Here is a 72,089-nt window from a genome sequence, read left to right as displayed (position 1 = left end):
ATAGGACGTTTGAGATTGCCCAAGCGAGGCAGAGATTCTGATTGTGTTTTATTACGTCTGCTGCTGAACGCTTCGTGGCGGGAATAACCTGTGGGTCACGTGAACAACGCTGGCATCCCATCACTACCGGAAGTAAACATTTTGAATGGACCGGATGTTGTTGGGGTGGAGAGAATGTGTTCATTGTGGTTAATGCGCAAGTTATGGCTGCTAATTTGTGTTCTGTAGTTTATGAGGGATGGTTGGTGGATTGATAAATGGAATGACATATTGAATGACTTACTGAATTACTGACACAAATATGTCAGGATGGTTGGTGGGATGGTTGGTGGTATGGATAGCTGGTTGGATAGCTTGTTGGATGGCTGGTGGGATGGATGGTGGGATGGCTGGTGGGATGGCTGGTGGGATGGCTGGTGGGATGGCTGGTGGGATGGCTGGTGGGATGGCTGGTGGGATGACTGGTGGGATGGCTGGTGGGATGGCTGGTGGGATGGCTGGTGGGATGGTTGGTGGGATGGTTGGTTGGATGGTTGGTTGAATGGCTGGTGGGATGGCTGGTGGGATGGCTGGTGGGATGGCTGGTGGGATGGCTTGTGGGATGGATGGTGGGATGGCTGGTGGGATGGGTGGTTGGATGGATGGTGGGATGGATGGTTGGTGGGATGGCTGGTGGGATGGCTGGTTGAAAGGATGGCTGTTTGGATGACTGGTTGGATTGCTGTTGGGATGGTTGGTTGGTGGGATGGCTGGTGGGATGGCTGGTGGGATGGCTGGTGGGATGGTTAGTGGGATGGTTGGTGGAAAGGTTGGCTGGTGGGATGATTGGTGAAAAGGATGGCTAGTTGGATGGCTGGTTGGATATCTGGTGGGATGGCTGGTGGGATGGTTGGTGGGATGGTTGGTTGGATGGTTGGTTGAATGGCTGGTGGGATGGTTGGTGGGATGGATGGCTGGTTGGATGGCTGGTTGGATGGTTAGTGGGATGGTTGGTGGGATGGATGGCTGGTTGGATGGCTGGTTGGATGGTTGGTGGGATGGTTGGTGGGATGGCTGGTGGGATGGCTGGTTGGATGGCTGGTGGGATAGTCGGTAGGATGGTTGGTGGGTTGGATGGCTGGTGGGATGGATGGCCATAACAATGATGGAGTCGTACTTTTAGCTGTAGCCGGAAGTCTTCAAGCCAACGCCCCCGCCCAGTTAAGAAATCTTGTAATTCATGACATGACTAGAAATTGAGAGAATGACGTTTTGCTCATTGACAAGGCCGACCCAGCAGGCAGAACTTAATCTGTGGGGAGGGGGGGGGTGTGGGGAGCGTTGGGGATTTGGTGAAATAGTGGCATACTAAGCAATTATTGGTGATACGGCATTAGTAGTGGTGACACGGACAAGTGGTGACACGAATAGATACACGTGACTTGTGTTGACACATGACTAGTTGTGACACATGACTACTGGTGACATATGACTAGTGGTGAGACATGAGGAGCGGACACACGTGATTAATAGAGATACAGCTTCATGTAGAAGAAATTAGAAGTGGAAAAAAAACGAACTAATGAATTAACACCCCTAAACAGTCAATAAATCTATTCTATGAAACCGTGACTAATAAGCCATGTCTAATTAGAATCATGACTAATTAGAGACTTGTAAAAAACATCGATAAAAATGTAATGATCTTTTCAACCCGCACACACCGGTATGCAAATTAGAAGCCAATCGATGTTGTAACCGGTCAGAGACTGAAAGTTCCGGCAGTGACAAAAAAATCTGGGCGGTAGATCACCAAGATGGAGGACGTGTGGGCGGTACGGCTAATCCCCGGGAGAAATTTTCACCTTGTAATTAGAAGCTCGTGCGTTATGCAATGCAGCAGCCACGCCTTTAATGAGGTGTTGCTGTAGCTGATTGGTTAGACTGTAAAAAAATGTTTTCGTGTTTCCAGACGGTACCAAATATGATTTGTGGGGGAGTTTTAGTCATTTCTCATCCACAGGCGTAGCGAGGGGGGGGGACATATGTCCCCGGGCGCCGACCTTAGGGGGCGTTAAAATGGGTTGGAAAAATAAATTGAAAGCTTGAGGGGGGTGCAAATCGAAAATTTGAGAGTGGGGGTGCAAATCGAAAGTTTGTCCCCGGGCGCCGGTGCTACGCCTCTGATCTCATCGCTCGTCCAATTGGCAAGTGACTTGTTGTCGTTGATTTTATTCCAAAGTTTGAAAGTTTTGAAGACACTCTGAGAAAAGATATTAAGTTGACCCCACCAGTCTAGATAAAAAAAAACAAATAAGTTGCTGACCCCCCCCCCCCCCCCCCCCCCACTCACCGACAAGACGACCACCAGAACAACGAAAAATTTGCTGACCACACAAACACTGACCCCAGATCGCTTAACAAATTGCTGACCTCCCCCACTCCCCCCCCCCCTTCCACAAGCCTTGACCTCAGAATCATTAATAAGCGGCCGACCATCTCCCTCGAAGATCCTTGCTGTTTTTTCGCTGGGAAGGGAAGGGGGGGGGGGGGGGGGGGGGACACTTGAAATTTCCGAAGGGAGGGCGGCGGACACTGTTCAAGGTATATATTTTCTTTTAAATTCTATTTCGTTCGTGGGGGGGGGGGGGTCTTTTGGCCTAGGGAAATATATGCCATTGTAAAAGGGCTCAGGACATAGTGGCTTCCAACAAAAAAACCTAATATCCCTGGTGCTAATAACCCTAGAATTAATATATTGATGCTGGTATCCAAGGTGCTAATAGCTCTGGTGCTTATATCTTCAGTGCTAATATTCTTGGAGCTCATATTTCTGGTGCTATGTTATTAAGATAATGAAGGTGCTAATACTATTTGAAGGATTATAGCTCTAAAATTGCTAGCGACCTACTGATGAATCGATATTTATCGGTAAAAATTCCAGGCTGAAACAATTACGGAATTAAAAGCTAAATTGAAATTCGATTTCCGACTAGATCGATAGGTGTCAATCAGCTGATACGGTCGAAGGAGATCAGCAAAGTGATTGGTGACCTTTTAGGGGATAGGGCACAACGGCTACAAGTCTTAGCCTGTCTGAGGTCTTAGACTTTAACATGTCTTAACATGTCTTTAAGGTCTTTGTTTGGTGTCTTAGACTCCTAAATGTCTTAGCCTGCATGATGTCTTAAACTTTTCCGTGTCTTAGCCTGTCTGGTGCCTTAGAATATTGCTCAAACAGTAGCTACACTGCAACGATCTGTCTGCTTCGCTAACTTACGCCCTTGATGTGTATCATAGAGTTACTACAAGTCTTTTTCTACATTAGGCACTAGAACTCTAGAACTCTACATGCCGTAAACTTTCACAATCTCCAACATGAATTGGACTGCTACATTAAAAACATGTCTAAAAGAGATCGTAACGTGTCCAATGATCTGTTATAGTTTCATAAACTTGCCATAAACTGCAGCTACAAATTAGACCTTGGGTTACGACCCTTTAGTGTCTATCAGCACGGCCACGACATCATCAACACACCGAAATAGAAATTGAAATTTGAAAGCCCTACAGAGCTTAAAGTACTGCATAATTTCTCCGTATTTAGCTTAGTGCACACACTCAAGGGGTTTCGACCGTAGGCTTTCAAGCGGTTCATTCTATCTATTTTTGGAAACTGTTTAAGAAAATAGATGATTTTAAAATTGCATTTAAATTGTAAAACAACTGAAACAATATAACCTATTTTTATAAATATATTATTCACATCATGTGTTAGCTAACGTAAGTATTTTAAAACGAAATATTAATTTTATTTTTAAATGTAAAATATTGATAAAATTATATTTAAAAAATGTTTTCTCTTTCCAAATAAACCAAATGAAAGCTAATTTTTACGGGAAAAATAAGTTTAGGATTAACCAAGGTGGTCGGCGTGGTCGGGTCGGTTAAGCTCATGGATGCCGAACCGTAAAGTCCCGAGTTCGAACCCCTGGCAGATAAGGTTCGATAGCTGGGAACAGCCACCTATCAAGTGAGAGAACTCCAAAAATAAAACAACTGTTACCTTGGTTTATCCAAAGGCTATGGAAACAAACCCAAAAAGAAAAGCAGACTGAAATTTTAGTCAAAACCAGTTGACACATCATACTTAATTGTGTTGCAAGTCCAAGGGTGGCGGTTTTGTTCGGACAAATGACGAGACAAAAATTCTTTGATAAAATTTAATTAGCTAATTAACAATTGCACATTTGTCTGCTGCTAAAATAACGACAAATTGAGGCCACAGGATGATTAAAAAATGTATGAACTACTACAAATATATCGTCGGGCAATGTGACAGGTTGTGTTTAAGGCCAAGGTGAAGGTCAAATAAAAGTTTATTGTTGGTATTAATGCTATGTTTTTAAGCATAGCCCACGGAGACAACGTTGCCTCGTTTTTACAAGCTTTTATTTAGTTCGCAACGTCTTGTTTGTTTATTTATTTGTGGGTTTGTGGCAAATCTTGTAACTTAATTACACAATACATGATACAACTATACCACCACCACCACCACCACCACCCCACACACACACCACACCTTAAAGTCGTTAACTGGTGACCAATGAGAACATCTCGTTTTTTTTCAATGTGAGATTTGCTAGATAAGCGCGATGTTCTCATTTGGTTTGCCATAAAAGCACACTTTCAGACCAAGCAGAGTTTTTTTTTAAATTTTGGCAAATGCAGGGATATTTTTCGGCACTTCGCCGGGAAGGCAATGTTCCCAACTCAAGACAGGTACCCATCAAAGCTGAGTGGACTCAACTACGTCCCACGACCAAGACACCAGGGACCGAACTCCAGACTTCTAGCTCAACCATCGCCTGCCGGTGTCGCAGTTGTTATTTCCTTGACAAACGTACCTACGCAAAATAGCTTCAGAATCGATCTACGTGTGTCGCCCCCCACCCCCCACCGACTTTCCACCAACTACCCCAGACCCATCCCACCCCAACAAAGTAGCTAATTGGCTTAAGTTTAACAATGAGAAAAACTAGCAAACCAAACCGTCTGTGGTCGGGACTGGCTTAGCCAGCAAACAAAGATACGATAACGAAGTAACCAGATTACAGAGGTTTACTTTGTCTGCTTCTTGGGCTGTATAGACACTTCCTGGTAGGTTTATGGACAACCCAGATAGGTTTATAGACATTTCCTGATAGGTTTATAGACAATCCAGATAGGTTTTTAGACACTTCCAGATAGGTTTATAGACAATTCCAGATAGGTTTATAGACACTTCCAGATAGGTTTATAGACAATCCAGATAGGTTTATAGACACTTCCAGATAGGTTTATAGACCATCTAGATAGGTTTATAGACACACTTCCTGATAGGTTTATAGACACTTCCAGATAGGTTTATAGACCATCCAGATAGGTTTATAGACACACTTCCTGATAGGTTTATAGACACACTTCCACAAAGGTTTATAGACACGCTTCCTGATAGGTTTATAGACACAATTTCTGATAGGTTTATAGACTATTCCAGATTTGTTTATGGATAAATCTTAATATAGGTTTATATACAAATCTTAAGATATGTTTATATACTCCACCCCTGCACAGACACACTTACTTTATTCTCTCTCTCACTGCACGCACGCACGCACGCACGCACGCACGCACGCACGCACGCACGCACGCACGCACGCACGCACGCACGCACGCACGCACGCACGCACGCACGCACGCACGCACGCACGCACGCACGCACGCACGCACATATATTTTATGAATGTACCTCACCCCCACCTCCCCATACTAGTAAGCATAGAGCCGGCGTATGGGGAGCTTTAGCTTGCTCTAATGAACAATCATTTTCAAAAAACAATCATTGCCAAACTATTTGACGGCTGTTCGGGCGTATGACTGCTAGCCCGAAAGTCTCGAGATCGAACCCGGGCTAGAGTTCGTAGATCGTCCCTGAGTCCACCCAGCTCTCCTGGGTACCTGCCTCACGTGAGGTAAAGTTAAGGTGGCTGGGTATAGTGCTGACCACAGTATCACATCATATCAGAGGCGTAGCGAAGGGGGGGGGGGGCGGGGGGTGCGGACCGCACCGGGTGACACCATTTTGGGGGGTGACACCAAGGCAAAAAATAGCAAAATATATAGAGAAAAATTTGACGGGGGGGGGGGGGGTGCAAATCGAAAATTTGAAAGTTTGTCCCCGGGAAGGGTCGCTACGCCTCTGGGGGAGGGGGGGGGGGGGTGACGGGTGACACCATTAGGTACCGCACCGGATGAAACCCGACCTCGCTACACCACTGCATCATATGCTGAGATCACTGAAACAGATGAAATCTACTTCACCTGACACATGAGGGTACTTTGCTTTATTGCCAAACAAGTGTATTAATACACTTGACTTCTATAACAGCCATGTTTAAAAAAAAACCTCAGCCTCCCCCCTCCCCTTGTATAAACAAACACAACGTGAGACCCGCTGTGACGCATTCCCCGGCAGGGGCGAGTAATCTCAGCTCTTTGTTTTTTACTTTGTTTCAGTCCTAAGCAAACCAGATCACGTCGCTTCAATAAAGATATTGTCTTTTCATTACTTCCCTTTTGCGTTTTCCCCCAGATTTTTCTACCGGAGTAAGCCGAAGGAGATTAGCCAGATATGGCAACAATTTAAGTCGGCCACTTAAGGCAAGTCTAATAGTGAGGTGAGAATTAAGAAGGAATTTTGTGGGCCAAATTAGGGTTTGATGTGAAACAGTATTGAGAAGTAATGTGAACCTTTGTAGGCCGAATTTCGGTTGTATGTGAAACTGGAAGGCAAACTTTGGTTAAATGGGAAACAGAACTGAGAAATAATGTGAAATGTCTGTAAGCTAAATTTTGGTTGTGTATGTAACGGAAGTGTTATAAATAGTTTTTAAAAATTGAATTCTAAATTCTACATTGTTAGTTTAACACGGAGGCGAGTTAGTAAAATCCTGCAAGAAAGTTTTCATGTGTCTTGTAGTTGGTAAATGGCATACAGGCATATGGCATAAGGACAGTGGGCATAAGGGCATAAAGTCAGATGACATAAGTACAGATGACATAAGGCAGAGGGCATAATGTCAAATGACATCAGGACAGATGACATAAGGCGGAGGGCATAATGTCAGATGGCATAAGGGCAGATGACATAAGGGCAGAGGGCATACCGTTTGGTTTTTAATGTCAGGGCTCAACACAGGATGATCTCAACAAGATTGAAACCATTTTTGACACACTTTGTAAGAAACTTGACAGATGACAAAATAATTACCCGCAACACTTGATTAAAAAATTAATTAAAGCTGAAAAAATCCTTCGCACAAATCATCAATAATGCTCAAAAGTGAAGATTCATAGTGAGGTTTCAAGGCTATTCACACTTGATGATGTTTGAAGCAGTTTGTTTACATTTCGTGATGTTTGAAGCAGTTCGTTTACATTTGGTGATGTTTGAAGCTGTTTACATTTGGTGATGTTTGAAGCAGTTTCTTTACACTTGGTGATGTTTGAAGCAGTTTGTTTACACTTGTAAGCGCGCATGTCACTTAAGACTAACATTTCACTTAATTAATGACGCTCATTTTACTTATTAGCTTTATTTGACTTCTTCGTGTTATATATATATATATATATATATATATATATATATATATATATATATATATATATATATATGTATATATATATATATATATATATATATATATATATATATATATATATATATACGTTTCGTCCTTAAAAATATAAATCTTGTGTTTAGCAAAATATTGAATACCAAAAGCAATGCAAACATTTGTTTTTCTAATAAAAAACCAATTATAGCAAAAATGATGCTTCGTTGTCGAATAGGAAAAAATACGAGACGAAACAAAACAACAAAATACACAGGGGACTACAGAAATAGAGAACCCGTTGGAAAATAAATTGAAATGACATTTCTTTAATAGACAAAAATTAATTATCTGTACCTCATGACTACACTAAGCACCAACCCCCACCCCGACCACCATCCCCATACCACACCCACACCACCCCCAACCCAAAACGAAAAAAAAAAAAAACTTTTTCTCCTATATTTTCTTTCCACCTACACGAAACTCAAAACGGAGCCGACCGACAGGGGAGGTAATGTAATTCCTCAGCAGTTGTTATTTCCCTTTGTTGTTAACCGTATCCAAAATTAGGGCCCTGATGAAATCGATGAGTTGATCTTATAAACGCATTGTCTCCCCTTCTGCTTTCCCCTTGGATACCTCTGTCACTGATAGTGTATCTGATTAGGTGGCTTGGATACAAACACATACTACAAACATCACACATACAGTCACACACCACATACACAGTCACAAAACACATACAACATCGCATACAGCTACATACCAAATACACAGTGACACAAACATACACCATCACACACACATACACACACACGCTAAGTATACAAGACACAGAGCCACATACAGCATCACACACACACACACTACATATACAAGCATAGAACCACATACACCATCGCATACACCTACATACAAAATAAACAGTGACACAAACATACACCATCACACACACACACACTACATATACAAGACACAGAACACACACACCATCACACACACTACATGTACAAAACACACAGCCACACACAACATCGCATACAGCTACATACCAAAGACAGTCGCACACCACATACAGAGTAACACATACAGCCACCACATACATAAGACACAGGCATATTAATAACACATACATCCACATACAAAGTCACAAAACACATACACACATACACCATCACATACACAGCCACATACTACAGCCAACACATTGAAAAGACACATCCGTATATACACGACACACACACACATAATAAGAAAGCCATATACAAAAACACACAACCACATACATTATATGCAGACAGATAAATATAAAAAGTTGAAAACTTTTAAAAAATCAATTCAATCTCATGTAATTAAACTTAATGCAGATAGCATTGGGCAGTATGATAAATTATCCATTTTGTTATCCCAATCAAACAATAAATTATACTACTTTGATCACTACGACAGAAGTCGGCTCACTACAGATGCTCAAACAATCTGAGCGGGTCGTCATCAATAAATAATTAAAATCCCTTGTAAAACAATCATTTGGGGGTCAACGATCGGCTGATAAACAGTTCTGTCCAATACATCGATGTTGAGTGTGATGAGTTCATTGGAGCTTATTGTATAAAATAGTTTGTCAAGATTAGGTTAGAGTATACAAACCTAGAAAAGATATATGGATATATTTCAAAAAATGTAAGTTAATATATATATATATATATATATATATATATATATATATATATATATATATATATTCATATCATTTGTCCATGGTATATTATTTGTCCATGGTATCATTTGTCTTGATATATTTTGTCCTGGTATCTTTGTCCGTGAGATCATTTTTCCTTGAGATAATTTGTCCTGAGATCATTTGTCCTGAGATCATTTGTCCTGAGATCATTTGTCCTGAGATAATTTGTCATGGAAACAAATATATATATATATATATATATATATATATATATATATATATATATATATATATATAAGCTATATATAGACTATAATACATATAAATATATATATAGCCTATATAAATATATGCGTGTGTTTGTATCCGTGTGTATACGTGTGTGTGTGTGTGTGTGTGTGTGTGTGTGTGTGTGTGTGTGTGTAAAAATCAGCAGAAGACAAGTCTTGAAGATTCCAGAGATGACCTTTCTGGTAGTGAAGGTGGAAGAAAAAGACATCGAGACATATTTTTTTCCTTTCCGTCTAGTCGCCCCGGATACCGTTACCGCACGTCTTTCATCTAACAATTTATTCCTTGATTACATAATCGATGACAGAACCGTCTGCTGGGGGGAGGGGGGGGGGAACAGAGCCCTCGCAGGATCCTTGGACCAATTTTCTGGAACTGTTTTAATTAGAACAATGTAACAAAGATCTCTTGTTACACTTGCTGACGGGAATCACGTGGTTTATCTGGTCTAGACTGGTAGTTATGTAGCCGTAGATCCCTGTCTAGCTAATATCTATTTGTCGTGTGTGAAAAGCGTTGTTAGAATGGAAGGGGTGGGGCTGGGGGGGGGGGGGGACCACAACTGTTAAGAATGCATGGTTTAAACGCGATTTTGATGACCACGTGCTTTCAATGTGTAATCAATTAATCAATATAAATACTCTTCAAAAAGGATTATGGACAATATACAGATTCTCAGATTCTCCAGCCCCCCCCCCCCCCCTCCTCCAGGAAGAGCGACAGTACATGTTAATGTTTAATGTACGTTGCTGAAAGGTGTGCTTCTAAGTGCCACTGTACACGTAACAATACACCAATACCACAACACAAATTCCATCACAACAAGGCTACCAACAAACCACCAGCAAAAAAAAAGTACTACCACAAAAGCTACTATCACGAAAATCACTTACACAAAAATAAATAAGATTTCATAGTGTAGACAACATACAAAAAATCCCACCATCATAAAGCCTACTACAATCGATTCAGCCACAGGAGACAACACATTGTAGAAAACAATAAAAAAAACAATTACAAAAGTTTTAAATTATTCATAATCTTCCTGTTTCTTTGTCTACATCTAGATTTTAAGTATCAAGTAATTTTATTGTTAGAATTGTGATGGAAGCTAATGTTACAAACATCAACTTTGTCTACATCTAGATTTTAAGTATCAAGTAATTTTATTGTTAGAATTGTGATGGAAGCTAATGTTACAAACAACAGATTGACATTACCGATCAAGCTAACTTTTAACAGGCCAGGCTGTCTGTCTACAGGTAGTGCTACCTGCCTGCAGGTAGTACTACCTGACTGCACGTTGTGCTACCTGCCTACAGGTAATGCTACCTTCCTACAGGTAGTGCTACCTGCCGACACGTCATCATTTCAGCTTACAGGTACTGCTACCTGTCTTCAGAAAGTGCTACCTTCCTACAGGCAGTGCTACCTGCCTATAGGCAGTGCTACCTGCCTACAGGCAGTGCTACCTGCCTACAGGTTGTGCTTACCTTTCCTCTTGTCCTGTTTGTCTAGACAGCTGTAAAAATGTTCTTAAAACACTGTTGGTTTTAATTAGAAAACTAATAATTAGTTCCTTAATTACTGTCCAGATTATTGTTTTTCTTGTCATCATTAGCGTCAGTAAGAAAATCAGATGAGACAAGCTTTTTAAACAGCAGACGACAAAGTATTGTTTGTTGCAGATTTAGCAGACGACAAAGTATCACATTTGTTGCAGAATTAGCATCAAATGTCATGTGATCTGTTGTTTAATGTCAAGTTGTCGAGACAAACACTTGATTTATGACAAAAACTTGGACACGATTAAAACTAGTTTACGATAAAACCTTGGTCAAGATTAAAACCATTTTAGGACAATAACATGGTCAGGATTAAAACCACTTTATTACCAAAAAACTTGTAGGTTTAAAACTAGTTAAAGACAAAATCTTGGACAAAAACTTGGTCAAGATTAAAAATATTTTATGACTAAAAAAATTTCAAGATCAAAAGAAGTGTATAAAACAAAACTTAACAAAAGCATGACTTTAGATTAACATAGAGCTTAGGACTTGTCCAACAAATACCGACGTGGAGTCGTCAGGGTGATCAACTATAAACATGGTGTAACGAACTTGCGATATTCACGTGCAAATCTCGCGAGTGTCTGGTGGTGCTAGTCATCACTGTCTTATGATGGTGCTGTAGAAATTGTGGTGATACCATTCGACCAGTTAATACACGTATCATTCAGACAACCAGGTGATACTGTAATCCCAGCCTCGTTGCTAACACTAACCATAATCCTAACCATGAGCCGATCTCTAGCTTTGATGTTAATCTTAATCCTGATCTTGTCCCTGATCCTAATCATGACCCCGGTACAAAAACACCACCAAAAATGCCGTAATATGATATTGTATTGTATTATCTTACCGTCGTTTTTACAATAACACAGAGCTCATAACTCAAGCCGAAAGCAAATCCCAGTTTAAAAAGATGGGAGAGCGTGGGCAAGTCGTCTGTGTGATTTACGACACACCGCTGTCTCTGTGACCAGCGGTCAAGGATAGCAGTAAATATTGGTTCCGGTAAACAAATAAATAATTCATGAACCTGGCTAATGGTATACATCGTGATTTAGTCGGTGATGTTGTATGTGTTTTATGTGTGTGGGTAACGACTAAAGCTAATGGTATACACCGTGATTTAGTCGGTGATGTTGTATGTGTGTTAGGTTCGTGTGTAATGACTTAAGCTAATGGTATACATCGTGATTTGATGTGTGCAAGTGTATGTGTGTTTTGTTGTTATGCAGTGGTAGTATACACCATAATTTTGTATGTGATGTTGTATGTGTGTTATGTTTGTGGGTAATGACTAAAGCTAAAGGTATACACCGTGGTTTAGTCTGTGATGTTGTATGTGTGTTATGTTTGTGGGTAATGACTTAAGCTAATGGTATACATCGTGATTTGATGTGTGTAAGTGTATGTGTGTTTTGTTGTTATGCAGTGGTAGTATACACCATAATTTTGTAGGTGATGTTGTATGTGTGTTACGGCTTGTAAAAAATGACCGAAGTTCGTGATACACAGTATGATTTGGTGTGCCAAGATGTATGTGTGTTGTTTGCTGAGTGTCCCGTAAAGATCACACAGTGTAGTAGGGTCGGGGGAGGGGTGTGGGAAGGGCTATGAATTTGGTCACAGTTTTCTACCTGATGGAAAGTTTGAAAATAAGGCTCGAAAAACATTAGATCATTAGACGTTTGTAAAAATTTTGAAAAAAAAAATGTTGATTTTCTTTGTCATATGTGTTTACTTTACTGAGTGATGTTTCCTGACATCCATTTAGAGGGTTTTATTGTGACAGTATGTGGCGGTAGGTTGGACATACAATTACGTCACGACCCTTAACACAAGCACATGTTCTTTAGTTCTTATCAACTTAAACCTATTCCTTTTTCTTTGCCAGATCTTCAAGATCTTCAAGATGTCTTCTCCAGACTATGATTCCATCAGTGAAAACAACGCACCCATTTAGAGATTTGGGTAGTTTTAAGTAATCACAAATACACATTCATGAAAAAGTTTTTTGAAATATTTATTACTTCAAGAATACTGGATTTACTTCAGAATTTTTTTGCGTGTGGATAGTACAAGAATTGTAAAACGAACTGATTTTTTCTACAACTGACGCGTCAAACGAAACAAAGAACGATGATACGACATACCTGGAATGTATTCAGCGCGATACCCTGATGGAGATTGATCGGCCCTAGACCCAAGACACGCCCTAAAGATGTTCGTGAGGAAGGGCACGACCTTGAGGAAAAAGCACCAGTCGATCAGACGACCGAGGCGGCCATCTTTGCAGCATGACCCGGAAGTGGGGGAGACGTCACCGGTCAACGTGCCGACCCAGCCCCCGGCTCCGTCCAATGCGTCCAGCGCGTCCTCGACCTTGGTGAGTACATGTGCACGTGCGTGACGTAGAGGTCACGTTTTTCTAGACTTGACGTTGGTCATGTTTTACTTGTAGGTGCTCATCGTAACCAGTGTTTCTTCCAGACTTTTTTCTCCGGGGGGGGGGGGGGGGAAGGGGGCACTTGATATTTTTTTGAGGGGGGACGGTCTACATTTTCTGGGCGGGGGGGGGGGGTCTGCGGGTGGGGGGTCGGACACTAGTAAAAGTATATGTTTACTATATAAATTCCATCTCGTCCGGGGGAGGGGGGGCGGTAGACTTTCTTTGGGGGAGGGGGGAGGCGGAGATGCCTGGAAGAAACTCTGATCGTAACCAATGTCTTGACTTGCTATTTGAATAGTTTCTTGTTGTTTTTAAGCTTCTGGTTAACTTGACGTTTCCTAGAAGTGTTCACCGTATCTGATTACAATATTGAAATAACATTTTCAACCACAACCACAAATGGCAATAACATTTTAGAGCATTACTACTAAACATATATGTTTCAAAAAGTTACATCTGGTTGTAGTGTAAATCGTTTGATAAAAAACAACAACACTGTAATAGTTCGATGCTGATTCATATTTGATTAGAATAAAGAGCCCTAGAAGCACTTACATACACATACACGTACGATTTAGTGGCGTGGCTGTTATGGAGACTGAGCTTTAGTATACATTTAAAACATAGTGAGGGCTATGTTTAAAGTTAAGGGTTACAAGCATTGGTCGTGTTTTGGCTTAGATCTTGAGTTTAGGGTTATGTTCGAGATAGATCTTTGCAGTCGATACCAGGTTTACTAATGTAGCTATCAGGTATCGTTGTATTCGATACTATCTTACAAACACGAAGCTTTGATGTATTGTTGTAATCGATACCTGCTTTAGTAATATGTAGCTACGAGGTATTGTTACAGTTGATACCAGCTTATCTGCGGCTAATCAACGATTACAAAATCTCATCTGGTAGAATCAAGCGATGCCTACACCCACCCATAACCACCCACACCCACCCACCACAACCGTAACTGGTCAACCTTTAATCACTTAGCGCTTTAATCTACCTGAAACGTCCACAGGATTATCCCCACGTGGGTGTTAATCCCCATACTAACACGGAATTGCGCCCAGGACTCTTAAATCTCAGCGTTATTTTCAGCGTTTTTAATTTCCTTTCAAGGAACAAAAATAGCCAAAACATTTTCCCGGAGTCGACAAAAATAGAAACCTAGCGAAAAGACAACCTTAAGACATTCACAAAACCATGTCGTAATTTATAGAAGTTTTTTGGCAAAATGAAATTTTCTAATTGTCGTAATTGTGATGGAGGCGTGGGTGGGGTGGGTTGGGGGGGGGTGTCTAAATTTGTCTGGTTCCTGGTTACCTTTGTCTAGACTCTAGACCGTGAGCGGACAGGAAACGGACAAATCTTTAGACCGGAAGTTGTCACAGTGGTCCAGCTGAACATGGACGCCCGTCTTGGTCGAATGGAAGAAGTTTCCCGCGTGAATCGCTCATTAGCATGAACATCACGCTCGAGAGTTGAACTCACAACGAGGCTGGCGACAGGACGACATAGAGTTGAACTCATACCGAGGCTGGCGACAGGACGACACGAAAACACTAAACGTTCCGTCCTTCATCAGACGACAAGAGCACTCGGAAATAATTCAAAGATTTGGAGAGCAACTACAGCCACGGCTAGATTAAGTCCCCTGCATCTTTACTTATGGCCCCGCTTGTTTTCGGATAATTCGATAAAAAATAAAACACTTCAGCGATCTTTCAACAATACATACCTAACATAAATAACCCAATTCTATAGACAGATTTTAAATGTGAAGGTGGAACCGACAAAACTTAAACATGTTTTTATTTTAGTTTGAATGACCCACTATGTCACTGAAACAGGTGAACTCTACTTCACTTGCCCCATGGACCGTCAGGTTCGAAAAATACTTTTCTTACTTTTATGCTGCGTTTTAACATTTCAATTTATATATATATATATATATATATATATATATATATATATATATATATATAGATGTATACATATATATATATATATATATATATATACATCTATATATATATATATATATATATATATATATATATATATATATATATATATATATATATATATATATATATATATATATATATGTATGTAATTTAAATTGAAAACGTTTTATTTTTTCTTTGTATGAACAAGCCCAGAGGTTCCCAATTATCTTGCAACAAAATAATTAGAATGCATTTATTAACACCTGCGGCTAAAACCTGGTTAAGTTAGCCGAATTTACAACCGCCTTGTGCAGTTGTCTGAAATTTTACGGCCAGTCAATCTTCATCAGGGCGGTTCCTATATGAGCTAAATTACATTTCTTCTCCATTTGTCGGATTTGTTTCTTCATCTTAACTCCTGTCCCATCTTTTAACCCTCCCATCTTTGTGTTTCGCAATTTAACTCTTTACCCTGTCCCATCTTTTAGCTCCCCCCCCCCTTGTTTCACCATCTTAACTCTACCCTGTCCCATCTTTTAGCCCTCCCATCCTTGTGTTTGTGCCTCCCCCACCCCCACCGTTTCCTCATCTCTTTTCTAAAAGCTATCGTCTGTTCTAGCCTTGTCACATCTGGGTGCCCCCCCCCCCCCTCCCCATGTAGTCACTGTTGTTTCCTGGATTTCGATGCACTGTTTCTGTTTTCCCACAACCTTTCTTACATTCCTCTATTTCTTTCTTTCCCCATCTCGTATACACGCGCTGTGTCGTCAGTCGGGTCACAACTGATCGAGACTTTATTTCTGCTATCCTGCTGCTCCCCCCTGGGTCTACTCACCACACGCACACACACACACGCACACACACACATACACACACATATACACACGCACACACGTACACATTCACACAAGCACGCACACACACACGCATACACGCACGTACACACAGACACGCGCACACACACACACTTTCATCCATATTTCGTTTTTTTTATCTCACACAGGTTGCTAAACCTCAATTTGTTAAAATCCCAACCCACACCCATTCCTCTACCCGCCCCTGGTTCGTTATCCTGTTATCCTCTATCCTATTATCCGCTCCATTATTATCTCTTTCTCGTTCTCTATTTATCCCCTCCCCATGCCTCTTTACCATTATCCCAAAACATCACAGCTACGCCCCCCCCCCCCACCTTTCACCCCACCCCCACCCCACCTTTCACCCCACCCCCACCCCACCTTTCACCCCACCCCCACCCCATCCATTTCGTTTTACAGCCGTCCATCAACAAAGCTACAGCTCGGAAAATGTCGTTGACGACAATTCGGGGTGCGACATTTTTACCACTCCATCTCCCCTGCCCTGCTAATAGACCGCCACTCATCATTTCCAGCATCGTTCCAGAACATTGATGCTAGGTTAAGAACATTGATGCTAGGTTAAGAACATTGATGCTAGGTTAAGAACATTGATGCTAGGTTAAGAACATTGATGCTAGGTTAAGAACATTGATGCTACGTTAAGAACATGGACACTAAGTTAAGAACATGGACACTAGGTTAAGAACATGGGCACTAAGTCAAGAACATGGACACTAAGTCAAGAACATGGACACTAAGTCAAGAACATGGACATTAGATTAAGATCATGGATATTAGATTAAGATCATGGACACTAGGTAAAGAACATGGACTCTTTTAAGAACATATACGTTAAGTTAAGAACATGGACCCTGTTAAGAACATGGACGCTAAGAAAGAAAGAAACAACAAAAAGTAGTCAACACATCATAACCTTCACAAAGATAACAAAGATAAAATTTCAGACGCTTACACACACAACAGACCGTGAAAACATCAAAGCAAACAATGAGCCGAATTACCGCCTGCTGTATATATTTTCTTTATTCATGCAGCAATTGCATATAAGTAGGTTTATGCAGCGTAAGAATATGGATGTAGTTTTGCATGAACGGTTTGCATTGAATTGTTATTGATATTAGTTCACGGAAAACCAAGGAGTAGCCAAAACACATCCTTCCACACATACACACCACTTCCTTCCACACACATACACAACATCCTCCCACCCATACACAACACACCCTTCCACCCACACACACACACCAAATCATCCCCCACACACAAACCAAATCACCCCACCCACACACCACATCACCCCACCCACACACCACATCCTCTCACCCATCACACACAACTCACCAGAACCAACCATCTCCACTCAGTTATTAGAGACACCAACACGATTACAGAATTAACAGACCAGGCACACCAAATACTGGCCATCAACAAAACTGGGTCGTGCCACTTGGAGCTTACAGTCATCCCTGGACAGGAGTCCTAGCCACCGTCCGTGGGAGTCGATTCATTAATTTCATCGGCGGTGTTAGACCACTCATTAATGTCATCAGCGGTGTTAGACGACTCATTAATTTCTCTCACCAAGAGCCGCCATCATCCTCCAGAAACCGAGAGTTTTAGCGCGAGAAATGTTTTCTGAGTGCCAGACAGTTAAGTATCAGAAAGTCTTTGAGACCGTCTCACGAGATTAGTTGAAGTAAAATGCTGTAACATGCGTGATGTGACGTATGATATATACACGATAACAAGGCGTTTTGTTATACGCTTACACGACATGATGTGGTTTATTTTAACACACTCAGTCATTTTTTTATATAAATAAAAAAAAAAATAACAAAGAATGAATATAATGATCGATGTAAAAAATAATAATGTTTAATTTTAAGGGTTCATTTTTAAATGTAAAGTCATTAATAAACACAGACCAGCAGCACAGCCTTGGGAAAACATACAGGTCAGCGAACTGGTCAATGTAGACATACAGGGTTTCTGACATATTGTTCACTGTCTGGTCAACATACAGGGTCCATGTCAACATACACGGTCAATATCAACATACAGGATCTATGTCATCATACAGATATCCTGCTAACAGGTTTCGACTACCTGCAGCCAAACTGCCATTATGCAGGTTTCCTGGCCCTCTCGACCTTTTCATAATTAGACTCGACGATTCCACCATATGTCGATGAAAATAGCCACACGCCCGGACTAAAAAGTCAACCCACTCGTACCACCCCCCCCCCCCCGACAATGCCGGCAAGTGATTACCTCCCTGTCTTTGATCTGCGCCGTGTTTGAACTTTGGAGACTAGCATTGATCCCTTCCATTAAACGGGACCTTTCCCCGGCTTAACCCTTTGTGTCACGCCACTTCTGAGAAGCTGCACGGTGTAGTCAAAGGCAAGTCTCTTTACATTTAAGTGTCTATAGGGTTAATTCAAGTCTCTTCTTGTAAGCTGCATTACGTTTATAGACTCGACGTCTGCGCATGTCAGGTGAACTTTATGTTTTAAATCGTTAAAAAAAAGAAATACATGGGCGTCAACCTAGTATTTAATTTGAGATCTAAACACCAGAAATTGTCTGAGACAAAAATTGGAATCCTGACTGAACCTAGAGCCGGTCGGCACAAAACTAGATTTGATGCAACACCAGCTGACGTTCAACTTGACCAGCAACTGGACAAAAAAAATGGACAAATAATCAAACACCGGGTATACAGCCGGAAATACAACGGGATAAATCAGTTCAAGGGAAACAACTCTACAAAAATATTGTTGAGATTTTTTTTTTTTTGCTTTAGTCACATTGGGCCGTGCACTGAATAATGGGTTCATGGTGTTACAAAAAATTTCTCTGGAATTCGGTTCTAGGGAATCTTTGTAAAAATAATATGCCGGACATTTTTTTGGACAGTCTTGTTAAAATGGGCGGGAAGGTGGCGTCATTAGTGTTGACTGTTGCTGGTAGGAGGGGGGGGGGGGGGGGTGACAAGGCAGAAATGTCAAACAATGAAAACTCCTGCTACTTGGTCTTGACCCAGGCTCCACTTCACCGGATGTTGTTAAAGATGTGAGGTGTTGTCTTCCTGTGGAATCTCTGGGTGGTTAGGCTATCCACTCAGGGTGGTTAGGCTCAGAGGCGTAGCGAGGGGGGGGGGGCGGGGGGTGCGGACCGCACCGGGTGACACCATTTAGGGGAGGGGGTGACACCAAGGCAAAAAATAGCAAAATATATAGAGGAAAACTTGAGGGGGGTTGCAAATCGAAAGTTTGAGGGGGGGGGGGGGGGGGGGTGCAAATTGAAAGTTTGAGGGGGGGGGTGCAAATCGAAAATTTGAAAGGTTGTCCCCCGGGAAGGGTCGCTACGCCTCTGGGGGTTGACACCATTAAGTGCCGCACCGGGTGACACCCGACCTCGCTACGCCACTGGTTAGGCTATCCACTCTGGGTGGTTAGGCTATCCACTCTGGGTAGTTAGGCTATGTTCTCTGTGTGGTTAAATTACTGACCTCAGCTTCACTGAATGAACCAGTTGTAAAAATTGTGTGGTCACATGCAGCATTTGTATCACATGTTTGTAATCAAGTGCTTGCATTTGTGTGGCTTCAGCTCAACGGGAATTCTTACATTTCTTTTGCCTTAACTCAACAGGAACAATCTGAACCTGTATGGTCAAGCATGTACGACAGGGTCGGGGTGAGGCGGGGTCAGGCATTGTTCAGGTCATTGTTGAACAATGTTAGAATCACTGGACACAACACTTGAGTGAGCCATTATTGAACAATGTTAGAATCACTGAACACAACACTTGTGTGAGCCATTATTGAACAATGTTAGAATCACTAAACACATCACTTGTGTGAGCGATTATTGAACAATGTTAGAATCACTAAACACATCACTTGTGTGAGCGATTATTGAACAATGTTAGAATCACTAAACACATCACTTGTGTGAGCGATTATTGAACAATGTTAGAATCACTAAACACATCACTTGTGTGAGCGATTATTGAACAATGTTAGAATCACTAAACACATCACTTGTGTGAGCGATTATTGAACAATGTTAGAATCACTAAACACATCACTTGTGTGAGCGATTATTGAACAATGTTAGAATCACTAAACACATCACTTGTGTGAGCGATTATTGAACAATGTTAGAATCACTAAACACATCACTTGAGTAGTATATTAGGTCACTTTTGGAGCGATTTTTTGGCGGAGCAGGATGGGGAAAGGTACAATGACATATAGCAAAATACTCGGGAGCAGGATGGGGAGGCGGGACAATGACATATAGTAAAATACTACGCCAACTGCCGCAGCCTGGCGCATCGCAGGGTGAGCAGGATGCGCAGGCGGGACAACGACATATAGTAAAATACTACGACAACTGGCGTTGGCGGAGCAGGAGGGTGGCGCAGCCTAGGACAATGAGATATAGTAAAATACTCACCCGCCTGGGTGAGCCTGGCGCAGAGGCTGGGTGAGGGTGGGTGCAGCCTGGGACAATGAGATATAGTAAAATACTCCCCCACCCTAGGGTGGCGGAGCAGGAGGGGTGACGTAATCTCCGTTGACCTTGTGACGTAATCAGTGACATTATGACGTAATCACCGACCTTGTGACGTAATCATTGACCTAGTTACGTAATTTTAATGCGTTTTTTTAATTAGTTTAATTTTTATTAACGAGTTACGTAATTGGATTTTAATTTTTTTGTTTATTTTAAATTTTAATTTTGTAATTTTTATTAACTAGTTACGTAATTTTAATGAGTTTTTTAATTAGTTTGAATATAATTTTTAGATTTTAATTAATTTTTATAATTAGTTTGAATTTAACTACTTTGTTTACTTTTTTAATTGTTTAATTTGTTTGTTTATTTTTTAATAAATTTAATTACTTTGTTTATATTGTGTAATTTTTATTGACGAGTTACGTAATTTGATTATTTGTTTACTTTTTTGTTTAATTTGTTGGTTTGTTTATTTTTAATTTAATTTTATAATTAGTTAAATTATTATTAACTAGTTACGTAATTTGATTTTAATTACTTTTGTTTATTTATTTATTTGATATATTTCTTTTCTTTGATGTATGGTATTTAAAATAAAAGACACTGTTTATTTGATTGTATGTATGTTTAATAGTAAACGGATAGGGGTGTTGGTGGATGAGAGGGGGAGTAATGATGGGGTTTGAGGGTAGGGGTGCGTTAGCGTGTACTTTGTGAATAACATCCATTAACCAGACATGTAACACCTGTTACGTATTGATCGCACCCACTGGGCCATCACAGCATGATGTCCCACCTAATTAATTTTTTTTTTGTTATGCTTCACCGAGTTTCCCCCGAGCGGTTTGATAGGTCATGATGATTAACGACGTACATTAAGTGCCTCTCCGCGTTAAGTGTGGGAACATCTGTTACCACTTTAATTGATTTTTTTTTTCCCCGATCGATATGTCAGCTCTGCGAAGCCAGCAGGTAACAGCTGGTGCTGTAATTAGAGGCGCTTCCCGGGGTTTTTTTGCATTACCTTGTTGGTTTTCTTGTTCTATCACGCTATACACACACACAACACACACACACATACACACACTAAAATTAGAACAAAAGTCTTCTTATATTTTATTTGTTTATTAACGTTTTTCCAATTCATCAAAGGCTTTTAAAATTTCATCCTGTAAACTTAATAGGCGCTCAAAGCAGACGCGACTCATACTAACACCAGAATTTGTAGGAAAATTAAGATCGGTCCCATCTATAAGCTCTCTAAGATTTAAAGTGTTTTTGTTCATGAATTGGCTGACAATCGCCAATTTAAATCCGGTGTGATTCATCGTTCGTATTTCAGTCACTTTATTGTTACCTCTGGCCACAAGTATCCAATCTTCATTAGACATCTTGAAATAATCTTTTATAACTAGTTCCAATAATTTGAAGTGTTAAACGTGTTATAATACGATCGTTAATATATTGACGACTCGCTGACGCCGAAAAGGGTTGTAATATAACTTTTAAATTTGCACCGCGAGCTTTCTTCAAAACAAAATAGGCTGCATATAGCCCACAACTGTTGGTTCGAATATCTTGTAACACTCTTGAATTGTAAACGAGTGGTCTGTTTGAGTTATTTTTTATAAAAGACAAAATGGCCGGCTCCCGAGGTGGTAAGCCAAAACTATCGAAATAAGTAAATTGGGATAGTCCGTTGAAAAATAGACCAACCCAATGACTCCCTGCCTCCGAGGACGAATCTAGATTGATAATGAATGCCGCTTGCTTCGTTCTATCGAGACGCGCGGGTAACTGATCGCACGCTAAAACGGCAAAGAGAGTTGTGCGTTGCACAAATAAGTCCGCGGCCAGTATACTTTGTAGTTCTCTTGTGTTCATTTTCTTTTATAGGCCAAGTTAGGCGGTGTAATCTGTCAGCACTTGCCTCGTTTTCGAAATTTCTAACACCGAATCAAGTTCAGCATACACAATAACTTGAATCGGGTCAGCTGTAACTTGTGAAAATTTAAGTTCAATAGAAACAGGTCCGGATTTAGCCAATTCAAATTGTTCACCATCCAAAAGACTAGGGCTTAAATCAAAAGCAAACAGGGTATACCCGTTCTTAAAGTTTTTATAATCTATCCCATTACCAGCATCTTTTCCAACCATACCAAGAGCGAGGTTACTATTGAAAAACGCTCTAATGGCTTGTTTCTTATCAAAGTCCATGACCAGTGGTTTTCCCGATAACGAGCGACCATCAACGCTTACATTTAAATACGTCAAGTGAAAATGTTGAAAATTGAAGGGGTTTTTCGTGTAACTTCCATTAAAGGCGGTAGAGGCGACTAGACCGATCACTAAACGGGTCGGTGTTTGACTCATATACAAATTGTCTTGGTTGTGACTTAACATACCTTTCGGTATAGCAAAGGTTTTTATTACAACGTGTAACGTTTACCTATCTATCAGCCAGATAGATGGTGAACGTCCCCGGATTCTTTTTTCGGGGTTATATGCAAATGCCTTACGGCCTAAATGGATGAACACCAACACAACGACACACTAGGGCTCGAATTCGATGTCTAGGGAAAACTAGTGATACTATTGTAATTAACACTCATCCAATCTGCATACAACCTTTAATAAGCGAACACAGTTGTGGCAGAACACAAGGTTAAACTAGGTAAAATATTTAATGTATAAAATATCAAAACCCAACTTACAAAATGTAAGAAAAAACACTATCACAGATTTCAGCACTGCCTAAAAAATAGCCACAGGCCACACAACACTGCTATAGCTTCAAGAATTACTTGGCGACAAGTAATATTATACTAGAAGACTAAATCAACTTAAGAAAGCAAGGCACACACAGGACTTAAGTTCTCTCACGTTCAAATGGTCAGAATCTATTGCCGGACAATATGGACGGCTTGGTCTTAATAGACTGTTTGATCAAGGTAGACGGCCTGATCAAGGTAAACTGCCACGTGTGGCGAGTGTGCGGTGCAATTAAAGACTTCTGCCACAGGGGAGGTCATCCTCAACTCATGTAGCCATTGGTTGGGATAGTCATCTGATCAGAATCATTCAATCAGATCTTAATGGAAAATTTCTACGTCTTAGACCCCCTTGGTAAGACAGTGGAAAAACCCCAGGTGTTGCACCATCACTCCCTATAAGGAATTATACAATGTCAAAATAAAAATGGAACCTGACTCGACCTAAGTAGGTCACATCCCCTCCCTTTTTGGAAGTGACAGATAGGTTCCACAAAACATACATAAGGAACCAATCTGGCAATGAAATAAAAAAAATGTTTTACAAATGTAGGCAATCAAAATCATAATTCCAGATGAAAATATCCCTAAACATAAAAGGGAAGTAACTCCAACTTTTACAAATGGTGAAAGGGGAGTAACCCTTCAAAAAGTAATTATACATCAAAATCCCTCAAAAAAGGGCATTACAATATTTCCATGTGGATATTAAAAGTGGTAAACCCGCCAGGGTAAGACCTTTATTTCAATGACTAGCTACAATATCAATTGAGTCATATGAGACATATTATTATAAAAGATTACATATAATCAAAAACCACCTTTAATTAAGGTTCACCTGAAAATAAACAAAATATTCAACAGGATTGGAATTTTGAAAAATTCAAAACTCATACCACTCATTTTCATGTGAAAACACAACACTTGTGTATGGTCTTAATCAACCACCAAACATGTCACATGATCAATGTGTGCAATAAGATTTTACATCCTTGACAAACAATCAGCCACAACATTATCACTACCCTTAATGTGTGAAATTTCCAGATTAAAATTTTGGAAATATAAACACCATCTCAATATTCTTTGGTTTGTCTGTCCTAACTTAGAGGTAAATTTCAGGGGATCATGGTCAGAAAACACTCTGACTGGATTGGTTGAAGAAGAGACATAGACTTCAAAATGTTGTAATGACAAAACCAAAGCTAAAGCTTCTTTTTCAATAGTAGAGTAATTCTTTTGGTTCTCATTTAATTTCCTGGAAAAAAAGGCAATGGGATGGCCAATCCCCATGTTGTCTTCTTGAAATAGGACTGAGCCAATGGCTAAGTTGCTAGCATCAATGGCAAGTTTAAAGGGCTTGCTGAAATCTGGGGCAGCCATAACAGGAGCATTAGATAAAAATGACTTAATGGTTAAAAAAGCTTCTTGACATTTATTTGACCATTCAAACTCAACACCCTTTTTCAATAATGCAGTAAGAGGTTCAGCAATAGCTGAAAAGTTTTGACAGAACCGCCTATAGTAACCAGCCATCCCAAGGAACTTTTTGATTTCTTTACAATTTTTGGGAGGAGGTAACCTTACAATAGCATCTACTTTAGCTTCAATGGGCCGAACTTGGTTCGTTCCCACTTGATAACCCAAATAGGTAATTGAACCTTTACAGAAATCACTTTTATGTAAGTTTACAGTAAAATTAACTTCAGACAATTTTCTAAAAAGGTTAGTCAACTGAACAATATGTTCTTCAAAAGTATTAGAAAATACAACTATATCATCTATGTAGGCCTCACATTGGTCTATGTCAGCAATGACAGAGTTAATGACCCTCTGGAAAGTTTGACCAGCATTTCGCATACCAAAGGGCATACGTTTGTATCTATAAAAACCATTAGGGGTTACAAAAGCAGATATTTCTTTTGCACGGTCAGATAAGGGGATTTGCCAGTATCCTGAAAGTAAATCAATTTTGGAAATTATCTTAGCTTGACCAACTTTATCAATAACGTCTTCTATTCGAGGTAATGGATAGGAATCAGCTTTGGTGAGCGCATTCACCTTCCTAAAGTCGGTCACAAACCTGAAAGATCCACCGTCTTTCGGTACTAGGAGACATGGGGAACTCCAGTTGCTGAAACTGGGCTCAATGATATCATTCTTGAGCATATAATCAATTTCATCTTTTATCAAAGCAGCCCTTTCCGGGTTAACTCTATAGGGGTGTTGTTTGATGGGTTTTGCGTCACCTACGTCTACATCATGAGGTGGAACCTTCGCTTCTTTGGGGACATCCCTAAAAATAGAGGGAAATGTCTCGAATAATTGAGACAATCTATGGCTTTCCTCTGTGGACAAATGCATAAGGTGGGCATTCAAATTATCTAAAAAGGAAGAATTTACCAATTTTGGGGGTTTCAATTTATCATGTATCACATCATCAGAAACATTTGAACATACAGGTAAAGTAATTTTAGCTGTGGAATGAAAATTGTTACAATTATCATAATACTTTTTCAGTGAGTTAACATGATACACTGTCTGTTTCTTTCTTCTGTCGGGCGTATTGACAACATAGTTCAAATCACTTAATTTTGAATGCACAGTAAAGGGTCCACAATATCTCAAGGATAACGCATTGTTCAGATTAGGCACTAACACAAGAACTTTGTCGCCTGGATTGAATGTTCGTTTACAAGAACTCTTATCATACAGTCCTTTCATTCTCACTTGGGCCCTTCTTAAGTTCTTGTGAGCCATTTCGCACACGGCTTTCAGTCGAACGTGAAAATCGTCAAAGCTTTCCACAGGATGATCGCTGGTACCTGTCCACCGTTCGTGTATCAGCTTCAGGGGACCACGGACAGAATGTCCAAACACAAGTTGAAAAGGCGAGTAGCCTAAAGAGTCCTGGACACAGTCCCTCGCGGCGAAAATAATCCAAGGAACAGACTCATCCCATTGGGTGTTACTGTTAGCGAACGTCCTTAGCATGGTTTTGAGGGTTTGGTGGAACCTCTCAAGTACGCCTTGAGACTGAGGGTGGTAGGCTGAGCTGGTGATGTGGGTAACGCCTAGCTTGGCTAGTGCTTCCTGAAAATGGTGACTGGTGAAGTTGCTGCCTTGATCTGTTTGCACGATTCTAGGTAATCCAAAGGTAGTGAAGAACCGGGTCATGGCTCTGACTACAGTCTTTGCCTTAATGTTCCGTAAGGGAATCGCCTCGGGAAAACGGGTACTTGAACACATAAAGGTAAGTAGGTACTCGTTGCCCGCCTTGGTTTTAGGCAAGGGACCTACACAGTCCATGACGATTTTAGAAAAAGGTTCTTCTAATACAGGAATCGGGCTCAAAGGGGCCTTAGGAATTGTCTGGTTTGGCTTTCCGGCCAACTGACAGTTCGTGCAACTTTTGCAGTAACGCGACACATCATTTCTCATTTTGGGCCAAAAGAACAGTTCTTTGATCTTCGCCGTCGTTTTAGTGACTCCTGGGTGCGCTGACATTGGATGGTCATGTGCCAGTTTAAGTATTTCATGCCGATAAGGTGGAGGGACCCACAGCTGGTTTTTACCCAACCATGGTTCGGCTGGTGAGGCATTCACTGGTATAGAGCGACGAAAGAAGAGGCCGTTCTCGGAGAAATATTCTCCATCGTCAGATGAGAGAGATTTTTCGACCGTTGCCTTGAGTTCCGCGTCGACTTGTTGAGCTTTAATGATGTCTTCCTGAGATATTCTCAGGGGTAAGCCCAGGCTTGTGTTTTCTGGAAGCATAGACTCCAGTTTGGGAGTCGAATTTCTTGACGATGATGGTAGGTGTGGTTCAGACGTTGTATCAGCCAATTGTTTGGTCTGGCTTCTTGTCACCGCACATGCAGGATACAGTTCATTATCATTATCTGGAACTGTTGACAAAGGGTCTGAAACCGTACAGGGGTATACTTTGCTTCCCGCAAGGTCATTCCCTAGAAGTAGGTGTACTCCTGGGACTGGAATACTATCTATCACACCTAAAATGACCTCACCTTCGACGAGATGATGTTTCAGGGCAAACTTGTGTAGAGGGACGACAGTAGATTTTGTCCCCACTCCCTGGATAATGGAAATCCTTCCGGTGTTCGTCTCAGGTGTAATGTCCATTGAACTTTTCAAAAGAAGTGATTGTGACGCCCCTGTGTCTCTTAGGACGGTGATATTCCGCTGAGACAACGGATCACCTGGTTTGCTAATGATGGCTTCGGCAATAAAAGATGAAAAGTCAACTTTTCTCGATCCCTCGAGATCGGTAGACTCGGAAGAAACTGGATGGTGGCGTGAACAGTCAAAATGTGACTGCACATAATGTGTGGAGACTTGACTACCTTCTTGCGGACACTTAGGTTTAGAGTCCTTTAGAATTCTAGTGTTCATATTTGAACTGGCTGCTTGAGGGGATAGAGCATAGTGCGCAGAAGTACGCACCACCTCTCTGTTATATTGACGACGTTTGTAACAGTCCTTGACAAGATGACCAGGTCTTTTGCAGAACTGGCATACTGCTCGACGATTGAGAGTTGATCTTGGGTTCTCTCTGGACTGTGATGCCTTCAAGTGTTGGCCAACAGGAGGATTGCTGCCAAAAAGGGGAAGCACGGGGTTGAGGCGGTTTCCTGACACTGGTGGTTTCTTATGCACCAACATATATGTGTCAGCCGACTCAGCAGCCTTCTGGATGTCAGTTATCTTGTTATCCAGTATGTGTAGTCGTATCTCTTCAGGCAGGGACGTTAGGAATTCTTCCCTTAGGATAAGTGACCTGAGTTTCTCAAACTCAGAAACTTCCTCAGAGTGTAGCCACCTTGAGAATATTTTCTCCTTTTCAAAGAGAAATTCCACATATGATTGAGTGGGTAACTTGCGGAGTGTTCGGAATTTTGTCCGATAGGCCTCGGGCGTCAGTGCGTAGGCCTTCAAAATGGCAGTCTTGACCAAACTATAGTTATTTTGAACGTCGTGAGAGAGTGCCTGGTATGTTTTTGCAGCTTTCCCAGTAAGGACCGAGCTCAATAAAGCAGTAATGGAAGTCTCGGGCCATTCACAGGTCTTCGCTAAACTCTCAAATGAGTTAAAGAAAACGACCAAATCTGTTTCATCAAATTTAGGAACTAATTTCCCAAATTTGGCAATCACTTGCCCTACCGACAACTTTTTTGGATCTACCAGAGAAGTGACATCACTAACTTGCCCAAACTCTAATTCCAACCTCCTCTTATCTAAAGCAATTTTAGCCTCTAATTCCTGTTCTTTTAAATCCTTCTCTAAAGCAACTTTTTCCTTCTCTAAAGCAATTCTAGCTTCTAATTCTACCTTCTCTAGAGGTTTCTCCTCGCGGAGTAACACACCAGCCAACAAACTTTCATCAAATACTCCTTCATTAATAAAATGAACAACAATTTTATCTCTCAACACCTCTGATTTCTGCGTAACAGAATAATCCAATTTCAATTCCTTAACAACACCAATCAAAACTTTTCTACTCAACTTTTCTACCTCCTCAAAAGTGGGATTAGCCAAAAAAGATTCCATAACACTAACTTTCAAAACACAACAAGCCTAGATTTTCTAACTTAACACTGAGCGTTGGGCCGTGTACTTGACCTCTTATCTAGGACGTGACACGTCTGGCTATTGACCTAGATACCTCTAGCCTTGCGCGCGCTGTAAGAACACGGCGCTACACTGGATAAAAAAAACAACTAAATCAAACTAAACTTAGTGCTTACTGATATAACCAACAACTGGAACGACAGATTAAATCCCGGACGAGCCCCCACTTTGTAACGTTTACCTATCTATCAGCCAGATAGATGGTGAACGTCCCCGGATTCTTTTTTCGGGGTTATATGCAAATGCCTTACGGCCTAAATGGATGAACACCAACACAACGACACACTAGGGCTCGAATTCGATGTCTAGGGAAAACTAGTGATACTATTGTAATTAACACTCATCCAATCTGCATACAACCTTTAACAAGCGAACACAGTTGTGGCAGAACACAAGGTTAAACTAGGTAAAATATTTAATGTATAAAATATCAAAACCCAACTTACAAAATGTAAGAAAAAACACTATCACAGATTTCAGCACTGCCTAAAAAATAGCCACAGGCCACACAACACTGCTATAGCTTCAAGAATTACTTGGCGACAAGTAATATTATACTAGAAGACTAAATCAACTTAAGAAAGCAAGGCACACACAGGACTTAAGTTCTCTCACGTTCAAATGGTCAGAATCTATTGCCGGACAATATGGACGGCTTGGTCTTAATAGACTGTTTGATCAAGGTAGACGGCCTGATCAAGGTAAACTGCCACGTGTGGCGAGTGTGCGGTGCAATTAAAGACTTCTGCCACAGGGGAGGTCATCCTCAACTCATGTAGCCATTGGTTGGGATAGTCATCTGATCAGAATCATTCAATCAGATCTTAATGGAAAATTTCTACGTCTTAGACCCCCTTGGTAAGACAGTGGAAAAACCCCAGGTGTTGCACCATCACTCCCTATAAGGAATTATACAATGTCAAAATAAAAATGGAACCTGACTCGACCTAAGTAGGTCACAAACGCGTTTAAAAGGGTATTTTGCATTTGTTGTCGTTAAAGCCTTTTCGTGTGCGATAGAAATGGCGGGGTTAAGTCTGGCTTTTCTAACCACCAATGTTGCGTACGTTATAACCGCTTTATATCCCTTGTTTGGTTCTGCTGTCAAGAGAGTGAAACTGTCTTTTGCGGGTGTAAGTTTAATTTTAATGTCAACACCATTCAGCATATACCGATCTTGAGCGAAAATGTCAGAGTGTATACGTCCCATCATATCGATCTCATGACTTTCAGCAGCGGTGGTGCGGCGAATCCTATACCCTTCATTATTGTCATCTTTGAATTCCTCGAAATAACAGGCTAAGTCCCTCGCATAAAGAGCGGCCGATAGAGACCCATTCTTGGCCTCTTCCCCGTGATTTAACGTAGCTTCCAGATAGGCGCGATACGGATAGGTGTTCTCACTAGCAGTAATTAGCGTATCGTTTAGCGAAATATCCACTTGTGAAAATAAACTGTGCAAAAAATAATTGACGGGTGCGACATCAACGTCAGGCGGTATTGAATCACCATTCGCTAAAGTCACTTTAGCGCGCACGTGTAAATAAGTATTAAACAAATCGAGATAGTCTTCACTGTTGCCAGAAATGGCAAATTCTATAGGTGCACCTTGTGCCAAGGACGCCAGGGGATGTATTTCAACAAATTGACCCTCCTCGACGGCAGTTTGTGTCGGGGGTGTACTAAATAAATCCAATCCAGAATGTAAGCACTCACATGAACTCGGGTGAATAAGAGCCATGGTTAAGCAAATATATCTGAATACTTGGGATGCTTCTTCTTAACACACGTCTTCGAATGTTTGTGGCTTGGTCTGCGTGTTAGTTTTATCTGTTGTTCGAAGGGTTCACCCGGTGGTCTCGAGAGCCCACGCTTTCTTCTCAACCCGCTTCCTGATTGGTTTTGTCCCAGGTGATCAACGGCGCCTTGCAATAAACGATGTCCGGCTTCCTTGGCATGTTCTTTGAACGATTCTCCAACGTCTCTTCCCGCTAATGCGTCGTTTGCAACTTGCAACCCAGTACTAACACCTTCTCTGAGTAAAGCCTTACCTCCCGTCTTTATCCAAGGGAGGACCATTCGACCTAGACCACTAAAGAAACTACCAATACCGTGTCCTCTCCGATTTCGTCCACCGATAAAAACAGGTAAACCATCACCGTACTGGTTACAGTAAAAATCCTCGTACAATTTAGGGTTTCGATGTAAAAGTGTGTGTTTCACCATGGTGTGAGTAATTCGAGATCGAAATGTTTACGTGTTCTAAAATGGAGTGTCAACACTGACGTTCCACTTGTGAATGAGAGCGTTTGTCCCAAGTCATCGCATAAAAGTATTTCCACAGTGTCGAATGAAAAGCGGTTCAGGGGGATGTAGTGGGGTTTGTCGTAAATACGAAAAACGGAACTTGGTTTCTTCTCAACGATCGGTACGGTCCGAAGCAAAGGGACCATGACATCACCAACCGGTCTCGTTTTTACGAGGTCACAATAGACGAATACCGTTTTTACTTCGTCTTCAGGGAGATGTTTCTCTGTAACTCTACCAGGAACAAGCAAATAGCTTGTCAACCTCTCACGGACGGTACTTTCTATTCCCGCCGCAATTACTTTTACGACAACTTTCTTAAATCCCTTGTTACAGTTTGAAATTATAACTTCCACTTTTCGTTCATCTACCTCTCTTTTTACTAGTTTTTTTATAGCGTTAACAAGCAAGTCTATGTATTGATATTTGGACTGACGTAATCCATATAGAAAAAGGTTAACGTCTTCACCTTCTGTGATGGAATGATACTGGAGCCAAATTTCATGTTCTCTAAGCATACAAAACGCGTTCGGCATTTGAATCTCGACCAGACCAACTTCGTAGTGTAAACTCACATCGATAGTCTGTGGTAATTTAACGAAAAAATGCCCAGCCTCATTGTCTGGAAATACATTTGGTGATGTATTGCTAGGCAGGGTCACATAAAAACTCATTGTAAAATTTTGGTCCTTGCAATGGTTGGGTTAGGTAAAATATATCCGAGACAGCTGGATAACAACACGACCCAGAGTTTTCCCTCTTTGTCGTCGACCGTTCCACGCGTCAGATTAAATAGTGAAAAAGCAATGACAACAAATATAACCAACATTTGAGAGATGAAAACGATTTCCGGTCGTGTCTTTAGTTTATCGAACCAACTCGAAATGGTTGAACCGATAGAAGACGTGGTGGATCAGGGTCTCACCTCGATCCCACCGAACGGTCTGAGCGTTTCTTCCAACACGGGGTCATCCAGACTTAGGCTTTTTACCGTTTCCTCCATCCTTAGTCTTTATATTTCGAAATGTCTCTAGCTGAAATCCAACTATTGAATGAAGGGTTATAACCGAACCACTTGACTAAATACTCTTTACCACCGACACCCTTTCTTTCTTGTATAATTTGTTCGACGCGGTACACTTTTTTGTCCCCCACTTTCTGAAGCTCCTCTTTGTAAAACGAACCTTTCACTTCTTCACCTGAATCATCTTTCAAGACGTATGTTACAGGCGTTGTCGCGTTCACGCGGCTCACCGTAAACAGTTCTTCCGTCCACGACGGGGTATAACCCTTTTTAAACGTGTTTCGACTTTGGCCGATCCGTACACGATCACCTTCGTTAAATACTTTTCGATAAGTAATGTCCCCATGTTCGTATAAAGTATTCCAGACCCTTTCTTGATTAGACAAATTAACATTCACAGGGGCCATACGAATACTCCTATGGTACGAGTGGTTATAGCTGGTGATCAAGTCGTCTACGACATCAATGTAACGAAGACGATTTGTTTTTGTAAAGTACCGCCACATTTTTTCTTTTAATGTTCGATTGAATCTCTCAACTATAGCCGCCTTAATATCTTCATTCTCAGTGGTAAAGAAATGAACGCCTTCATCTTTAAGAAATTTTAAAAATGTCTTGTTGACAAATTCACTACCTTTGTCTGTTTGAAAATTTATAGGTTTTCTAGTAGTAAATATTTTACGTACGGCCTCCGCTAGAGCCTTACCCGTTTTTTTCTTTATCGGAATCGCCCAGGCGAATTTGCTAAACACATCGATGCAGGTCACTAGGTAAGAAGCACCACCATTGTACTTTCGTAACATGCGCATATCTATAAGATCCGCTTGAAACTGGTGATTTATCCCACCGGTGATGGTGGCGCGCCTCTGAAAGCGTCGCCGAAGAGGTTTATGTAACGTGTAGGTATCCTGATGACTTAACCATTCTTTAATTTTCTTAGTTCCAATTTCAGGGTGCTTAAACACGCCGCCGTAGGCACCTGGTCTACTAGGATCATAGTAATGTCTTTTTAGTGTTTGGTTTTTTCCCACGCGTCCCATTTGGTAGTGCTTGTTTTAGTTTTCTTACTTCTGGTACGTTTCGATGGTGGTGTTTTTTCTACGTGTGTCTTCGTTTTCTTCGAGGGGTGAATATCAGAGTCAGGCGAGCCGGATTTCGTTTTAGTTTCAGATTCTGTTATGTCTATCGTTTCTTTTTTAGGTTCGGTTATGTTTTCTTGTGGTTTTTCAACCTCGGTCGTTGGGGTATTCACGGTGGATGGTTTCACATCGACTAATCCTAGGGACTTGTTTCTATAATCGCTAAGTCGCGTCGTGTAGAGCTGTAGTGTCTTTTGATATTGTCTCACTTTGTCGTGTGGTGACAAATCTTCCCTATTTAAGATATGTTCCATTTGCATATCCAAAAGGCGTAGACTATCGTTGAGTGTATCGGGTGGTACATATGCTTTTTGTTGCATAGACTCTAATATTCGAGGATCCATTAAAAGCATTTTCCTGGCCATCTTTAAAATCCCAAGACACCTTTAAGCACACCGAGAACTGGTCCGAGTAAAGCACCTAGGAAACCACCGGTCTGCAAAATTTGCTTTCGTCTTTTGACGGTCAATGACTTTTTGGTAAGTTGTCTCAAGTTCACTTTGTGACGACGCAAACGTCTCTTCTGACCGGGCGTGAGGGGAACGTTGCCTTTTAAGACATTGTGACAGCACTCGCATAACGTTTTTACGAGTTGTGGGGTAGCATTTTCGACAACGGCTTTCACGGCGGGTGGTTTGGCCCGAGCCAAAAACCTTAACATCTCACCTTGTTGTTTTACCGACTCAGACATGGTTGCTTTTATTTCGGGACGTAAACGACTTGCTGCTCGTAAGAAAAGATACTACTGCGTAATCTCAGATTATCCGGTGTTTCCTGTCGAAGGTCGATCAACAAATAACCATGAGGGGCCGATGTTGCGTCCTTAAAACTTTCCTGGACATACGAAACGCGACCGGGATACATTTGTTTTGCCAAATTTGTAATTTGTGAACCGTCTCTAGGGTTCTTGAACAACACTATGTAATGCGAATTGAGACTGATGGTTCTTTGTTCTTTATTTTTCCCGAATAGGTTTTGGACAATATACATGACACTAATATTACGATGGTGACTCCCTTTCGTAAACAATTTTGTAATTCGCTCATCTGTTTCCGCCATCAAATCATCGATGACGACTAGACGTCGACGTTTTCCATCCCCCATTGATCCATTTTCTAAGTCAGGAAGACCTTCCACAAACTGAACGTTCTTTATGGTATCAAACAAAGGTTGCCACTCCCCGTAACAGTAATAAATTTCCTCGGGTGCCGGATCCATCATCTCTGACACCTGGGATAAAAAGGTTTTGACGAATACTGTTTTACCACTCCCAGTTGGCCCAGCGATCAGAGCGGTAAACGGATGTTTCCATCTCGGATCCATCGTTTTAAATGGTTGATTTTGCTTCCAGTCAAAAATCTTATATAGGATACCGAGTTACATAATTTACAGGTACAAGTAACAAAACAATAACACATACTTGTCTTTTAATATAAAAGTAAGAAAGTTAGTTTCTGTGATTGTGTGAATGTGTATATACGTGTAGCATACGCGTACTAGAAAACCAACCAGGTAATGCAGAAAACCCCGGGAAGCGCCTCTAATTACAGCACCAGCTGTTACCTGCTGGCTTCGCAGAGCTGACATATCGATCGGGGAAAAAAATCAATTAAAGTGGTAACAGATGTTCCCACACTTAACGCGGAGAGGCACTTAATGTACGTCGTTAATCATCATGACCTATCAAACCGCTCGGGGGAAACTCGGTGAAGCATAACAAAAAAATTAATTAGGTGGGGCATCATGCTGTGATGGCCCAGTGGGTGCGATCAATACGTAACAGGTGTTACATGTCTGGTTAATGGATGTTATTCACAAAGTACACGCTAACGCACCCCTACCCTCAAACCCCATCATTACTCCCCCTCTCATCCACCAACACCCCTATCCGTTTACTATTAAACATACATACAATCAAATAAACAGTGTCTTTTATTTTAAATACCATACATCAAAGAAAAGAAATATATCAAATAAATAAATAAACAAAAGTAATTAAAATCAAATTACGTAACTAGTTAATAATAATTTAACTAATTATAAAATAAAATAAAATTAAAAATAAACAAACCAACAAATTAAACAAAAAGTAAACAAATAATCAAATTACGTAACTCGTCAATAAAAATTACACAATATAAACAAAGTAATTAAATTTATTAAAAAATAAACAAACAAATTAAACAATTAAAAAAGTAAACAAAGTAGTTAAATTCAAACTAATTATAAAAATTAATTAAAATTTAAAAATTATATTCAAACTAATTAAAAAACTCATTAAAATTACGTAACTAGTTAATAAAAATTATAAAATTAAAATTTAAAATAAACAAAAAAAAAAAATTAAAATCCAATTACGTAACTCGTTAATAAAAATTAAACTAATTAAAAAAACGCATTAAAATTACGTAACTAGGTCAATGATTACGTCACAAGGTCGGTGATTACGTCATAATGTCACTGATTACGTCACAAGGTCAACGGAGATTACGTCACCCTTCCTGCTCCGCCACCCTAGGGTGGGGGAGTATTTTACTATATCTCATTGTCCCAGGCTGCACCCACCCTCGCCCAGCCTCTGCGCCAGGCTCACCCAGGCGGGTGAGTATTTTACTATATCTCATTGTCCTAGGCTGCGCCACCCTCCTGCTCCGCCAACGCCAGTTGTCGTAGTATTTTACTATATGTCGTTGTCCCGCCTGCGCATCCTGCTCACCCTGCGATGCGCCAGGCTGCGGCAGTTGGCGTAGTATTTTACTATATGTCATTGTCCCGCCTCCCCATCCTGCTCCCGAGTATTTTGCTATATGTCATTGTACCTTTCCCCATCCTGCTCCGCCAAAAAATCGCTCCAAAAGTGACCTAATATACTACTACTCACTTGTGTGAGCGATTATTGAACAATGTTAGAATCACTAAACACATCACTTGTGTGAGCGATTATTGAACAATGTTAGAATCACTAAACACATCACTTGTGTGAGCGATTATTGAACAATGTTAGAATCACTAAACACAACACTTGTGTGAGCGATTATTGAACAATGTTAGAATCACTAAACACATCACTTGTGTGAGCGATTATTGAACAATGTTAGAATCACTAAACACATCACTTGTGTGAGCGATTATTGAACAATGCATTTGACGAACAGGTGATTTGCTGATGACATGAGCTATGATGACTGACCCGTGTATTTTCATGACCCGTATATTCAAATAACCCGTGTGTTTACATGACCCTTGTTTTTACATGACCCGTGTATTTACTTGACCCGTGTCTTTACACGACTGTGTACTTACATGACCCATGTCTTTAAATGACCTGTGTATTTACATGACCCGCGTGTTTACATGACCCGTGTGCCTTCATGACCCGTGTGCTTGTATGACGTACCATGTCATTGTGTTTATCTTACCCTAGCGTCAATGAGAAGTCACGACCATTTACGGCTTATTGGTTTTATCCTGACTTGTTCATCTTCAGCCTAGGGTTAAAAAAATGGAATCGTGTTGTCTGACTTAATGTTGTATAATGACTTGACTTTATTTTTTTTACTTTAACTTAATGTGACTTAACTGTGTGTTTGACGATAACGTTTATCTGGCCACCTATTTTTCTCACCCACATCTAACTGAGGTGACGGTAGAAAAAAAAACCCACCTAAAATAAAAACTTCAAGTCAAGTTTAGCTGAAGCCTGGGGCTGACAGATGAAATTTCAACAGAATTAAAGGTCACTAACGTGTTGGTGACTTGTTTTTCTTTCGATTGCAGGGTTTGAAACTCGTATAATTTCTTTCAGTTACTGAACGCTGAGTTCGTCTAGTATTCTCTCGTTTGATTACTGTTACCCGTAACAATTACTGAGCGTTAAACCTTCAACTTGGTCTACTGAGTGATGCATTTATTATGACAATACACTTTTACCTTTAAAGTTACGCTAAATTTAAGAATATTAACTTAATTTTTTACATTCGTAGGCAGGCATCGGTGGTCTAGTGGTAGAATACTCGCCTGCCACGCGGGTGACCCGGGTTCGATTCCCGGTCGATGCAATAATGTTTTGTGAAAATGGTTCTTGACATTTTCCGTATCCAATTTATCAAACTCTTGATCTCTACGACCGGATTCTATTTCTCATTTGTTGTGTTGATTGTGAAATACATGAACGATTTTTTACTTTCTCGTATATACGAAGTATAGAGAAAGTATTGTAATCGTGCACAAAAATCAATTGAAATTTTAACAATTTTTACCGTATTACACCTCAGTCCTTCATCACATCCGAAGTATAGAGGACTTATTTTAATCGGGCAAAAATTATCAATCCAGATTTATCAAAATTAAGAGGTTTTATGCGTAATCCAGTTTGAAAAACTGGGCGTTGCAATTCTGTCCGTATGTCTGTGTGTGTGTGTGTCTGTCTGTCTGTCCGTGTGTAAACACGATAACTTGAGTACCGTTACAGCTAGGTTGATGAAATTTCATATATAAGTATTTCATCAAAATCGTAGATCCGTATCAACTTTTGAGCGATTTCCGATAACCGGAAGTGGTACTTTTCCTACTTTGAATTTTTTAAAAGCCTATAACTTGAGTACTATTTCAGATAGATAAATGAAATTTCACATGTAAGTAAAAGATCTAATTCTCTACCTTCTGTTAAATTTTGAGTAATTTCCGTTGACTGGAAGTAGTAATTTACGCCACTTCCGATTTCTCAAAAAACTAATGTAAATTTTAAAAGTACTAATAATATTGCGCACTATTATGCGCTTTTTTATTTCGCGTTCACTTGGTGTGCAATTAATTTGTCTACGAGATTTTATTCTATTTTTAAAACTTTAAGTATTTAAAATGGATTAAAAATCATGTCTATAGCCCGAGTTCCCATCCCCTGTTATTTTATATAAAAATATTCGAGAAAGTTTAGGGGAGATCACTCCCGGTTTATTTTCTTTCTGTTGTTCCGTTTTGCAGTCTGGCATTAGAAAAAAACGAAATCAGGTATTTCGCAAGATTTATTCAGCTAAAGACAGGAGTGAGCTAAAGTGACGACGGCGCAAATGGCCGGGAGTGAATGCAGCAGTACGGACACGACACTCCACACTTCACGGAGATGGACCTCGCGCTTTCAGAGACTCGGCACTTTCCGGAAACTGTCGTGCTCGTCCGAACGCCATCACGTGACTTGACATGTCAGGACGTGACGTCATGTATCTACATTTTTTTTTCTTGAAGGTTTAAATAGATCGACTCGAGTTAACGTCGGGTGTAAAAAGTCGTCGGTGATTTACATTGGGTTTTATTTCCAGTTTCCAGTTTCGATTTTTAAACGAGGAGGCGGTGTCCATTGATGACGTCACACATTTTAGCAAACTTTACGTACAAACCATCCTTGATGTCTGAAAAAAAAGAAAAAAGCTACACTCACAATTGAAAAGGAAGTTACCTATATACGGACTTAGATTAAGTAGAGTTCATCTGTTTCTTTGACTGGCTACAAAAAAACAAAACAACAAAAAAAAAAACAAAAAAAAAAACCAACAACAGATCAAATGTAATACAATAGTTCCCACACATGCAAACTGGCTAAGATCATACGTAATACAGTAGTTCCTACACATGAAAGCTAGCTGAGATCAGATGTAATACAGTAGTTCACACACATGTAGCTGATGTAATACAACAGTTCCCACACATGAAAGCTGGTGTAATACAGTAGTTCCCACACATGAAAGCTGATGTAATACAGTAGTTCCCACACATGAAATCTGATGTAATACAGTAGTTCCCACACATGAAAGCTGATGTAATACAGTAGTTCACACACATGAAAGCTGATGTAATACAATAGTTCCTACACATGAATGCTGATGTAATACAGTAGTTCCCACACACGAAAGCTGATGTAATACAACAGTTCCCACAAATGCAAACTGGCTAAGATCAGATGTGTGTATAGAGACTGAACAATTTTAACACATACCTGAGCAGTACTAATAGACAAAACACCTGCTACCTGATAGGTCATAATTTATTTAGTCTTGCTGCACATCAATAATCATAACCCAATCGTATTCGCCACGTGACCGAGATGATCTAACATAAATACACGTGACTAGATTGTCACGTGAGCACCATGTGACGTAACAGTGTGTATTTATAGCCTTGATTAGTGACCAGACGGCCATATTGAATGTCTACTGATTCGTCCACACAGCTACTGAACGGAGGGTATTTTAGCCATGACGCATTGTACATCACGGTTGGTTTGACAATGATTTATTAAAGTCATAAAACATTTTAAAATAATTACATAAAACCTTTTCTCAATTTAAAATTAAAAATAATACATTTTATCAGCATCTGCTTCATTTAAAAAAAAAGAAGATAGAATTGCTTGGTTCTCTCCCTTATAGACCCTTCCTTAGTGTAAACGGTATAATTGCTTCCCTTGTTAATTCCTAGTACTCGGTGCGATCCTCTCCATTATACTAACTCTAACAAACCTCTAGAGACTTCTTGTTAAGGGGGGATAAATCTTAAAGATAACGTAACACTTCCTCGTATAAAAAAGATTCAGTTATTAAAATGTTATTGTGGACGGAATACTTCACATGATATGTGATATTAAATTCGATACTTTAAATTTGTTAGGAACGTAAGAATCGATTATGTCATATGAGTACAAGAAATTTGTTTAAGTTTATAAATAATGCAAGAAGTTGCCGGTTAATAAATGCAAGAATAATCCGTGAGTGCAATGGCTACGTGACAATGTCATGTTTTAATTTTTGGATACAATACAAAAATTGGTTGTAATAAATATCAAGTTACTTTCAAAGTCCCATGGGAATGTTAAAAGGTTTTTTATTTTGCTTTCTTTTGACAGGATAACTTTTTTCTACGTTCTTCTACATTCTACATTCTTTGTTTTAGGCTAAACATTTATCATTTAACACAATATTTAGCCAGCCTGTCTTGTACCAACCTGTCTTGTACCAACCTGTTTTGTACCAGCCTGTCTTGTACTAAACCTGTCTTGTACCAACCTGTCTTGTACCAGCCTGTCTTGTACCAACCTGTCTTGTACACAGGTGTATGTAGGACATTGGTCTAACACAGGTGTGTGTAGGACATTGGTCTAGCACAGGTGTGTAGGACATTGGTCTAACACAGGTGTATGTAGGACATTGGTCTAACACAGGTGTATGTAGGACATTGGTCTAACACAGGTGTATGTAGGACATTGGTCTAACACATGTGTGTGTAGGACATTGGTCTAACACAGGTGTGTGTAGGACATTGGTCTAACACAGGTGTATGTAGGACATTGGTCTAACACATGTGTGTGTAGGACATTGGTCTAACACAGGTGTGTGTAGGACATTGGTCTAACACAGGTGTGTGTAGGACATTGGTCTAACACAGGTGTTTGTATGTAGGACATTGGTCTAACACAGGTGTGTGTAGGACATTGGTGTAACACAGGTGTGTGTAGGACATTGGTCTAACACAGGTGTTTGTATGTAGGACATTGGTCTAACACAGGTGTTTGTATGTAGGACATTGGTCTAACACAGGTGTGTGTAGGACATTGGTGTAACACAGGTGTGTGTAGGACATTGGTCTAACACAGGTGTATGTAGGACATTGGTCTAACACAGGTGTATGTAGGACATTGGTCTAACACAGGTGTTTGTATGTAGGACATTGGTCTAACACAGGTGTGTGTAGGACATTGGTGTAACACAGGTGTGTGTAGGACATTGGTCTAAAACAGGTGTGTGTAGGACATTGGTCTAACACAGGTGTGTGTAGGACATTGGTCTAACACAGGTGTTTGTATGTAGGACATTGGTCTAACACAGGTGTGTGTAGGACATTGGTCTAACACATGTGTGTGTAGGACATTGGTCTAACACAGGTGTGTTAGGACATTGGTCTAACACAGGTGTGTGTAGGACATTGGTCTAACACAGGTGTTTGTATGTAGGACATTGGTCTAACACAGGTGTGTGTAGGACATTGGTGTAACACAGGTGTGTGTAGGACATTGGTCTAACACAGGTGTTTGTATGTAGGACATTGGTCTAACACAGGTGTTTGTATGTAGGACATTGGTCTAACACAGGTGTGTGTAGGACATTGGTGTAACACAGGTGTGTGTAGGACATTGGTCTAACACAGGTGTATGTAGGACATTGGTCTAACACAGGTGTATGTAGGACATTGGTCTAACACAGGTGTTTGTATGTAGGACATTGGTCTAACACAGGTGTGTGTAGGACATTGGTCTAAAACAGGTGTGTGTAGGACATTGGTCTAACACAGGTGTGTGTAGGACATTGGTCTAACACAGGTGTTTGTATGTAGGACATTGGTCTAACACAGGTGTGTGTAGGACATTGGTCTAACACATGTGTGTGTAGGACATTGGTCTAACACAGGTGTGTTAGGACATTGGTCTAACACAGGTGTGTTAGGACATTGGTCTTCCACCCTCTCTACAAATCTTCACAAGTTTTTAGCTCCCCCACCCTAATAAGACGTTCTATAACCCCCCCCCCCCCCCCAACCCACTCTCGACACACGTTCACTCAATTCCTTCCACCCACTGCGGCGTACTGTCCCGAGGTTAATTACTTCAGATGAAGAAAACAACAACTGTTACCACTTCATCTGTATTGTATCTGCACACCCATAGTTCCCATGCACACCCATAGTTCCCTGCACACCCATAGTTCCCCGCACACCCATTGTTCCCCGCACACCCATTGTTCCATACATACGCATAGTTACCCGCACACCCATAGTTCCCTGCACACCCATAGTCCCATGCACACCCATAGTTCCCTGCACACCCATAGTTCCCCGCACACCCATTGTTCCCCGCACACCCATTGTTCCATACATACGCATAGTTCCCCGCACACCCATAGTTCCCTGCACACCCATAGTTCCCTGCACACCCATAGTTCCCTGCACACCCATAGTCCCATGCACACCCATAGTTCCCTGCATACCCATAGTTCCCTGCACACCCATAGTTCCATGCACACCCATAGTTCCCTGCACACCCATAGTTCCCTGCACACCCATAGTTCCCTGCACATCCACAGTTCCCTGCACACCCATAGTTCCCTGCACACTTATAGTTCCGTGCAGACCTGAACCATGGGAGGATGTTGGTGCACCATCAGCCAACAGATCCAATCTATTTCTCCAGACCCAGATATACAATCAGCTATCTCTCTCTCTACGGAAACCGGCTCAGAAGGTTGACTTCCATTAGCCAGGCAGGCCTCAGTGTAGCAAACTCCGACACATAGCGAGTCGTTTAGTGTCGGTTAGATCGCTACACGTCGGTCGCTTCTCCGTCGGCTCTCACCGGGCTTTCCTTCCCCACCCACCAGCCGCGGGACGTCGTCCTACCGTCTGGTACCCAGCTTCATCGTGGGGGGGGGGGGGGGGGGCGTTCGGCCAGATCACAACCCTCTAGCTGCTGTTAGCTACCACTAGCCATTCCGCACCCACTAGGGGGGTCATGAGCTTGGTCCGACTAATGGCACTCTTCCGAAGCCACGCGAAGGCCGCAGTTTAAAGTCAAAATATTTGGTTAGGGTCGAGAGCAGACCCCTTTTGGTTCCCGGCAGTCCTGCACCTCACCTCCCCCACGCTATAATGTAGGGGACTTGGGAGTCCGACGTACCAGGCTCTTTGGAAATACAATCAGCTAACAGATCCAATCTGTTCCCCCAGACCACCAGCAAACAGATCCACTCTATTTCCCCTAACCATCAGCTAACAGATCCACTCTACTTCCCCACACCATCATCTAACAGATCCACTCTACTTCCCCACACCATCAACTAACAGATCCACTCTACTTCCCCTAACCATCAGCTAACAGATCCACTCTACTTCCCCACACCATCAGCTAACAGATCCACTCTACTTCCCCAGACCCTGAACGAGGAGAAGACTCTGGTCCACCACTCCACCGTGTTCCTCACCAACGAGAACTACCAGCACGTCAACTATGGCTCCATTCTCTTCCAGCTTAAGGAGGCTCACGGCGAGTCGACCAACCTGTACGACTTCATCCAGAGAATATGGGAGATCATCTGGCAGTCACGTGAGTCTTGTTTCAGATTATCTGGGCTGGAGATTATCTGGGCTGGGGATTATCTGGGCTGGAGATTATCTGGGCTGGGGATTATCTGGGCTGGAGATTATCTGGGCTGGAGATGTGTTTAAATTGTGTTTATGTTAAGATGCCTGACGATGTATTTAAATTGTGTTTATCCTAACATACCTATGTGTTTAAATTGTGTTTATCTTAACATACCTGACAATGTGTTTAAATTGTGTTTATCTTAACATGCCTGACGATGTGTTTAAATTGTGTTTATCTTAACACACCTGACGATGTGTTTAAATTGTGTTTATCATAACACACCTGACGATGTGTTTAAATTGTGTTTATCATAACACACCTGCCGATGTGTTTATTTACAGTTGTGTTGACAGTCTTCCTGTTGCTGCTATTTGGCCTGCCCATCTCCATGTTGGCTATGGGTAAGTTGACAGCCGTCTCATACATGTCAGTACTGGCATCGTGACACCTCATCACCATGATGTCACCATAAGTGACACCTCTACCCATCACGATCTTCCCTCTATCATCATGATGTCATCATCATAATGTCATCATCATAATGTCACCATCATGATGTCACCATAAGTGACACCTCTACCCACCACGATCTTCCCTCTATCATCAAGTCACTATAATGATGTCACTATGATGATGTCACCATCATGATATCACCTTAATGATGTCACCATCATGTCACCATCATGATGTCACCATAATAATGTCACTATCATCATTTATTCATCATAATGTCACTATCATGATGTCACCATCATGATGTCACCATCATGATGTCACTTTCATGATGTCACTATCATGATGTCATCTGCTGTATCATGGCGATCTAGGCTACACAGTCTCACTATCCCACACGTTGTGACCATTTTATCACACTGTCAGCAACATCACAACATCACACACCGTCACCCATCATCACAAAACATCACATCACACACACACACACAAACACTTATCATCAAATCCTAATATATAAATCCCCACGTTCGCACATCTCTCTCTCTCTCTCTCTTTCTCTGTCCGCAAAAAATTTTCGCCGGACATCACGTCAGAATCGGCAGCGGTATATGGAGAACTTTTTACGGACTTTTGTTGAAAATAATATGTTAGATGTTTTAAATGTATAACCACAATTTTACTTAAAGAAGAAAAATAAAAATTAAAGGCGTATTCGAATGTAGAGAAACAGTATTATTTATGCAACCGGAAAAGCATTAATACATGTGAAAAAGAACGCATAAAACTGTGACGTCGCTATTGCTTATACATTAACTAATGACGTCATCTGCTGTGTTTTGAATAAAAAGAAATGAACTATTTCATTCAAATTTGATTTAGATCTGCGTACACTATGAAATGTATACAATACAATTTTTCCGGCCTAAACTCATAAAATTTATTTTATGTATTTGGATTCTAGATCTAGACTAGATTCTAAATCTAAATCTAAATCTACGCAATAACTAGACTAGATCTAGACGTAGACGCTAAGATCTAGATTTAGACTCTAACTTCTCTAAAATCAATTCCAAAAATAAATTTCTATATTAGGACTAAACTATTTCAAGACTTATTTATTTTATACAAAATCTTTGTTTGGAACTGGCTAATTTGAGATAAAAAAATTAATTTGAAAGAATAGGCATATTCGCGTAAGTTAAGATTTTAAAATACGTGTTTCATTCTCCGAATATTATAAGGTGCCTAAATAGCGGAGATGTTAGTGTACATTAAACCACGCAGGTGGTGCGGGTTCGAGACACACCAAGTCAACTTGGTTAATGTATTTTTTTTAATTATGCTCGGGCTAAACTTAAAAAAAAAAATTCTTTTAGGAATCTAGATCTAGATCTAGATTGTCGGGTGTCCGATAGGGCACTTCCCGGCGCCGCAGGCGCTTCAAATTTGGCAGGATCTTGCCTTGGGGCGACAGAACACGGGGGCCGGTTGGCCGAAAAGTCTACGATGAGGGGGTCAAAACTGACCTCGACTGACCGGTACCTTATATGAGCTATAAATTAAAAAAAAATGTCCACGGAGGAACCTCTTCATAACTCTTGAGGTCGTAGACCGACCCTCGGGCGAATTAATTAAGCATTCAAATTCTCAATGTTTTCGAAAGCCTAAGCGAAGCTGGGCAGCATGCCTAGTACAATCAGAAAAGGCCAGTCGGGCTTACTCGTTTCAATTTAGCTTTTAAGTAAAAATTTTTTACAGTCTAGAGAAAACAATGTCTGTTTTAGATGTTATAACGTTTCAATAGCTATTTCATGCTTCACACATCAAATGGCCAACTGCTTATAAACTGACTCATGTTTGATGGCCAAGGACATAGACATAAACTGACATTGGAGCCTATTTGATGGCCAGCGACATGCAGACTTTTCATCAGCTCTTAATTCTTTTTTAACTTTCTGAAAATTACAAACTGAAAGGAATCCCATCTGGATGCTAGCTGAAATAGATATTAAGTTTTATGTTTCCAGCAAATTAAAATACGTTTCTGTTACATCCATTAACCTCAAGAGTCTACCTCAGACCTCCATGTAGCATGACTCACCTCGGGGAGAATCACATGACACGTCAGTCTCAAGTTTCAACTTTGAAAACTAATTAGTTAAAAAATCGTTTTGTAAGTTTATATTACAAACGAATTTTAAAAACTTGCGCACGTAATAACAATAATATTGTCCAATACCACTCATCTCCTTCCTCGCTTTATTCCTCTGCCTCAATTCCCCCTCAATTCCCCTCAATTCCCCTAAATTCCACTCAATTCCCCTCAATTCCCCTCAATTCCCCTCGATTTCCCTCAATTCCCTTCAATTCCCCCTCACTCCACACCTCTATCCCTTTCGCCCTTCTCTTCATCTTTCTATCTCGTCCAGAGTTTCTTCCAGGCATCTTCCAGTCTACCACCCCCCTCCCCGACGAACAAAAAGGAATTTATATAGAAAATATATACTTTTAACAGTGTCCGCCCCCCGGAAAATTTAGTCCCCCCCCCTCCGGAAATTTCAAGTGCCACCCCACACCCCTAGAGAAAAAGTCTGGAAGAAACACTGATCTCGTCTTCCCCCCTCTCTTTTCTTTACTCGTCTCCTCTCTCTCTTTCACTCTCATCATCACCATCATCATCATCATCATCATCATCATCATCATCATAATCATCACCATCATCATCATCATCATCATCACCATCATCATCACCATCATCATCATCATCACCATCATCATCATCATCATCATCACCATCATCATCATTATCATCACCATCATCATCATCATCATCACCATCATCACCATCATCATCATCATCATCATCATCATCACCATCATCATCATCATCACCATCATCATCATCCCTCTATGTTACCTGTGCCTGTGATCAAAAGCTGGATCAAAAACCCAACTATTGTTTAGAATCGATGAGGTGAAGACCTTACTTTCTCTAACGTTTGCATCGACCAAATTAAAGATGTAACCTTACTCCAGTGGCGCTAATCACCACGCGGCTTGTGTATCACGTGATACGCTAAACCTTTCGATTACAGCCGTCTATAATTACCGACACGTTCTTACAATAAACAATGGAATAATTGTGGCACAACCATTTCTTTTTTTCCTAGCAAATTATGGACACACATTTTTTTTATTATAAATATTGTGAAATATGGGCACACACGTTTTAAAAAGCCTAGATCTAGCACAAAATCGACTCAAATGTTTTTTAAGTGTGGCAGAATATGGACAAATAAATTTTAACCTGTGACAGAGTATAGACAAATACATTTTAACATGTGGGAGAATATAGACAAAATGTTTTATAAACTTGGAAAAATATGGACAAAAATGTAGAAATAGTTTAATTAAGCCTCGCAGAATATGGGAGAATAGTTTAATATGGCTGGAAAAATATGGACAGGTAAGTTAAAAATGTGGCAGAATATGGACAAGTAGATCGTCTCTGAGTCCAGCCAGCTGATGGGATATCTAACTCACGTTAGGGAAAGTTAAGACGACTGGGCATAGTGCTGACCACACTATCCCTTTGTATGCCGAGGTCACAGAATCAGGTGAACTCAACTTGCCCCATAGACGGCCAGGTTTGGAAGGGGAACTTTACTGTACTTACTTTAGAATATGGACAAAATGTTTTACAAGCCACGCAGAATATGGGCAAATATTCGAATTAGTCTCGCAGAATATGGACAAATATTTGAATTATTCAGGCAGAGTATGGACAAATATTTGAATTAGTTAGGCAGAATATGGACAAATATTTGAATTAGTCAGGCAGAATATGGACAAACATTTGAATTAGTCAGGCAGAATATGGACACATATTTGAATTAGTTAGGCAGAATATGGACAAATATTTGAATTAGTTAGGCAGAATATGGACAAATATTTGAATTAGTCAGGCAGAATATGGACAAATATTTGAATTAGTCAGGCAGAATATGGACAAATATTTGAATTAGTCAGGCATAATATGGACAAATATTTGAATTAGTCAGGCAGAATATGGACAAATATTTGAATTAGTCAGGCAGAATATGGACAAATATTTGAATTAGTCAGGCATAATATGGACAAATATTTGAATCAGTCAGGCAGAATATGGACAAATATTTGAATTAGTCAGGCAGAATATGGACAAATATTTGAATTAGTCAGGCAGAATATGGACAAATATTTGAATTAGTCAGGCAGAATATGGACAAATATTTGAATTAGTCAGGCAGAATATGGACAAATATTTGAATAAGTCACTGACACAACACTGACGTGTGTTTAAACCAAGTTTTTCTCTCCATCTGTAAGGACGTGTGTTTCTCTAGTGTTTATTTGAGTACAGCGTTAAGTCACGTGGTCACGAATTCATCACGTGATTCCACGCTTCAAAAGTTATTTATAGCAGCGGTATCCAAAATAGGTGGCGCTCCCGCTGATGGGAAATACGTTAGACGTTAGGGTTTTACCCTTTCCAATCAATATACACAAACATACATGTTTAACATAATATTACGTTTAACAACTTAATTTAAAAATAGACTTTTTTGTGCTATATAATGATAAACTAGGACACTTTTCTAATTAAAGGGGTTAAAAAAACAGTTACTTCCAATTCAAAGCTTAGAAATTAAAAATTAATTTGACTAAGCTATTTCCCATTTAGGAATTAAAATTAAACAAGGGAGAGTATACCTAATGCTATGTTCATTAAAGTAATTAAAATGCAGATAAATTAAATGAGATTAAAATAAATCGCCATTTCATAATTTGTTATAACAAAAAATAAACTAATAAAATTGCAAATAAAACTCTTTCTTGTTTTGCAAATATCTTTAACTTTTAAATTATCTTTGACTCTAATTAAAAAAATAAAAGCGTAAATTAAGTAAAATAAATAATTTATAGAGATGTTGACGTTCACGAAATTACTAGTGGTATTGTTGTTTTGAAAGCTGAAAACAATGATTTTTCTTGGTTTTAAAAATGAAAATTGACGCCATTAATTATGTAAAAGGAAACCATCTTAAATGAATGAAAGTACATGAGATAAAGAAATATTAATTTGTTTTAATTTCCGTCACTTTTATCATAATTCTACACTATGGGGCAACATCAATTGCAAAATTTTACAGAGTTTATATATTTAGAACAACTGATAAGTTGATTTAAGAGCGGGAAAGGGGTGACACCAAAATCTAATAATTTACGCTGAAAACAATGCTTTTTCCTAATGAATTAAAAGTAGAATTAATATAATTTGCGCACAAATTGACGCCATTAGACAAAATGAGAGGGGGCGACACCAACTGCAACTATATAGGCCTATGTCGACCTTAATATATATATATATATATATATATATATATATATATATATATATATATATATATATATATATATATATATATATATATATATATATATATATATATATATATATATATATATATATATATATATATATATGGGGGGGGATACCGCACTGGGAGACACCGACCTAGCGACGCCACTGAGTAGCCCACAGAGGCGTACCGATGGGGGGGGGGGGGGGGGGCAGGGGGGGTACATATGTCCCCGGGCGCCGACCTTCGTCCGTCGAAGAATAATCTGCAAGGCAGCACGTGATTGATGTATATTTTACGAGATTTTTTTTTTTTAAATTAAAAAATAATTTTTTCGTTCATTAATCTCTGCATAACATCCATGGTACTCAATGTATTGCTATTTATTCCAGATACATCTGTAAGTCCATACAACCCCCCCCTCCCTCCCCCCCTCCCCCCAAAGTCTTTTTATTAAAATCTCAACTTTTGCGACTTCCTAAATTCCGCTCAACTATCCACATGCCACCACGTTACCAATCAATTATTTACATTTTCACGTTTTAAAAATTATTTACATTTTCACGTTTTAAAAATTATTTACATTTTCACGTTTTAAAAATTAAAATGAGACCTTTTTGTTTTGTGTATAAATAAACACAATGTCAATAAATGAAGACATACCTACTTGTCAGATAAAACTATTACTATTGTGAATCTTTAGGGCGACGATGAAAGTTTTTAAACTATAGCGAGCTGGGAGGTAAAGCTAATTAGCGCTGTGAATTATCTATATATATAATTCTCTTCTTCGAGCCGTTAGAAAACAAGCTGCAAACGCTCTCCCTACCTCCCCACCCCTACATGGTTTTAGTGAGCTGTGTTCACTCTAAATGTTTACAAGCAGAGCCAACGATTTTAAACGTAGGGGGGGGGGGGGGGGGGGGGAGGAGGGGGGGAGGGAAGGAAGGGGGGGGGGGGGGTTATGGTCCTTAACGAGCTACTTATAGTGTTTTAAAGAAATATTTTCAGTGTCAGCGTTGGTACTGTCGAATTCACAAATTATGAATTATTGAAAATTAGAAACAACTAAATAGCGGCGTATGTTATGCCGCGGGCCGGCTCGTATGTCTATATTACAAAAACAAAATAAAAAATAAAAAAACCTGCATATAGCGTACTAGTTAAGCAGTGTTATCGAGAGGATAACAGTTCATCCTTAGAGTAGATACATTCAATGAAGCACCCCTTTGCAAATTGCCCGCTACTGTAGTCTGAAAAGCTAGCATCTCGCACTATAGCAGTTAATGTTGGTAGACGTTGGAGAGGCAACACATTTTTATTTTTTTTGAAATGGTGAAATTAAAAAAAAAATATTTGGAAACCTCTTACCTGTCGGCACGTATAGTCTATTCCATCGTATTGACTTCACATTGAGGCTTATTCCTGGGGACGATGTAAGTGCTAACCCGAAAGACTCGAGTTTGGGCTCGAGTCTGTCTGTAAGTTTCCACTGAGCCCACCCAGCTATAATGGGTACTTGAGTCACGCTAGTAAAACAAAGGCGGCTTGGCATATCCCCCGCCCCCACATACTATGTCCAGAGTTTCTTCCAGGCATCTCTTCGGGGGGGGGGGGGGGGGCGGAGCCACACGAAGAAAGTCTACCGCCCCCCCTCTCGAACGAAATGAATTTTATATAGAAAATACATACTTTTAACAGTGTCCGCCCCGCCGAAAAAAGTCTACCACCCCCCCCCCCCCCCCCCGTAAATTGCAAGCGCCCCCCCCCCCCCCGGAGAAAAAAGTCTGAAAGAAACACTGACTATGTCGAGGTCATTGAAACATGAACTCCCCATCATGTGCCTCGTGTATCTATGGGCACGAACGCGAAAAGATGACGGCGTATTGTGGCTTATATTGTAGATGTGATGCTGACTAACGCGCTATTGATCTTTCCCATTTCTTCCACAGGCACGTCGTACCTCGAGGAGTGTCCCAAAGAGCCGAAGATTCCCATCTACCTTCTGGTGGGCGGCGCCTTCGGCTTCATCTTCATCTGCATCGTCCTGTGGCAGCAGAAGCGAGCACGTGACTACATGCTGCTGGACGACAGCAAGGACGATGCTGACGTCGACGACGATGACGTCATGACCCGGAGCTACCGGTTCACCGGGTACATCCTCTCCCTCTTCCTCCTCATCTGGTTCGCGCTGGGTAACTACTGGCTGTTCGGGATCTGGCAGCCCAACTACACCCAGCCCCTACACGAGCCCAGGAACTGGTGCTCCAAGCAGCTCTACACCTACGCGTTCTACCAGCTGGTCACGTGTTATTCGCTGTTCGGCGTCAGCGTCATTGGGTTCCTCGGCTGTCTCGTGGCTTACACGTGTGGGCGCATGCGCAAGTGAAGCGCCGTGGTGACGTTAAAAAAAAACATTCAACGGGTTAGTGAAAGAAACGGCTAAAATAAAACAGTAGCATGACTTTAAAATAGACTTTAAATCGCTCATTAGGACACTACAAGCTTGGATTCCAGAGCCTAAGCAGATGTTTGAGTGGATGATTCAAGCATTGGAGAAGTCAACTTATCATATGTACAATTTCAACTATTAAAAAATAAAAAAAATCACCCATAAAAGAATTTTATAAAATGGCACTTGGTTTATTAAAGGTCATTGACCTCTTTAAAATATAATGAGACCTTTAGATATGGAAGCATTTGATTTATGATTGAGATGCTGACGTTTTCGTCATTTTTACAGGTACTCTCTTGCTGATTCATATATATATATATATATATATATATATATATATATATATATATATATATATATATATATATATATATATATATATATATATATATATATATATATATATATATATATATATAATAGATTAAAACTGTACGTTTCGGTCAGAAAACTTCGGTGTACAGAATTCTAAAAGAATTTCTTAAACTGTTATCTTTACTGAAATTAGGTTTCATTTCTTTCATTGCCGACTCAAAACAAACAAACATTTGTACCATCACGATATGTTTGATATCTTGGTCCATAATTCACAAAACTGAGTGACATGGACTACGCCTTTTCCGAAAAATCTACACCTCCACCCCCCCCCCCCTTCAAACGACCATGCAGCGTCACACGAATCTACACCTACACCTCTCACCAGAGGCACAGCGAAGGGGGGGGGGGGGTGGCGGTACATATGTCCCCGGGCGACGACCATAGGAGGCGCTAAAATGGGTTGGAAAAACAAATTAAAATGTAATTTTAGCTGCATTTGGCATCATAAATAGTTTGAGGGGGGTGCAAATCGAAAGTTTCATGGGGGGGGGGGGGGGCGGGTGCAAATTAAAAATTTGCTCCCGAGGGGCGCCAAATTGAAAGTTAAGTTTGTCCCCGGGCGCCGGGAAGGGTCGCTACGCCTCTGCCTCTCACACCTATCAAGTCCGACAGAAACATGTTTACATCGGATTTCTTAAACTTCTTGATGTTCACAAAATACGGTGTCTACATGTGGTAAAACCGTTGTTTACATCACGATTTCAACCATGTTGATCTTTCTCTAAAAAAAAGTTTAAATATTTTAACGTGAAGTATATTTATTACATTATTTAAAAATAATATTTTTTTTTGCGCGGTGGTAAATTTTGTTTTGTTCCGATTGTTGGGTTCTAGAATCTAGGGGTATATAAATAACAACAGACAAATACGACGTATACAACAATAACACTAACACTCTATATAATAACAATAATAATAAGATATTTAATAATATATACAGTACTAAAATAATAAAAGGATCAAAAGGGGTCTACAACATAAATACAATACTCAACACCACGTTCCACGTCCACAGCCACACTACAACTAACTGTTTCACACACTGGCACACGCTCTCTGACACCCGTCACCTGACACACCTCACGTGAACACCTCTCGCTCCATGTAAACACACTCAACCAAGGGATACAACTATACACCAAAGGGAGGGTACCTGTCGTTCCAGCACACAACACACACACACACAAGCAGGGGACATGTAAGGGACGTAACATCCCTCCCCTCCACCTTCAGATCTCTTTTCCTTAAAGAGATCAAACATCTCTTGTTCCATTAGCCACTGTTGGTGCCCGAGCTCGACTATTTATTCTTTAGTCCTTAGGACGCCTCGCTTTGACCGGTGGGGACAGCGTTTGGCTTGTATCCAGCCTGGACAGTTGGGTCCAGCGTGTGGCTTGTATCCAGCCTGGACAGTTCGGTCCAGAGTGTGGCTCGCATCCAGCCTGGACAGTTCGGTCCAGAGTGTGGCTTATGGTTTTCTCCGGCCGGGCACCAAGCTCGTGGTCTGACTATCTCAACCTATGAAGATACATGTGAGAAGCCACAATAAAAAATTTGATTTGCATAATCATTCTAAACTGCATCAGTAATACCTTTCTCAAACATTTCTCAATATAATTATATTATAATGCCTCAATAGTAAATTCCTTAACATAATCATACTATACTCCAACAATAATACATTTCTCAATATCATATACACTAGTTGGCGTAAAACACTCGTGATAGAATGTCTGCTACAAAGTTCTCAGTTCCCTTGATATGTTTCACAGTACAGGCTGTTTCCTGTAGTGTAAGGGCCCATCGGCAGATGCGTACGTCGCCATAGATGGTCATCTTTTCTTAAAGGCGATCAAACTGAGTTCCTTTCTCGATAGCCGTTTTAACTACATTAATCATCTCCAGTTTGTAATCATCATACACAGCTTCTGTAAAAAAAACCAAAGAAAAATTTACATTCATTAAATAAATTATCTTTAACAAAAAAACGTACCAAGGTCACTACCTTTGTAAGGATACGCCTCCCAATTGTGTGCTTTACCTCACTCTCATATGCGAGTCTTTAAGCAGGGAAAAATTTCCTAACATATCACGCTGAGCTGTGGGACACACCCGTGATATGTGACCAACACCACCGCAGCAATAACACTTGAGATCATCTGACCGTCGATGTACATTTTCAGTACGCCAGTTGCTCGCTCTACTGGTCCCGTTGGGACAGTTTCGTTGTATGTGGCCTGGCTTTCTACAGCTATAACAGGCGCCTGTATCTATATCCATACTGCACTCTTTGGCAATATGACCTTGTTCATTGCACTTGTAGCACCGATAAGGTCTTTGGTTGTTTCCATACTCCACAACAGCTCTTTTATCTGACCTATTTCTCCAAGTAAAGCCGCTATTACTATTGCTATGACAATCCCTGGCATAGTGTCCATGACGTCCACATGCATAACATTTACTGTTCAGGCTGACCTTCCTAACACCATGCATAGGCTGTACACCAGGGCAAGTGTGGTGTCCTGGAGATCGCGGTGTCGTGCTTTGCCAGGGTATCCTCTCTGCTGTCGAACTAGCAGCGACGTACGGAGGGGTTTGGTTTACTGGCCTCGTCACTCTAGCGTTTCGAGTGCTCTTATAGTTGTCAATAACTTTAAGATTATCTTCCACACTTACCTTGGCAGCACCATTCAGCCTCTCCAACAGATCACAAGTAACAACCGATTTTATCCGATCAACTATCAGGAGGTTCATCAAGTCCTCAAACGTTTCCTTTATTCCCGACTGCTGGACCCACGCTCTCAAAGCGGCTTCTGTGTTGACTGCGAAGCTTCTCATGTCGTCGTGTGTTGGTACTAGCTGGTGGAATCTGACCCTATACTTTTCCTCGTTGAAACCTGCGTGCGTGAATAACTTTACCTTTACTGACTCGAAGTCATGATGCAAGTTCAGTCCCGTCTCAACGAGGAAAGTCTTCAGTTGTCCACTCATCTTGTCCGTCAGAAGGAGCGACCAGTCCTTCGGGTCAATGCCTTGTCTTTTTGCTTGACTCTCAAAATGCCTCACATACGCACTCAGGTCCTCGTCCGCCGTCATCGCCGCCACGTCCCTCAAGCGGGATACAGGGTTACATACCTTTGCTACAACCTCGACCTTCGCATCTTCCACCCTCCTCAACTCTTCCTTTACCCACTCCGCCAAACTGTCATCGGTCAGCCCGATTAGCTTTCCCTCCTCCTTCAAGTCAATTATTAGCTGTCTTCTGGCACTCCTGGTAGTCGCCATGCTAAACGGACGGGCCCCCAAATGTTGGGTTCTAGAATCTAGGGGTATATAAATAACAACAGACAAATACGACGTATACAACAATAACACTAACACTCTATATAATAACAATAATAATAAGATATTTAATAATATATACAGTACTAAAATAATAAAAGGATCAAAAGGGGTCTACAACATAAATACAATACTCAACACCACGTTCCACGTTCCACGTCCACAGCCACACTACAACTAACTGTTTCACACACTGGCACACGCTCTCTGACACCCGTCACCTGACACACCTCACGTGAACACCTCTCGCTCCATGTAAACACACTCAACCAAGGGATACAACTATACACCAAAGGGAGGGTACCTGTCGTTCCAGCACACAACACACACACACACAAGCAGGGGACATGTAAGGGACGTAACACCGATAACTAAATTAAATTACACTAAATAACATTAATGTTTTTATATTTAAAATCGACGAGTGAGCTCTTTTAAGTGTTAAAATAAAAAAAATATGGTTGTTATTACAAGGTTAATATTTATTTTGTTAAACGAGTTTCCCATAATGATTTTTAATTGAAATGGGAAAAAAAATTCTGATTGATTTAAATTGTTGCAATCGTTTTCCCCTCTAATGATATTCTAATCAAGGCAGAGAACTCTGTTTAATATAATTTCACTTTGTTGTTTTCCTGTTATTACTGGACGTGATCTGTTCATTAAAAGTGTTACATTATTATTTATTACGTCATGTGATATCAAGTGTATGTACATAATTATCAAACTTGTATTTATGATCTGCCCAAAGCCTTCAATAAATGTTTTTATGTTTTTTTTAGTTAGTTCAGTAAGTGATCTTTGATTAATTCATAATTTAAGTATCTGATTTCCTAAATTACTTCTTTAACATCCTCCCATAAAGTGTTTCTTTCAGACATTTTTTCCATGGGGGTGGGCACTTAAAACTTTCATGGGGAAATGGGCGGACTTAAGTTTTTGAGGAGGCTTGAGGTACATAAAGTCTATTTAGGTAAGGGGAGAGGAAGGGCGGTAGACGTGCTTCGGGGTGGGGGTGGGGAACGGAAGAGATAAAAGGGACCCCCTCCCTTCGAAAAGATGCTTGAATCTCTGCTTATATACTACCGTCACTGAACTAATTTACTTAACTACCTTCGTTGTTTAACTACCTTCAGTGTTTCTTCCAGACTTTTTTCTCCCGGGGGCACCTGAAAATTTCGGGGGGGGGGGGGGACACTGTTAAAAGTATATATTTTCTATATAAATTATATAGATTCCATTTCGTTCGGGGGGGGGGGGGGGGGCGAAGAGATGCCTGGAAGAAACTCTGACTACCTTACTTATACCTTACTTATATATCAACCTCACTTACCTATTTCTCCCTAAACTGACACATCTGACTTAACTGAGCACCATACTTATTGTTGTATCAATATATCGTTGTCTAAGCTCAAATCCTCTGTCGTCTTTTTCGGGTCATCGTACCGTCCATCGGTTATAAATAAATTAAATTATTCGATTTAAAAAAATAAATAAATGGGATCTAGACTCTAGTTTACTTTTGAATTCCTAGTTTTAATTTAAATTTTAAAATAATTAGAAGTATATTTAAAAGATGTCCTAATTTAATATTTATTTTAAAATGAACGACGTTTTCCTTCTCAGTGTTTCTTTCGGTCATTTTTTATAATCTCCGGGGTTTGTGCACCCACATTTCTGTGTATGTGTTCTGGGAGGGGGGGGGGGAGGGAGAGACTGACACTGGTTAATGTATGTATTTTCTATTTAGATTATATACATTATTTATTTAAAATTTTTATTTTTAGCCGAGGGGGGGGGGGGGGGGGGGGGGGAGTTGCTACTAGGGGTTAATGCCCTCCTCCCATAGAGATGTCTGAAAGAAACTATTCATTCTACAGTTTCTGTTTATAACTGGCCATTACCTGTTTCGTTTAATGTTGTTCCAATGCTAAAATTGCGACCATTGTTATTTTTTAATTTTAACGCTTCAAGTTCTTGCCATTTCATATATAAATAATTATTTTAACTGCTTTGTACTTGTTATCAATATGATGTTTGTTTTTAATATCTTTTGCCAAAAAAAAAATTAAACTTGAAATGATTTTTTCTTTGTTGTATTATCGGTTAAAATAAATATTGAACTTTACCAAGCTGTTAATACAGTAGAAAAAAAAAGTTCTACCCCTCCTCCCCCGTTAAACCAAGGGAGAGAAAAAAAAATTAAAGTTAACAACTTCAGAGTTTTAACGTTAATTTGTCGCCCTTTCATTATTAAAGAAACCTTTATTTACAAGTTTCCATTAAAGTCTCAACAGTCTAAAATGGCGACTGTTTCATGTCTAAACACTTCCTTTTGAAATGGTGAACACAAAGAGAAGTTCCGCATTAAATCTCTAGTGGATAATGGTTGGTTGATTAGCTGGACACACGCGATTAGGTTTCATATAGGAGACATCAATGAGTTCGTTTTTCTGATTGGATGAAGCTCAAGACAAGATCCAGGAGTTTACAGACAAGGGATGATTCGTTAGGGGGATGGTTGGGGGATTGTGTGATTGGGGGATTGTGTGATTGGGGGCTAGTGGAAAGGTTGAAGGATTTGGTTTTGGGGTAAGCGAGTGGTTGTGTGTGTGGAGGGCGGGGGTATTGGAGTGATAGTGTGTGGGGTTCACGTTTGTGGTGGGATTATGTGTGGTACTGTGTGTGTGTTTAAAGATACTATTCTTGTCGTGGGGGATGTAGATGATCATCCGGTGACGTGGGGGGGGGGGGGGGTGTAAAGGTCTGAGTGTGTGAGAAACTTCATTGATGAAACAATAACAGAACAACAAATTTGGCTTGATAAAGAATAAACTTTAGTAATTTCTTGGTTAAAAATCACAATAAATAAACAGGCAAGAGTCAGGTAATTTCTCTACAATGTGTTGACTATGTACATAAATGATCCTTATACCAAGAGATATTTTCACACAAGTTGTACATTTATTTTATGGTTTTCTCTTTGTAAACAACATTATGAGCCAGAATTATTTCCCTTATTACAAGTTAGCCCTCAATAACCTGGTCTAATCCCACATTAATTTAATGGCTAATTAAAGGCTATTTTATGGCTATCTCTTGGTTAACATATACACCTCCTCTTCTATTACCTATTAACATACAGATCTAACCCCACATTGATTGTATAAGTATGGTTAGGGTATGACTATAGATACCTGAGCTATATGCACATCTTTTCTATTATAACATTTTAATGAAAAAATTATTGATAATTAATATTTTAGCACATAATTACAATCAACAGCGACCAAGAAAAATTTGGTCAAATAAAACAATTTTATCTAATGTAGATAAACTCTTGGTATGGATACATTTCCCCAACAAAACATTTCTTTTTCTGGATAATACTAAAGTAATTGCATGAAACATGTCTGTTTTGTCATCACAATGCAGAAAGTTTAAAGAGCACAAAGAATAATTAAAGCATCAATCTGTGAGAAAAATATTTCTTCTTACATTTATCTTAACTGAGACTGATGCTTGTGCTGCTTTAAACAAAAGGATTGAGGACACTATGGGACTTTGTGGGTTAAGCTTGCATGACCGTCCGGTAACTGATAATGATATCAGACTCTACGAAGATCATGATTAAAGCTAGGCCTATATGGTAAAAAAAATTCTGTGGTATTAGACCACAGACTTTAGGGTCCCAAAAATTCTGTGGTAACTGACCACAGACTTTAGGGTCCCAAAAATTCTGTGGTAACTGACCACAGACTTTAGGGTCCCAAAAATTCTGTGGTAACTGACCACAGACTTTAGGGTCCCAAAAATTCTGTGGTAACTGACCAAGGACTTCAGACACACGAGGTAAAGTAGATTTCATGTTACAATGAACTTTGTGTGCAAGAGAATCCAAATCAGGATCAGAACTTGAGATTTTCTGGCTGACCATACACTATAGAACCTAAAAATTGTGTGGCCACTGACTGTAGACTGAGGGAATACAAAAATTGTGTAGCCACTGACTGTAGACTGAGGGAATACAAAAATTGTGTGGCCACTGACTGTAGACTGAGGGAATACAAAAATTGTGTGGCCACTGACTGTAGACTGAGGGAATACAAAAATTGTGTGGCCACTGAGTGTAGACTGAGGGAATACAAACATCCTGTAGCCACTGACTGTAGACTGAGGGAATACAAAAATTGTGTGGCCACTGACTGTAGACTGAGGGAATACAAACATCCTGTAGCCACTGACTGTAGACTGAGGGAATACAAAAATTGTGTGGCCACTGACTGTAGACTGAGGGAATACAAAAATTGTGTGGCCACTGAGTGTAGACTGAGGGAATACAAAAATTGTGTGGCCACTGACTGTAGACTGAGGGAATACAAAAATTGTGTGGCCACTGACTGTAGACTGAGGGAATACAAACATCCTGTAGCCACTGACTGTAGACTGAGGGAATACAAAAATTGTGTAGCCACTGACTGTAGACTTCAGGAATACAAAAATTGTGTGGCCACTGACTGTAGACTGAGGGAATACAAAAATTGTGTGGCCACTGAGTGTAGACTGAGGGAATACAAAAATTGTGTGGCCACTGACTGTAGACTGAGGGAATACAAACATCCTGTAGCCACTGACTGTAGACTGAGGGAATACAAAAATTGTGTGGCCACTGACTGTAGACTGAGGGAATACAAACATCCTGTAGCCACTGACTGTAGACTGAGGGAATACAAAAATTGTGTGGCCACTGACTGTAGACTGAGGGAATACAAAAATTGTGTGGCCACTGAGTGTAGACTGAGGGAATACAAAAATTGTGTGGCCACTGACTGTAGACTGAGGGAATACAAAAATTGTGTGGCCACTGACTGTAGACTGAGGGAATACAAAAATTGTGTGGCCACTGACTGTAGACTGAGGGAATACAAAAATTGTGTGGCCACTGAGTGTAGACTGAGGGAATACAAAAATTGTGTGGCCACTGACTGTAGACTGAGGGAATACAAAAATTGTGTGGCCACTGACTGTAGACTGAGGGAATACAAACATCCTGTAGCCACTGACTGTAGACTGAGGGAATACAAAAATTGTGTAGCCACTGACTGTAGACTGAGGGAATACAAAAATTGTGTGGCCACTGAGTGTAGACTGAGGGAATACAAAAATTGTGTGGCCACTGACTGTAGACTGAGGGAATACAAAAATTGTGTGGCCACTGAGTGTAGACTGAGGGAATACAAAAATTGTGTGGCCACTGACTGTAGACTGAGGGAATACAAAAATTGTGTGGCCACTGAGTGTAGACTGAGGGAATACAAAAATTGTGTGGCCACTGACTGTAGACTGAGGGAATACAAAAATTGTGTGGCCACTGAGTGTAGACTGAGGGAATACAAAAATTGTGTGGCCACTGACTGTAGACTGAGGGAATACAAAAATTGTGTGGCCACTGACTGTAGACTGAGGGAATACAAAAATTGTGTGGCCACTGACTGTAGACTGAGGGAATACAAAAATTGTGTAGCCACTGACTGTAGACTGAGGGAATACAAAAATTGTGTGGCCACTGAGTGTAGACTGAGGGAATACAAACATCCTGTAGCCACTGACTGTAGACTGAGGGAATACAAAAATTGTGTAGCCACTGACTGTAGACTGAGGGAATACAAAAATTGTGTGGCCACTGACTGTAGACTGAGGGAATACAAAAATTGTGTGGCCACTGACTGTAGACTGAGGGAATACAAAAATTGTGTAGCCACTGACTGTAGACTGAGGGAATACAAAAATTGTGTGGCCACTGAGTGTAGACTGAGGGAATACAAACATCCTGTAGCCACTGACTGTAGACTGAGGGAATACAAAAATTGTGTAGCCACTGACTGTAGACTGAGGGAATACAAAAATTGTGTGGCCACTGACTGTAGACTGAGGGAATACAAAAATTGTGTGGCCACTGACTGTAGACTGAGGGAATACAAAAATTGTGTGGCCACTGAGTGTAGACTGAGGGAATACAAAAATTGTGTAGCCACTGACTGTAGACTGAGGGAATACAAAAATTGTGTGGCCACTGAGTGTAGACTGAGGGAATACAAACATCCTGTAGCCACTGACTGTAGACTGAGGGAATACAAAAATTGTGTAGCCACTGACTGTAGACTGAGGGAATACAAAAATTGTGTGGCCACTGACTGTAGACTGAGGGAATACAAAAATTGTGTGGCCACTGACTGTAGACTGAGGGAATACAAAAATTGTGTAGCCACTGACTGTAGACTGAGGGAATACAAAAATTGTGTGGCCACTGACTGTAGACTGAGGGAATACAAAAATTGTGTGGCCACTGACTGTAGACTGAGGGAATACAAAAATTGTGTGGCCACTGACTGTAGACTGAGGGAATACAAAAATTGTGTGGCCACTGAGTGTAGACTGAGGGAATACAAAAATTGTGTAGCCACTGACTGTAGACTGAGGGAATACAAAAATTGTGTGGCCACTGAGTGTAGACTGAGGGAATACAAAAATTGTGTGGCCACTGACTGTAGACTGAGGGAATACAAAAATTGTGTGGCCACTGAGTGTAGACTGAGGGAATACAAAAATTGTGTAGCCACTGACTGTAGACTGAGGGAATACAAAAATTGTGTGGCCACTGACTGTAGACTGAGGGAATACAAAAATTGTGTGGCCACTGACTGTAGACTGAGGGAATACAAAAATTGTGTGGCCACTGACTGTAGACTGAGGGAATACAAAAATTGTGTGGCCACTGACTGTAGACTGAGGGAATACAAAAATTGTGTGGCCACTGACTGTAGACTTCAGAAATACAAAAATTGTGTGGCCACTGACTGTAGACTGAGGGAATACAAAAATTGTGTGGCCACTGACTGTAGACTGAGGGAATACAAAAATTGTGTGGCCACTGACTGTAGACTGAGGGAATACAAAAATTGTGTGGCCACTGACTGTAGACTGAGGGAATACAAAAATTGTGTAGCCACTGACTGTAGACTGAGGGAATACAAAAATTGTGTGGCCACTGACTGTAGACTTCAGGAATACAAAAATTGTGTGGCCACTGACTGTAGACTGAGGGAATACAAAAATTGTGTGGCCACTGACTGTAGACTGAGGGAATACAAAAATTGTGTGGCCACTGACTGTAGACTTCAGGAATACAAAAATTGTGTGGCCACTGACTGTAGACTGAGGGAATACAAAAATTGTGTGGCCACTGACTGTAGACTTCAGAAATACAAAAATCCAGTAGCCACTGCCCACAGACTTCATGGATCAGCCACTATGTGGGGAACAAAGAATTCTATTTACTCTGTGTCAGATTATGAACAATGGTAGAACAATATCTTCCACCACCAACTTATCATATTTTGTTCTAGTTATCTACATATTAAATGCAAGAAGTTTCAAGACATTTTTAAAAATTGAGTTATTTCTTCATGGGAACATGAAAAAACAGAGATCTGAGCTCACACTGGTAAATATACATGTGACAAACTGCCAATCAAACTACAGAAACCTACAAGTACATGAACACATATTGAGATTTAAAGGCAAATACTTTTCTATACATACATAATTAACACAATATCCTCAGTAAAGGTAAACACTTAAGTAGGAAGCATAGCTTAAGTCAAGTTGATGAAAAAAGAAGTAAAATTAAATCTTTTTACCTTTAAATATTAGCCAAAAATAAATTTTAAAACTTGATTAAAAAGGAATTAAAAAAAATTAATAAATAAGCTATTTAATTTAGTTTTTAAACAAATAGGCCTACTTGTTTTCAATGAAGAACTAATAGAGAGAAAGGTAATATATTTCTTCTATGTATTTGAGTTATTAAATTTTTCTGTAAATGGGTTAGCTATGAGTGTAGAGTTCAACACACTAGAGGTTGCACTGAGAGCGGTCTGGTTTACTGAAGACTTTGTTGTAGGGATCAACGTCAAGACACTTTTGGCAGAGGTAGCCTGATTTTGTACAGTGGTCATGTCCAGATTTTTCAATGTGCTCATGTCCAGATTTTTCAATGTGCTCATGTCTAGATTTTTGACTGTTGTTGTGGTTAAGTTTGTGAGGGCTGGCAATACAGGTGAGCTTGTAGCTGAGACATTGACTGGCTTAGTTGGGAGAGTCGTAGTCTCTGGGATAGGGATAGGAAGATTGTTCTGGGATCCACTCAGTCTTATAAAGGCATCCCACATTCCAAACGTGGCCCTACAAATAAAATGCATACTAAATTTAACAATGTTCGGGTAAGCATAAACATAATGTTTTGTAATTCACCTACAAATAAAAAAAATTAGATTGCCAATAGCATTATGATGTGTAAGCACACGCTAAACTTTGAGCAACATTACTAATGTAACAATCATCTGACATGAACTAGCTATAAAACAAGTAAAAATGATAAATGATGAAGGCAAAATGATTAACTATCAATGCTGTATTTCTAACATTTACCCTTGTTTATAATTAACTATTATTCAACAGTTGAGTAAAAAAAAAGAGTGCAAGCTATTAAAAATTACCCTTTGCTAATCTAAACAAGCAATCAAGTCAACAACAAATTACCCTATGCTAATCTAAACAGGCAATAACAAGTCACAAATTACCCTATGCTAATCTAAACTGGCAATAACAAGTCACAAATTACCCTATAATGCCAAACAACACCAGCAACCAATTGAGCAAAATTTGCTTCTTGTTCAGTTTTCTGTCAACAGAAAATAAAAATTTAATTAACACCTTTTTGTACAAGAGACAAACTAAACAATTCAAGTTTAATTTAAAGAAGAGTAAAAAAAAATATTTTTCACTCGATCAAAATTATTGTTCAGTAGTTTCCCTTAGATTGAGTTATTTCCCTTGATGGAGTAAAGACTGACCCTTTAAACAACTTCAAATGGAACAAGCCAGGCAGGATGAAAGCTAAGAGCGTACAGCAGCTGGCCCCCACCAGGGCCATGAGATCAACAAAGTTGGGGATCATCACAACAATGACCCCTGTCAACAGCACCACCAGACCACGCATCACATTCTGTAACAGACCACATTTTCAAACCATTAGAGACCATTGGTCTAATCTTCAAGGGAGACTACAGTCAAATATAACACTGAACATAAAATAAATTTTAAATGGATGTTGCTATTTCACTCACCCCTTTCCAAACAGATCTATCTGGGTCAAGGATAAAATAATGTTCCAGAACTTTCATCACAGGGAACATCATAACTGTAAAAAAACAACTCTCCTTCATTAATCATGCTAAAGACTTTAGTATTAAGTAAAATGTAGTTATCACTGGGAACATCAAAACTGTAACAATATTTTTCTTCATGAATTATGCTAGTGACTTTATCATTAAGTAAATAGTAGTTCCATATTTAAAATGCTAGCAGATGTACAAGTGAGAAGCAGACTTGTCACATGAAAAAATTGAGATAAAATTACAAAATAACGTTACATGGGTCTACCAACAATTTTAAAGTTTGAAATGCCTCAGCTTATCTAACATGAGTTGTAACAACAGCATGACCAACCAACACTGAAGTAGGTCACAGAATAAAGGAAGAAACATGTATACATGAACTCACCAGGATATGTACAAAATAATGCCAGACAGAGGCAGCATTTCACAATAACACTGAAATTAAAACCCTCACCTGCAAATAAATAAAATTGTTAAGTAACTTACATGAAATATTATAGAAGTAATATTTTTGCTTTTAACTTATTACAACTTCTCCAAAGTTCTATCAGCCTACGATACTATTTTACTCTCTATTCCCTCCTGCTGAGAGACTTCTCCTGTTTAGAAATTATTTTTACCACGTACACAAATCTTTTCGTTTAATGTTTGACAACATACAGGAATTTAATTGAAATGTTGAATTTTATATGATTGAGCATGAGAAATGGGCAATGGAAAATTATGTGCCCAGAATTAAAATGTCATTTCAACTTTACTTTAAAATTATAATATATATATATATATATATATATATAGGCCTATATATATATATATATATATATATATATATATATATATATATATATATATATATATACACATACACACACATATGATTACATAAAACTAGATTTTCGCTTATCAATGACGTCATTATTTCTGTAACATTTCTTTTCGTTTTGAAAATTTCCTATTTGTTCCATGTGCATCATGATCGTGGGAAGATTCGTTTCTCGTCAGTGAAAGCTTTTTTACCCTTATGTTTTCTTTAGAGCGTTCCAGACAGACAGAATAACGAAACAGTTATAGTGATAAAACTAGATTTGAAACTTACCATTTGGAAGATTCAATGTAATGATTTGTTTTGTTTCAGCACCAAAAGACTGGAAAAGAATAACAAACGTATATAAGTTAGGGGAGGTAAGTTCCTACACTGTTTACACTTGCCAAATGAATAATATAGGACTACACGTCTAGGAAAAAAACTCACAAGTTAATGTTACATGAAAACTTTTTTCCCACAGAATAGGTATACCTACTTGCTGCCAGTTTTTTTTTCTATTTCTAGACATGTATATTACACAAGTCACAAGTGTAAAAGTGGTGGTACAAATGTATGAAAATAAAAGGGAGATAATGTAGGTGTCTCTTTTTATTAATACTAACATACTCAAGCCAGAGGGTAAATCCTTACCATATAACCAAAAACTCCAAATGATATGTACAGCACTGTCAATAGTCCTATGGTAGATAAAAAGTACCTGGAGAAGAAATACAGAAATTTGAAAGAATTACAGGTGAATGATTGAAAGTGGCCTAGTGAATGATAGGTGAATGATTGTAGCTGGTTAGGTGAATATTTTTTTAAAATGCACATTAAAAGTGAAAGTAACTTAATCTCATAAAAACATTTTAAGTAATGTTATTCTGTGTGTGATAAGACTTACCTATTAAATTTTGACTTTACTTCTTTAGCAAGAGAATTTTCAAGGGAGAGAATCAAGCCAGCCCCCTGGATACAAAAACAATTGTAAAAACACTATAATTCTCTGGTGGTAAAAGTATATTTATCTTATGTGTTCTTAATTTGGTGTCTATAGAATAGGAACATCAGGCTTACAAGGTGAAATGAAAATGTATTAAGCTGTTGTTGTTGTTACATTTTAAAAATTTCATTGTTTTTTTCTTTAAATGGATAAGCAATAAAAAAATTTAAATATGTCATTTTGAAGGAGAAATAAAGGTTGAATATGGTTTTCCTTAGGGAAAAACACCAGAAAAAATTCTACGGTAAACTTACTTCATAGCAGTAGATAGCTATAACAGCAAAAAAGGGAAGATTTGCGAGAGATATCTCTTTGGGGTGGATTCTACAAATCAGAAACAGAATAAACTTATAATGGGAGATAGACCAGAATATTTTTGGTGTGTCAGTGAACAAAACAAAATGAAAATTAATTATTTTTAAAACATGTCTATGAATTCAAACAATTTACCTCACTTTGCTAGCATGCTTGAAATCAAACCAGAAAACTATGCCAAACGCAAAGAGATTTGAACACTGAGCTATCAAGCTGAAAATAAAAGTGACAATGCAGTTCATAAGAATTCTAGAAATATAAAATAACAAAAAAATATATACATAAAAATAAATGAACAGATAATTTAAACCCCACAAAGAGGTAGCTACATAGAAACCCTTAAAATCCTGCTGTATAAAACTTACCTTGTGATGGCTAGACTGCTAAGATTTCTAAACATTGTCAAAAAACTTAAAGGAGGCAAAACAATCAATAGCCAGTATGTCCTGAAATAAAATTTTAATTTTATTTACAAGGTTAAAATTCAAGAGCACACATGTTACAAACGTCATTTTTTGTGCAAGTAATATGAGCCCTGAACACATTATTAATAATAAATAGGCTTAATTATTCTAATAATCATAATCTCTTGAAAATGTGCATTTTTTTTTACAAGTTTTGAATGTATAATTAAATAAAATTATCAAAGTGCAATAATTTTAAACTCTGAATGTAAACAAGCAGTATTAATAAGTAATAATAAAAAACTGAATACTTACCTTTCAATTTTTGGTATAAGGCTTGATAGATTTTCACAAATAAAAATCAAATAAGCACAGGAGAAACCTATTGTGGGAACAAAATAAACTCTATATGTTGATTAGCCTAAAGAAACAATACTAAAGAAATGGTTGATATATATTTTTGTAACAACAATATTTTAAAACTTTAACTAAAGAAATTTTTTATACTTTACCTATTTGAGATAAAACCAAGGCAAAATCAACCAGTATTCTACCAGTAGGACCAATGGCTTCATAACCTAGTTAAATTTGTGAAAATATCTTAAAAGTGGCTGAGTTAAGTTTTAATATCCCAAGCTACTAAAAGTCTAAATGGATCAATAATTCAATAAACTCAATTTACACTGACCTATATCTCCATATGTTAAGTCATGAACCTGGAAAGATGTTTTGAGTTTTGTTAGTCATAAGATTGGGGCATTAAATGCACAGCTCATAAAAAAAAAAGTTCACATTCACCATGTTTTAACAGCCATAATAAAGAAAATTAAAAATGTAAGCTAAAAAATAAATTTCAGCAAAAAAAATATTCATACTTTAAATCTAAACATATGATTCCATATACATGCAATTACAAGTTACCAAAAAAGGCTTTAGATCTTTAATTCTTGTCATCATATCCCCTTCTGTTTTCAACAAATCAGCCTTTTCTTCTTTTGTTCCAGCAAAATGTGCATACAGGCTGTCTTCTTTCCTGCCCATGTTTTCCTCCCCTGACTTTGATCTATCCACTATTCGATACTTGCACTCCACTATAAGCAGCATTGCTTTCACACTATGAATAAATTAAGAAAAAAATATAAAAATCATTCAACTGATTTAATAGTGTAGTTTAGTGCAAGTAAGGTACTATAGTTATACTTCCTCTATGGTAATAATTTAGCATTTTAAACTGAAGAAAAAAGTACCTTAGTACTGCAACAATAATTATGATGAAAACACCTTCCAAGATTCCAGCCTACAGGGAAAGAAGAAATCATTAAATTAACATTTTGTTAACCAATAATAAACAGTAAAAAGCTACAACTAACTGAATTTCATTTGTTCAACACTCACTAGACAACATTTGCCGCCACACCACACAACTTTAATAATGTATTAATATACATTGTGTTGGCCATTGTACGTGCAGGATTCAAGGTGGGAAACCCAATTTACACTCGTTAATAAGAGCTCCCCTTCCCAAATGTGTGGGTTGATAGTTAATTTCAATTTCCAAAGTTTTATTCATGAAGGATGTAAAATAATATTAGGGAGATTCTCCTGGCTACCAGTAACCTGGATTTTGGTGATTTGACTTTGACAGGAAAGAGGACTGTGGATGTAGAGCTCTATACTCTATTATCATTTTAAATTTAAAACTTACCTCTTTGAATGCATAGGGAAGACCTAACACACCTGCTCCAACAAAGGCAATGAATATGTTGGCACAAATTTTGAATGGGTTGGAAGTTCCAGTGCTTTTGTTTAAGTCTATTAAGCCCATCTTCAACAAGTATAAGGTGTGGGAGAATGGAAGAAATATAAGGCGAAATATTCTTAAAGATATTAATTAATATATCATCATATATCTAAATCTACTCAATAGGCCTTAATAGATCTACTAATTATGGTGTAAGCTTCATTGTAGTCAAGTAATTCAGTAACTTACTACTATTACTAGATCTAGATATAGATCTAGAAATCTAGATTCTAGATCTAGATCTGGTAAAACTCCATTTTAGAGTATTTTATACACCGCTTCACGTTCACGTCAGGTTGAGCTTATTTTAATATAAACACAACCGAAACACACAAAAACGTTAGGAAAACACTAGGATTAGAGCTAGATCTAGATCTTTTTTATTGAATTTTATATGAATATGAGTTTTAATTAGAAAAGGTAAAAAAAAAACAAAACAAAAAAGCATTAGAACAGTTCCAATCAAATGGCATGCGATCGTCAGCGGTGAGCTCACATTGACTTTAGGCTTAATTATTAGCATACGTCATAAGTATAATAAGTCATAGCTTGGGTAATAGCTTGAAATGGTGTTGGCCTCAGTTTTGGGTCATCGTGAGTTCATATAAGTTTTAAATAATTTATTTATACTTAACTTATAATCTAGCATTCAATATTCCAAATTTAGATTTTTCTCACGTTTTGACAAGAGTAAATAATCAAAACTAGAAGTCTAAATCAAAACTTCATACAGAAATAAGCCCAATGTTTTCCTAAGTTTTTGTGTGTTTCGGTTGTGTTTATAATAAAATACGCTCAACTGGAGGTGAAAGTGAAGCGGGTATTAAAATTCGAAGTGTCTACTCGGAATAAGATTTTTCGGCAAAAGATAGTTCTGCGCATGCGCAGTGACCTATAGCTAGGGTTAGGGCTAGAATGAGGGTTAGGGGTAGGATTAGGGATAGGGTTAGGGTTAGGATTAGGGCTAGGGTTAGGGTTAGGGATAGGATTAGGGCTAGGGTTAGGGTTAGGGATAGGATTAGGGATAGGGTTAAGGATAGGATTAGGGTTCTACGGTTGTAAACACACGCATGCGCAGTACCATCGAAAACATCGCCGCTAAGTCGTAGTTTCTCTCCATTGCGCATGCGTATCGCATGCGTATCTTATTCCGACTAGAATCGGCCATTAAAATTATAAGTAAGAGATTAAATAGTAAATAGGCCTAATACTATACGATGGCATGGAGTTTTACCCTTAGTTAGAATTAGTTAGGATGTAGATTTAGATAGAATCATAGATCTAGATCTATTCTTAATTTAGATTCTAGATCTAGAATCTAGATCTATATTATATTATATTCTGCTATTCTAGATCTAATCTAAAATCTAGATCTAGATGAATCTAGTGACCTAGATCTATACTTCTAGTCTAGCTAGATCTAGATTAGATCTAGAATCTCGTTCAATGCGGATTTTGAAAAAAAAATCTATATTCTAGATTATATCTAGATCGAGATGGATCTAGTCTATTGTTTATTTTCTTGATTAAATAGATAGATCTATAAGAAAATAATATTTATTTAGGCAACAAGTAAACTAGGTATCTAGATTCCACATAACTTACTTTTAGGCTTAGGCTACAGGTTTTGTTTAGTCTGCTTTTGTAATGTTTGCCAGATAAATATTTGAAACTTTGCCACAGATTAATGAATGCACATGATAAAAAGACTCAAATACGCTCGTATTTCTATAGTTACACTGAAGAAACGTTATAAATCTAGACAATTTTAAATGTCATTATTTAATTTTTATAAAAAAAATATTGTTCTTTGTTAAACATCAATTAATTTTATACCGATTAATATATTTAGTCCTTGCAATTGCATTATTACAAACAAAAAAAAACCTTACAAATACTTTAATTTCTCCAACATGGCAGGTCTAAACAAGTAGACAGTGAACGTGGAGTGAAGGCTAGGTTGTTGTCATAAGTGTCGACCTTCAAATAAATGAACTTAACACGAATAATATTAAAACCGCGCACGACTGTTACACCTATCTCTAAAGTACCGAGTTCAGATGCAGGACACATGCCAAAGAGACGTCGCTGAACCCAACAAGCTCACGTTAGCCTTTTTTTTAAAACTAAGGCGCCCGGGCAGTGGCGTCCCGAGGTCGATTGTCATCAGGGGTGCTAACTGATGGTGTCAATTGAATGTCATCCCCCCACATAATCCGCTTCAATAATTTTGCATTACCGGGTTGGTGTCACTCCTCTCTCTCTCTCTCTCTCTCTCTCTCTCTCTCTCTCTCTCTCTCTCTCCCTCTCCCCCCCCCCCCCCCAATGCCTTGTTCATTATTTTTACGGAATAAAATTTTGGCAGTAAATTTTACAATTCTTTTGTGTGTCTTCTATCTTTATGCGCCACCCATTACACTTGGCATCG

General features: G+C 39.5%; 2 protein-coding genes and 1 non-coding gene across 4 annotated transcripts; 2 read left to right on the top strand and 1 right to left on the bottom strand.

Annotated features, from left to right (window-relative positions):
- Positions 1-13,255: 13,255 nt before the first annotated feature.
- Positions 13,256-52,470, top strand: LOC131938415 (transmembrane protein 272-like). Its single transcript, XM_059296434.1, has 4 exons — positions 13,256-13,566; positions 43,848-44,019; positions 44,403-44,462; positions 51,872-52,470. Exons 1-4 carry the CDS (start codon positions 13,402-13,404, stop codon positions 52,306-52,308), a joined length of 834 nt encoding a protein of 277 aa, XP_059152417.1. The 5' UTR covers positions 13,256-13,401; the 3' UTR covers positions 52,309-52,470.
- Positions 37,863-37,933, top strand: Trnag-gcc (transfer RNA glycine (anticodon GCC)). Its single transcript has one exon. It is a non-coding gene; the product is annotated as a tRNA-Gly (tRNA).
- Positions 52,471-63,320: 10,850 nt separating the features above from the next.
- On the bottom strand, positions 63,321-69,705 carry LOC131936955 (uncharacterized). 2 transcript variants are annotated; one of them, XM_059294110.1, is made up of 17 exons: positions 69,566-69,705; positions 69,108-69,157; positions 68,782-68,974; positions 68,549-68,576; positions 68,373-68,438; positions 68,176-68,242; positions 67,822-67,902; positions 67,592-67,669; positions 67,396-67,465; positions 67,043-67,107; positions 66,790-66,856; positions 66,430-66,478; positions 65,719-65,787; positions 65,283-65,356; positions 65,010-65,161; positions 64,778-64,837; positions 63,321-64,338 (listed from the first exon to the last, which is right to left on the bottom strand). In XM_059294110.1, the coding sequence occupies exons 1-17, from the start codon at positions 69,683-69,685 to the stop codon at positions 63,945-63,947; spliced, it is 1,683 nt and encodes a 560-aa protein (XP_059150093.1). In that variant the 5' UTR covers positions 69,686-69,705; the 3' UTR covers positions 63,321-63,944. The 2 variants fall into 2 exon arrangements, with proteins under 2 accessions (XP_059150093.1, XP_059150085.1); XM_059294102.1 differs by lacking the exon at positions 65,719-65,787.
- Between the last annotated feature and the right edge of the window lie 2,384 nt (positions 69,706-72,089).

Source organism: Physella acuta, unplaced genomic scaffold, assembly GCF_028476545.2.
Source record: "Physella acuta isolate Inbredline_101_S28 unplaced genomic scaffold, ASM2847654v3 ptg000017l, whole genome shotgun sequence".
NCBI lineage: Eukaryota > Metazoa > Mollusca > Gastropoda > Physidae > Physella > Physella acuta.
Note: the sequence above shows the minus strand (reverse complement) of the source record. Positions and strands in the feature narration are given on the sequence as shown.

Excerpts from the sequence above, each read along its gene's own strand:
- LOC131936955 (XM_059294110.1), bottom strand. The coding sequence starts at position 69,685 with ATGGGCTTAATAGACTTAAACAAAAGCACTGGAACTTCCAACCCATTC. Across the intron at positions 67,466-67,591 it reads AAGCATGCTAGCAAAGTGAG|AATCCACCCCAAAGAGATAT; the intron begins GTAAATTGTTTG and ends TCTGATTTGTAG. Across the intron at positions 66,857-67,042 it reads GTAAAGTCAAAATTTAATAG|GTACTTTTTATCTACCATAG; the intron begins GTAAGTCTTATC and ends TTTCTTCTCCAG.
- LOC131938415 (XM_059296434.1), top strand. The coding sequence starts at position 13,402 with ATGTTCGTGAGGAAGGGCACGACCTTGAGGAAAAAGCACCAGTCGATC. Across the intron at positions 44,020-44,402 it reads GGAGATCATCTGGCAGTCAC|TTGTGTTGACAGTCTTCCTG; the intron begins GTGAGTCTTGTT and ends GTTTATTTACAG. Across the intron at positions 44,463-51,871 it reads CATCTCCATGTTGGCTATGG|GCACGTCGTACCTCGAGGAG; the intron begins GTAAGTTGACAG and ends TTTCTTCCACAG.